This window comes from Pimephales promelas, chromosome 7 (genome assembly GCF_988280905.1).
Source record: "Pimephales promelas chromosome 7, fPimPro1.hap1.1, whole genome shotgun sequence".
Taxonomy (NCBI): Eukaryota; Metazoa; Chordata; class Actinopteri; order Cypriniformes; family Leuciscidae; genus Pimephales; species Pimephales promelas.
In genome coordinates this window covers 16,451,256-16,510,258 of record NC_142775.1, presented here as the reverse complement: position 1 = coordinate 16,510,258, position 59,003 = coordinate 16,451,256, and the positions used below count along the sequence as shown (strand labels likewise).

The 59,003-nt window shown below is 37.0% G+C and overlaps 5 protein-coding genes across 7 annotated transcripts; 4 read left to right on the top strand and 1 right to left on the bottom strand.

Annotated features, from left to right (window-relative positions):
• Positions 1 to 14,996: 14,996 nt before the first annotated feature.
• Positions 14,997 to 25,948, top strand: sona (SON DNA and RNA binding protein a). 2 transcript variants are annotated; one of them, XM_039687845.2, is made up of 8 exons: positions 14,997 to 15,235; positions 17,919 to 18,050; positions 18,329 to 18,521; positions 18,626 to 18,684; positions 18,831 to 21,290; positions 21,410 to 21,846; positions 23,891 to 23,971; positions 24,065 to 25,948. In XM_039687845.2, exons 2-8 carry the CDS (start codon positions 18,023 to 18,025, stop codon positions 24,065 to 24,067), a joined length of 3,261 nt encoding a protein of 1,086 aa, XP_039543779.2. In that variant the 5' UTR covers positions 14,997 to 15,235; positions 17,919 to 18,022; the 3' UTR covers positions 24,068 to 25,948. The 2 variants fall into 2 exon arrangements, with proteins under 2 accessions (XP_039543779.2, XP_088989266.1); XM_089133140.1 differs by lacking the exon at positions 24,065 to 25,948 and having other exon boundaries at positions 23,891 to 23,992.
• A 1,204-nt stretch (positions 25,949 to 27,152) lies between these two features.
• Positions 27,153 to 41,619, top strand: rcan1a (regulator of calcineurin 1a). Of its 2 annotated transcripts, none has more exons than XM_039687854.2 (4): positions 27,153 to 27,596; positions 39,452 to 39,625; positions 40,174 to 40,333; positions 40,476 to 41,619. In XM_039687854.2, exons 1-4 carry the CDS (start codon positions 27,474 to 27,476, stop codon positions 40,643 to 40,645), a joined length of 627 nt encoding a protein of 208 aa, XP_039543788.2. In that variant the 5' UTR covers positions 27,153 to 27,473; the 3' UTR covers positions 40,646 to 41,619. The 2 variants fall into 2 exon arrangements, with proteins under 2 accessions (XP_039543788.2, XP_039543790.2); XM_039687856.2 differs by lacking the exon at positions 27,153 to 27,596 and adding an exon at positions 37,840 to 38,538.
• Positions 41,620 to 41,763: 144 nt separating this feature from the next.
• Positions 41,764 to 43,333, top strand: LOC120490372 (potassium voltage-gated channel subfamily E member 1). The gene is made up of 2 exons (XM_039687857.2): positions 41,764 to 42,294; positions 42,740 to 43,333. Exon 2 carries the CDS (start codon positions 42,748 to 42,750, stop codon positions 43,123 to 43,125), a length of 378 nt encoding a protein of 125 aa, XP_039543791.2. The 5' UTR covers positions 41,764 to 42,294; positions 42,740 to 42,747; the 3' UTR covers positions 43,126 to 43,333.
• A 1,234-nt stretch (positions 43,334 to 44,567) lies between these two features.
• Positions 44,568 to 46,526, bottom strand: dnajc28 (DnaJ heat shock protein family (Hsp40) member C28). Its single transcript, XM_039687853.2, has 2 exons — positions 46,378 to 46,526; positions 44,568 to 45,827 (listed from the first exon to the last, which is right to left on the bottom strand). The coding sequence occupies exon 2, from the start codon at positions 45,796 to 45,798 to the stop codon at positions 44,683 to 44,685; it is 1,116 nt and encodes a 371-aa protein (XP_039543787.2). The 5' UTR covers positions 45,799 to 45,827; positions 46,378 to 46,526; the 3' UTR covers positions 44,568 to 44,682.
• An 86-nt stretch (positions 46,527 to 46,612) lies between these two features.
• Positions 46,613 to 54,777, top strand: mab21l3 (mab-21-like 3). Its single transcript, XM_039687852.2, has 7 exons — positions 46,613 to 47,984; positions 48,238 to 48,378; positions 48,483 to 48,554; positions 48,676 to 48,967; positions 50,583 to 50,764; positions 52,468 to 52,662; positions 52,800 to 54,777. The coding sequence occupies exons 1-7, from the start codon at positions 47,937 to 47,939 to the stop codon at positions 53,031 to 53,033; spliced, it is 1,164 nt and encodes a 387-aa protein (XP_039543786.2). The 5' UTR covers positions 46,613 to 47,936; the 3' UTR covers positions 53,034 to 54,777.
• The last annotated feature ends 4,226 nt before the right edge of the window (positions 54,778 to 59,003 follow it).

Here is a 59,003-nt window from a genome sequence, read left to right as displayed (position 1 = left end):
AGATCTATTACTACTCTAAAAGACAGCACACACATCTGCACACTTTTTTCCTTGCGTGTCAACACACACATCTGCACACTCCAATAACTTCTCTAATACCCTGTATTTTTCCGGTTTGCAAGAGAGAGATTGGATTCCAGCCTGAGCCTTTCTTATGAGTTTGTGCACAAATAAGATTGAAAATTGTATCCGCATAATTCCAGATTGCATTACAGCAAATACATTGTGTGCTCTCCTCAAGGGGCTATTTCGCAGAATATCAATGATCGTGTAAAGGACAGTGGAGAGGAGAGAACCTCGAAGGCGAGAAAAAGAAAAGGAAACGAGCGTGGAAACCAAGATGATTTTTATAAAGTTTCAGTGAAATCATAGAAGTGGCCAAATTGAGTTGAAATACAGTATAAAACAAAGACGTATACAACATTCACCTCCCACATGAATTTCTGAAATTATAAACTATTTGAACACTATGTTCAACAGACACATTACATTACAACGCTGCCTCATTTTGTCCGTTGCTAGGCAAACGATGTGAAACCAGCATATATAATCTCCAATATGTGTGGAAGAATGTGTTTAATTATCTCTGCAGGTCTGTCTTACTGTAGGGTCATAGAAATGCTGTGAAGTGCTCCCAGACCAGCTGTGAGAACGTGATTTGTCAGTGGATCACAGTGAAAGTTCATCAACTGAACCCACGATTCTTAGTTTTCCAATAAGATATTGGTCAAGAGCAGCCCTGAAGCAACGAGTGGGCTCAGAATCCAGCACTTCCACTGTTAATCTTATAAACAATTTATTCCCACCCACACCCTCACTCGCTTTTCTCCTCTGTATTGTGGGCTGGCTAAATTCATAGTAACCACATCTGTGAAACTGAACATGCACAGTATATATGGAGTTCAACATTTCTCTTTTAGATTTATGAACACCGATACTGTCATTACTTTGCATGATTCACTAACAAAAACGTATTAGAAGCACGAAGTTCTTTCAAATACCAGGTAAGTAAGAAAAATACCAATGTATGAATATGATAATCAGTTATTGCCATGGTTTTAAAGTATCATGGTATTTTTGTGAAGGAAAGAAAAAATATCCAGGGCAAGTTTACTAAATATGTGCAACTGTCGATTGCGTCATTTCCAGCCTGTCTTAATTATGTAACATTTCAACACTATCTCACGACCAATTTGTACGAATTCGACGCATGATTAAAAAGTGTCTGATTCGTACTAATTCGTACGACCTCACTCGTACTAATTCGCACGATTTGTCTAAACCCACGTGATGGTTAGGTTTAGGGGCGGGGTAAGGGATAGGTCATTCGTACGAATTTATACGAATTGGCCAATTCGTAAAATATGTACGATTTAGCAAATTCGTATTAATTCGTACGAGTAAGGTCGTATGAGTTGTTACGAATTAGCCACTTTTTAACCATTCGTCGAATTCATACGACGTGGTCGTGGTCGTGATCGGGTTGAACATTTACACATATTTTACACTGCAAGTATGATTACAGATGATTACAAATGGCCTTTTATTGCAAAAATTTGGGCCCATCCACAATCCAGTATAACCAGACAATGTCTGGACTGGTATTGTGTGCATATAAAACTATTCTTTAGTCTTTATTACAGCATAAACCATAACATTTTTGTCCCAGGTCTAAATTTAAGCAGCCATAAAAAAGTTCCATGAATAATTGTATTAGTTGGGGAATAATGATGTCATGAAATAGAACTTTTGCATGTATGTTTCATCAGAATATGGTTTTACCACAGTTTAAGGAAGGTCTTGATTCTGGAAGAACTCTAGGACATCCTCACAGTGTATCCCTAAACCAAAATACCTTTAGTAGCCGGAAGCTTTTTTTAGGAGCCAATGGGAGAAGAGAGATCGATATGAAGAGGGAAAAGAAAGTAAAAGGGAGAAAGAATAGCTTTGAGCCATTTGAGCACAAAATGGGGCCTCAGACTGAGTTATCTAAAGGATGCTCTTTGGCTATTCGAATAGAGGCAGAAAGACAGAACAATCTGTCCTCTGTTGTCATTCCCCATGATCTGATGGCTTTAATGGAAAAGGGAATACTTTTCTACAGCTTGTCCATGTAGAGGGACCCGGAGAGAACTACTGGGATGAGCTGCGGTAATGGGGAGCTGGATGTGATGAGATGTCAGGTCAGACTCTATCTCTAGAGATGTCACAAGACTTGTCCTGCTGGGATTGCCGCTGACAGAGCCAGTGGGCTGCACCCAAGCAAGAGGCAGGTAATGGGACTGGCTTAATGGGACTGTCCTCAGGCGAAGTCATCGCAAAGGTCTCACGGACACACAAACAAAAGAATAAATTCAGTGGCTTTCCCGTCCTTGGTGGAGGCAGGTGAGCACCGGCGATGGACACAGGAGGTTTGAAAATCGAATTCTGTTACATAAACCCTGAAACTATCAGTACTGATGCAAAGGCAACTAAATGTAGGACCCCGACTACAGCCTAAAGCTAAACCACATGTGATGACTTGTATTTATAAAATTGCTGGGGCTGCACAATCGATACTTGCTTATTGGGAGTGTAGGATCAAAGGAATGAACAGAGATAGGCCAGAGGGAAAGTAGCTACAGCCACAATTTCAATAGAAAGTTCAAGTTTGCAATCTGAGATGTGGGAGGAGTGCAAGATATAAAATGCATCTGGAAAAGCTTCAAATATGTTTGCAAAATACAAATGCTGAGGCGCCTGCCGATGCTAAGGTGGGTGGCCTTAAAGTGTTAGTTCACCCAAAAATGTAAAAAAAAAAAAAAAAAAGTAATTAATGACTGTCCTTGTCCAGAAAAGAAATAAAGACATCATAAAAGTAGTCCAGTAACACCAGTGGGTTAATTAGAATGTTTTGAAGCATCAAAAATACATTTTGGTCCAAAAATAACAAAAACAACGACTTTATTCAGCATTGTATTCTCTTCCAGTTCTGTGGTCAATCCGCATTCAGTGCGCCCGAGCTTCGTTTACAGACTGAGGGAGACTCCTTTAGGGGCAGCGGTCTGTGGAGGCTGTCCGAGCATGATCTAGGGCATAGATATGTATATAAAGGCTAGATGTGTTACGGCGGAGTTTCCATCGTCATCACCGGCGGCCATCTTGTCACAGACAAGCTGATGTAAGATGAGTGGTCAGCACGAACACAAGTACTCTTATCTCGTTGAAATCTTGACGGATTTACAAACGGTTTGGTTTCTTACAAACGTTATTATCGTGGCTATAATTATCTGGATGATTATTTATTTATACACTTTTTATTCATAAGTATGCAGGGTCATAACTACATCTCTGACGTTTATAACAAAACAAACCGTTTGAAAATCGGTAGAAAATTGAGCAAGTTATGGTCATTTAAATAGTACATGTACCATTAGCACAATGTTACGAGTGAGCAAGCTGCCTGTGACAAGATGGCCGCCAGGTGCAGACGTCGACCTCCATTGGCCAGCAGCGTGGACGACATATCTAGCCTTTATATAGATATCTACGATCTAGGGTGGCTGCCCTGTCGTGTCGCTGTGAAGACTGACTGGGATGAGCTGGGCGCTGTGAGGTGGCTTGTGCAGGAGGCTGGTCATGTTAGCGGCCTGCAGAGGAGCTATAGTGTGTCAATAGTAAATGGTCAATGGACTGCATTTATATAGCGCTTTCATAGACCTAATGGCCACCAAAGCGCTTTACATATTCCCTCACTTTCACCCATTCACACACCGACGGCGGTGTCAGCCATACAAGGCGCCATCCAGCTCGTCGGGAGCAGCTGGGGTTAGGTGTCTTGCTCATGGACACCTCGACACTTGGTCACAGTACTTAGTCACAGTAACTCTAATTGCATTGCCATTATATTTTTACATTTGCATCACACATTCAGCATCAGTCACATTAACTGTATTCCACGGTTTTTGTGTTTTGTTTTTTTTCTTTTGCAAGAAGATCAGCAAATTATCCTCTAACCTGGCCTTTTTAGGGGGCTTTCCTTTCAGGGTGAATGAGAGGATCCATTATTGCTTTTTACCTGACATCTTTCACAGATTCAATGATTAATGCATCCATGGCCAGGATATAATTATAAAATATGACATGATTTTACAAGTGACATAACATCGTCATCGGCTATGCAATACTCAATTAATTTACTTTAATTTAGTGCCAACACGAGAGAGATGTTTATAATGTGACAATACAGTATGTCAGTCATCGTGTGATAACGAAAATATGACTAGGCCTAGACTAGAGGTGTTGTCTTTGAACAGGCTGTAAAACTGTTCAAAGACAACTAAGTTACAGTCACTCAATGATGAAAAACTGATGCTAATTATCTGGGAAATATTCTCTGACAGCAGTCAAGTTGTCTTTCTTTGTGCCCAACAAGTTGTGAATTTGTTGTAACATTAAAACAGGAGATCATGACTTACTCTGGCTTCAAAGTGATGCTCTGAGCTCCAGTTGGCCACAAGACGGTCCATGCTTGTTGCTGCCTCCCATTTTTTTTTTCCACACTATTTCTCTGCACATTCCTTGTGTTTCTTCTCCATCGCTCTGACTATTCTGACAGATAGTCCACACACTGACACTGCTCGCTCACTCAAAGCTATTTAAAGATGTGATCATCATGCGCCGGTCTGTGAGAATAAAAAAAAAAAAACGACTGACTTTTTTGTCCAATGCATTACTGGCACACAAATCCCAGAGATGCCAATTAAACAAAACTAAACGCATTAGGCCGCCGATGTACAAGGTTTATGGGCCGTTCAGACAAAATAATAATAATAATAATAAGTAGGCCCTACGAGATGTATCGCCCACAAAGTACGTCGGCCCACTGTGCACAGTATGCCCGATGGCCAGTCCAGCCCTGCTAGGGTGGTGTGTGTGTTCATCTGAGCCTCATGGTCTATCACTGCTGTTAATGTCAGAATATTTGAGATGACCGATCAAATCAAAGTATGAGGGCTTTATGTTCACAGCACGAATTTTAGCAGAGCGACATGCTTCACGCTTTAATATCGGTCAAGTGCGAGATAAGATGCAAGTTGTTAAACTAAACATTTGCTATTTGACAGTTTATTTATAGGTCACAAATGTTTAACGAATCACAAAAATAATCAGGTAAACTAATCAATAAACTAATAAACTTGTGCCTATTATCCCCCTTTTAAACTGAAAATAGACCACTAACATTACGTGACTCATGTAATGTAGCTAATAATTAGTTTACTGTCATTTTTCTATTTTGTGACGAAATCTGTGGCTGAACGAATCGTGATTCAGTGAATGACTCGATGACTCACACATAAAGACAATGAGTTACTGTCACCTATTGGCAATTGTAATTAATATTAAATATATATATTTTTTAATTTTTTTAACATTGCCTATTATTGAGCATTGTTTTATTTAAGGTATTACAAAGCTAAAAAATATATTAAATGGGGAAATCAGTCTCTTAATGGAAAACCCATCATTTCATTCAGGCCATTTGCAATCATTGAATGAACAATTTATGGTCCTACGCCTTCCAAATATATTTTTATACAAATATATTTAGACCGCTTATCATAGTGATTGCTATCAGGATATGAGGAGACTTTCAATCAGTATAACAAAAATAGTTAGAGAATCAACTATTGCACCTTTAAATGCTGCCTGCTGTGGGCAGCTTGCTTGGTTTTGGAACATAACTTGTATCTGGTTGCACATAAGACAGAGACTCCATCATTAAAATACTTTAATCAATGTGGGAAAATAAATTAATCCGTTGAGTTATTAAACTTGTCATGAGAGCCTGACATATGCACACAAAACCATATTTTATCATCCAATGCATTCTTCTAATTAAATACTACAACAGTGAGCGATTAGCTTATTGTGCATTGTATCTACATTCCACATTCCAGTTTTATACAGTAAATGAGAGCTTAATTATTTATGATTACAGACTCACTTTGTCTCTCTTTGTGTGACCCCCCACATTTATAACAATCATTCAATCGTTATATAATTAACTAACAATTCTCTGCTCCAAATATGTAATTAAAATTCGCCTCATACCTCATGCGCTAAGCTTTCAATTTTTATTTTGCTAAACTGTATGAAGTGCACTTCAGTCTCTCAAAGTTCAGTTCCGTTCATAAAAGCAGGCTTTTGGAGACTGAAACCATGATACTTAGATCTCGTCGTTTGCTGCAGCCAAAACCGTCAATTAAAATGGCATAAATAAACAGGATCATTTTAAAATTTCAGTTGAATATTTTATCAGATTCAATTGATTCACTGCTAAATTACTTCTTCATTTTTAAATCTAATACTGAATGTTGAATGTATCAGTTGAAAAGACTTTCAGAATTTACTTTAACCAATAACAAACACTTGACACTTATAAAGGAAAATGACTAAGAAACATGCTTGAAAAGGCCAAGGTCTGCAAGCAACACAATACAAAAGAAATAACAGGCAAAAAAAGGCTTATTTTTCAAGCATCAGAATGAATGTATATTTAAGGTCACTTATTGACCAATGTTTTTTTTTTTTTTTAATGTATAACCTTGCCTCAGAAAAAAAAAAATAGAGCTTAGCATTTGTTAAGGTTATAAACTTCAGCAATTTTAGTGCTCTGGGCTTTTGAGTTAAAAGAGGATTAAGCTCTTTTAAAGGTGTAACTTACTAAAAATGTAACTTTTCTTAAAAAAAAAAAAAAATGAATCCTTTTTTATTGTTTGTGTGTGAAGGGGTTCTAATCACACATTACAATGATCCACTTGTCGGGATTTGCCATTACCTCTGAAGGCCAGTATTTCCTAGTCTCCGGGTCGGATTTTCCGAGAAATCCATCGGATGTGACGTGCATGCGCACTCCCGTCTACTCCTCCATCTGTCAGTGGACCATCAGCTTCCTGACAGGCCGGCAGCAGCTAGTGAGGCTGGGAAAACTCACATCTCGGACCCTTAAGCCTAGTTCACACTACGTGATTTTAAGCCCGATTTGCAAATCGTTGAGTCGCCGACAAGTCAGGGTGCTATGGCGTGCAAATCGCGGGCGATTAGCGGACGATTAACGCTCGCCAATCCATTAGTGTGAAAGAGCCAACAACGCATCAAAGACAGCTCGCAGACACCTCGCAGACAGGTCACCGAGCTCAGAAAAATATCTAGCATGCTAGATATCTCGAGCAGTCGCGCGACTCAATCTCAGTGATGTCATGAGTACAGCCAATCATAGCAACGCATGGGTTGAGGACACCAGGTAAATCTTACTTTTTCTTTTTTACTTTTTTTTTCTCAGAGCAGATCGTCGAGCAAACAGTGTGCAGCACTAGTTTCTGTCTGACGTCCATATTCGCGTGTTGTGTTCTTCTCTGCAGTTTCGCGTCATTTCTGGTTCGTTTTATTGCGTGGTTTTTCGTTACAAAACATGGTTTCTAGACCAGATAGAATCGTGTTGTTGTCAACTCGTTATTTGTTTGATTATTTTCAGGATTTAGACCGTACTATAGTACTGAAACAGCTCTCATTGAGTCACAAATGATATGCTCTTATCATCCGATCGTGGTTGTATCTCTATGTAGTGCGTTGTTAACTCGTGTAGCGAGTTACCTCCTGTTGTGGATCAATCACGTTGTGTTGTGTGGTGTGAACAGCTAAACAACTTGAACACTCATGATTTCACTGAGAGCAAGTCATGTAGTGTGAACTGCACAGTTCAGCCCGACATTTTAAAATCATGTAGTGTGAACAAGGCATTACCATCAGCACTGGTTTCCCCCAGGGGTACGTTCTCTCCCCACTGTTTTTCTCCCTCTACACAAATGACTGCACCTCCAAAGACCCCTCCGTCAAGCTCCTGAAGTTTGCAGACGACACCACAGTTATTGGCCTCATCCAAGACGGTTACAGACAGGAGGTTGAACAGTTGGCTGTCTGGTGCATAACAACCTGGAGATGAACACGCTCAAGACTGTGGAGATGATAGTGGACTTTAGGAGAAACCCCCCTGCACTCCCCCTCTAACCATCATGGACAGCACTGTGACAGCAGTGTCATTCAGGTTCCTGGGCACTACCATCACTCAGGACTGAAGTGGGACAATCACATTGACTCCATTGTCAAAAAGGCCCAACAGAGGTTGTACTTCCTTAGTCAACTGAAAAAGTTCAACCTACCACAAGCGCAGATGACTCAGTTTTACTCAGCTGTTATTGAGTCGGTTCTGTGCACTTTGGGTCAGCCAGCAAATCAGATATAAGAAGACTACAACGGACTGTTAGGACAGCTGAACTACAACTACAAATTGTAGTACAAACTAAACACATACTAGTAATAAACGGCCTGTTTAGACCAAGTAAATTTACTATCAACATCAGATATAGCCTGCAGCCTTATTTTGTGGTCTCTGAGGGTTATGTGGTGCACTGATAAACAAAATGAACTGCCCTCCTTGTCACTATGAGTTAATTGCCTATAGGTTCCAAAACTGGACCACAAATGTTTAACTGTATTATGTATTCATGTAGTTAGCTATCAGAGTTTAGAATTCTCATATTCCCAGTCCTGAAACAGATCATAATGTTCCATAAACCCTCGAGGGTCAGGGGTGAGATCGTTGCTATTTTCTTTCAGCATGAATAAATAATTGACCCATTTACATAACATTTAGCTGCACCAGAAACATCACTCGACAAATTGTTCTTAAAAAAAAAATGTTTGTGAGCATTTTTTTTCCCCCTCTGTTGTAGTTGAACTACATAAAATCATACATTTGCCTTGAAGGAGAGGAAGAGGGCAGCGCTGGACACAGCTGACCTGATTCATGTTACTCAAATGCCTTCATCTCATTTTCATTCTCTGCTTACTAAACATCAGCCGTACTATATGAGGGACATGAGCACATAAGGCACACCGTCTCTTCTGTGACAGCACCAGAAGAGATGGTGCTCGACACGGTTTTTATGAAGCCATAAACATCGGCCCATCTGTAGCTGCCAATGATCTCAGCAGCAAGAAAGTGCAGGTTTATGACTTCGTACAAAGCCTACAGCACTGAATATAAACGAGTGTGAGAGACACAACCTGCAGGTGCGGAGAAACTCATTTGGCAGGTGCTCATCACATAGGCCTCTTTTGAAAACCTGGTGTAACTTTCTGAGTTATAAAACACAGATGATATGCCTCATTTAGTTTTTGCGAGCACAGCTGCGATTGCAAATTTGCAACATTCTATGCACAATATACATGTTTATAACCATGTCTGTTTGTGGTACTAAGTATTAATGAACGCTGGGTTCTTTTTTGTTTTCATTTCATGGCTTTTTGTGCTTTGGGTGATGTAAAATGTGAGAAAAAATGCTTTATTGTCACACTACAAAATAGAAGAAAATTGTACTTGCACTTGCATTAGCCACTTCTGTTCCACACGAAAAGAAATTCATTATCTGTTCCACAAAAAGATTAAAAATCATTCGATTTTTGAATAAGATGTATGCCCTGGTATACCCAGAACCTGAGCGAAAACATGAGAGGAACTTTAGCCCTGAAACTTATACGAAACACTAACCGCTCTACATAAAAAAAAAAAAAAACAACGACAGTAATGGCTGATGTTATGATATAATGGTTGATTTGTCAGTTCTAATTGTAGCTACGATTGTCTCAAATGGTGTCACCATAGCAGTGATTAGAAATGATACACCACTCACCCCCTTGACCTTCCTCTACAGACCACACTTGCTCTCTCTTTTTACATAGCTTAATTGCATCTTGCCCACTGAGGATGTGGGTAATTCAATATAACGTCATGTTCTCACACTAGACTCGTCTGGATTAAATGTCCATCAAACTGCTGCAGTTTATCATAATATGTTTCGTTTCATGGCCACAGACTACTCTAGTATTACAGAAACAATCCGTTCTATTCCAGACACAGAGGTTTTAAAGATGAAATATAAATGTAGAGGTTCAAATGAATCCAAATGTGTCACAAAATAATAAAAAGACCACATATACAATTTAAAGGTCTGTCCGAACAAACGGGATATGAATTACTGCCTAGTCCTGTGTTAACCGGCTCTCGTATTGCAGTCTAATCAAATAATGCCGTCAATAAAACAAGAATTGCACAGAAAAAAAAAAACACATTAAATCAGGTGTCAAAATGATTTTAAATATTGTTGTCATCATTATTTACGTCCATTTGTGGATGCCAATGTCTCATAAAGGGTTATATAAACCACCATAGACAGCATTTTACAGTTTGCTTTTTAATCACCACAGCAGACGCAACACGCAACTATAACAGTCAAAACGTCTTCATCTGATCCTCGTAAACATTTAAACACTAACAGTCAAAAGTTTGAACACACTTCCCTGTTTGATTTGCAGGCATGCGTAAATGATTGAGATTATATTTGTAACCAAATATGAATTGTTCATATTTTAGTCATAAATAACATTAAAATTCTTAGATAAATTTAATAATTTTTAAAAAAATGTTATATATAACTAAAATTTTCAAAATAATTGATAAATATTCTAAATAATAATATTGTCATTATCACTATTTCTTTTGGGGTTTTTATATGACAGTACATGCAATAGGATCATGTTTGGTCCAATTCTACACATGACACTAACCTATCCTGCTATAGTTATCAAAGAACATAAGCCACAGCAACACACTAATGAATTGAGCTGCTCACTGAAAGTACTCAGTGAGCTTATAGCTCAATTAAATAATGTTTGTATCTTGCACTGGAAAAAGAACTGCAAAAAAGATGGCAATTACTTTCATTTAACTTTCCTTGAAATATGAAAAAACTTTCCCTTTTCCACAGTCCTGCTGAGAGGCATCTGAAAATAGAGGCAGGATGTTACCATTCAGTGATGACTGATCATGAAAGTGCGTATAACTATTTTAGCACAGACTCATGAGAAATGATGTGAGCATGTAATTCCAACTTTAATTGCCTACCGAGTGTATCTGTTGCCTCAGGCAACAAGGTGTTGTGTCTTGAGAACAGAGCACAGAGCCATTATTTATCCTCTCTCCTCTCCCACTGTACATTATTAATGGTGGCATGTTAATATGAGGTCGTTTAAAAGCGCCCTTTAACACGCCAATAAGTGGTACTACAAATATGAACGTTCTGCAAATTAATAGTGAAATTGCAGTGTCAGATATATCTATTTAAAGAGTCTAGCTGACATTAATTACTTCTCAGGTATGAAGGGATTTAGACCAACCATTGAAGTGTTACAGAACATTAAATGAAAGGAGAAGTAAACTAAATTGCCAATCGAAAGCCAAAATTGTCTTTAAATACAACTGCCATTATGATAATAGGCTGTATAGTCAAATGTCTGACAGTTTAATCATTCCAAAAGGTTACAGTTTGAAAATGACTGTCAAACTGGACAGACTGAAGTATACCCCAGCAGGATTAAACCTCTGTTTGGGGCATGTTTAACAAACAGTGTGTTAGTCAATGTCTAAATGATGTTGTGTTGAAGCCCTAAAAGCAAGTCATTAATGTGCTATTGAGCAGAAAAAAAACTACAGTCTAAATGGAATCTGATTTAGCTCTTGGGAGCTTTTCTAATGTGCATGTTGTAAAAGCAACTTAGTGAAATAAGATGACTTCTCCTGAAATTACATATGCTTTCAGGATATATTCAAAACTCATTCAGAGGCCTGATTTGTCAAATCTGATTGGAATGTTGTTCTGGGATCAACAAAATATGTTAACAGGAAAACACATCACCATTTTGAATATAGGATCCTATCCATCTTTAAAATGCTGAGCTGATGGATTACAAAGATCAAGAGTTTGTTATACACCAAATCTTAGTGACACTAAACATCTGTGATATATTGATTCTCACACTGACATGAAGTACTGGTCTCCTCTCAGCAAAATCTCTGTTGCATTTGAGAAACTTTTACTGTCCAGATATTTTCCCAAAGGTTTCATGGGGGTATTCCAATTTTTCACCTCTGAGACTTTTATAACACTTGCATGGGCTTATCGGAAAAACTCAAACTGTTACCTAGGCAACTGCTGCAATACTTTGAGATAAGTTAACCATGCACCTCATGCAGTGACCTTAGCCTTACAGTGAAACCCAGTACATCACAACCCATCTTGCACTTTAAATAATCTTCCTTGCTTCTCATTGCTAAAATAATTCAAATGAAATGCTTAATGCTATGTTTTAATTAGTTGTGTCAAGTGAGCTCATAATTGTTAGTGGTCTTTCTTGTTTTAATTCAGAAGAAGAACATATTGCATAACGATGCAAGTGCTCCCTCAATTGATTTCAGATAATACTGCATGTCCTTGGTCAACAAATTGTGCTTTGTTTTCTACAGTATTCATGCACATACATACATGGACATACATTACATCAGGAATACCCCAAAAGTTTATCCGTGATGCACCATTAAATTACATACTTTTTTTTTCCTCCTATATTTCCATTACATTTAATTGGTAGACAAATAATATTATCTATATTTATATTTTAAACTTGATAAATTCTGTAAATGAAACAATGCATAGCTTCAGTTTGAATGTAAGACAATATAATTAAAATGAAATGTCAATTTAACTGTTATTTTTACTTGGAAAGCCCTTTAGGTAAGATAAACTTGAAAGTTAGCTTCACAAAGCCTTATTTAAAGTTTTTGACGAAGTTTTAAACTTTGAAGTAGATAGATAGATAGATAGATAGATAGATAGATAGATAGATAGATAGATAGATAGATAGATAGATAGATAGATAGATAGATAGATACATAGATAGATAGATAGATAGATAGATAGATAGATAGATAGATAGATAGATAGATAGATAGATAGATAGATAGATAGACAGAAACAGTCCAATTCTTTTAAGAATTTGGTGATGATATGTGCATCAAATATCATATTATTTTAGTATCCAAGAGAAGAGCTTCCCCCACCATTATGGGGCCCTGGAGTCATGAAGGCGTCCTTATTCTGATATAATGAACTATAGTTATTCTCTCACTGTGGTCTTACACTGCCCTCTGCAGGAAACTGCACTGGACACAACAACCTTTGGCCATTTGAAACATTTTCATATTCAGACAGAAATATTATGAAATCTTTTATCAAAGAGCACTCAAGGGCAAAAACATCAAACACCCAGTACATGTTCATGTTCATCTATCTATCTATCTATCTATCTATCTATCTATCTATCTATCTATCTATCTATCTATCTATCTATCTATCTATCTATCTATCTATCTATCTATCTATCTATCTATCTATCTATCTATCATCCATCCATCCATCCATCCACATCCATCCATCCATCCATCCATCCATCAAGGTGCTTAGAACTTAGTAGGGACATGGATGTGTCTCTCCTTACCAATATCCACTGACACTGATATATCTCTAGCAATAATTTCGATCAAAACTTAAAATATATTTATATATTGAAGTCCCCGTCCCCACCAAATTCAAAATCAAACCTATGCCACTGAAACAAAGTATGCAATAATATCAATAAATCAATATATAACATAACAGAAACACAATTCCATACTCTAACTAAACAGATGCATACAATGATATGTAGCAGAAACACTTTCATGAACAAAAAACAACATCATTTGAATTATATTAACACAAATCAATCACTATTGTAAAGCTTCCTTAAACAAGGAATATCAACCAACATAATAAATTGACTTCATCAAACAGTTAAAGCTGCAGTCCGCAGTTTTCCCTCTTTGTCACCATCTCTGTTCGAAATCTGTAATTGCAGTTATTCACAGATTTATTAACTTTACGTCAGTTGCACATCGGCATGAAACAGCGCAGATGAACACGGAGACTGCACGTCTGTCAGTCACCACGCCAGTGTGATGACAGACAAGTTTGTTGCGTGTGCGTGAGAGCGTGAGATTGATGCTGAAAGTGTGCGTGTCACGCCAGATGTGTGAGAGTTGGCAACCCTGTTTAATGTCGGGATAGCCTTTTCTAGGTGGATAGAGCTAATGCAGGAGAAACAGCCCAAAAGAGATGCTGAAGTTATGCTTTCTTCTCAACAGGTAAGACAATGTTACAGTCTTAATTACAAGCTTTTTTTCGCTTGTTTGGTTGTGACCTTTATTATAAAGACAGATGTTGATGTTGACAGATAAGTTGATGATGATGCATGAAGGCTACTTCAGAAAATATAACAAATAAAGAAGGCTTGACTACTTATTACAATAGCTTATGTTTTTCACAGTCAGTAATTCATATTCATAGGCTACTGTAACATTCGTTCATTTGTTGTATCAAGTTGCTGAATTTGTTTTCAGATTTGTTGTTGTGTTTTCTGAATTGTTATTTTGTTTTCTGAATTGTCGTTGTGTTTTCTGACTTGTTTTTTTGTTTTCATAATTGTGATTTGTTTTGCACCTCTCGGCCACCGTACAACCCTGTTCACCCGAAGGAACACTCATCGAAGTGCTATCCATTCCTGTCATAGCTTATTGGTACATAATAGTTACCGTAGATGCAACACACATTTGTAAAAGCGAGTTGCTGGAGAGTATGATTCGTTTGAATGCAAAATACATTTTCAACGCAAGATGGCAGCAATTCATACACAATGTCCCTTTAATATTCAACAATCTGTCTGCATGACAACTGGACTGAGCTGGACGAAATCACAGATTTCTCCAGGGCGGCTGTGTGAACGAACTAAATTAGTAAATTAAAATAAATAAATAAATAAACATCACTGAACTTACCTAAGCTGGACTGTGAAGCTATTTTCTTCTGGAAACAAACTTTGTTGCATTATTTTCCTGTCATTTCTGTGTAAAGCTGCTTTGAAACAATCTGTATTGTAAAAAGCACTTTATAAATAAATAAATCTATCTGTAACAAACTTGTTTTCGCATTCTGTGTCTTTTTAACGCTACGGTAACGAACTGATCAAAATCTGTAGGAAAGCTCCTCGTGTGAATGTGAAGTCTAGTGTTGGATGACACTAGATGTCGCTCTGTGCTTGTCGATTAAGCAATAGACAAGCGAAGAAGTCTTGGGGGTCCTGTTGTTTCATGCGTTTCTGGGATACTGACGGACTGACTGTGCTGTAAATGTCATGGCGTCCAACAGCGAGCAAGTTTCTCGTGGGTTCGTAACTGAAACCTATCAAGAAGTCATCAACACAGGTGAGTATTAGCGGGTGGAATATTTCTAAAAAATGTTGTCTGCTTACTTTAAGAATATGACGGAAATTACTGGCGCGTGTGTTTTTTTTGTCGTAAAGCTTGTTGCGAGTGGGATGCTAAGCTAATAGCAAGCTAACGAGCCTTTGTCCGCGTGTTCCGCGAAACGCTCAACCAATAGCATTTTCGACGCGTAACTTCTTTCTGCCGACACGTAATGTAATAGTATCCAACCAAGCAGATTAATTATAAAGAACCTGTAAATGAGCAGCCTACGCAGTTTTCAGAACACGCATGTTGGGTTAGCCATTGTATGATGCGCGTGCCGAGTTAGCCGCGCTGGTGACCAGTCTCTATTCTGTCTTCTGAATGAAACGATGCGAACACAATCACGTAAGACTATAATAGCTGTATACATTTAACAATAAGCATGTTTATCTCGTGTCGATTTCGTTTCGATAGACGTAGTTAAAACTGTGTCTATAATCATGAGGTGAATAATACCAAAACAGCCAACCGTCATAATCGTGCACCGTCTGCTTATCTGCGTCTTTAACTATTATAATGTAACGTTAGTCATATTTACTACTGAATAATTACTGAGTAACTGTAAAAACACCACCGACTGGTTATCTAACTTCTATTATGGGAATACCACTATATTATACTAGGAATTCTCCATTCTAAATTGCTGCTGGTTACTAAGTGTCGGTTGAATGTTTACATTCCGTTAACAAACAAACTCACTCACTCATTTATATATTCATAGATAGGCCTATATGAATTTCTCATTGATTCAAAGATTGTTGTCTTAATTGGAATGTTTCACTATTGCAATGTCTTAAGATTCAGATCCAACATGTTCTTTCTGTCAAAGCTCTTTATCATTGGAGCATGTTTTATTAGGTTGTGCTGGTTTTAACCCTGTGAGAAACCTTTTTTTACTCCTAAGTCTTTTGAAGAAAACGAACAAGGTAAAACCAAATATAGTTCCTCCTGGTTTCACTGACAAGGCTTAAGTCTGGACCCAAACTAAAATGCATGTTTGAGCTGTTGTAAATGAAAGCAACTTAAAATGGCAGTGCCATTGTTTTGTCTCAAGATGCACAGCACACCAGTAATGTTTTGTTTTTGTTTATTGTCTTCTAAGGCATGATTATATAAATGCCCTAAATTGAACTAATGCTTTATCTAAGCCCTGTCTGTGAAACCAACTGGCCTTAACTTTTTAGTAAAAATAAATTGTATAAACCTGATAGTTTTACCATACATTTCTAACCATAAAAAATAGCCACAACACCTGGCATGGCGTTAAAACCAACCACTAAGCTATTCGGCCTGCTTAAATCTAGCACTCACTTTAATGTAGTAAAATGCAATATTTGTATTTGCAAATCTAAAATTAATTATAAGGCGCTTTACACATTTACATTAGATCAATTTCATTTATTGTGATTTTTACAGTAGTATATTGGGGCCAAACTATGGTTACAATGGTAAGATTTTGTAATGGGTCATAAGTCCACTTAAATTTGCCACAGAAGCCTTAGTTTGTAAAACATTTAAAATTGGATATTTTCATGGGGAATATACATCTAGCCACAAGACGAACAGATATATTGCAGATTAAAAACTTGTATTCCCCTTGTGATTTTACAGTAACATAACTATAGTTTTTGTTAGTTTGGGTGAAACTGTGATTAAATAAAATGGTGGTACTGTGGTAAATTTGTGCAGGCTAATGCATGAAGGTGATTTGTTTGAAAGACAATGCTAGTGATAAGTCGACCTTCAGTTAAGATGCATTTAATTCATTATTATCATTAGTTACTATCCTAGTCACATCCATTATGCTGTTTCAGTACCCTCCTGCAACATCTTAAATTATATAATAAATTAGCCCTGATTCACTGCATTGTTCAAAAGCCATCTTTTTAAGTTGTGATTCAAAAAGTGATTTGCCAGGCTGATGTTATTATGCAACAGCCCTGGTTGAGTGCAAAGAAGCTCTATGTATATTCTGCCTAGTGGGTCAGATATTATGTAAGAAGCTCAAAACAACATACTTTCAGTCTTTATATTTGTTGCATATGTTTTTTTAAAGGTCTTTGGCCCAGCCATTCAAATTTTTACTTGTACTTCCAATATTTTCTCTGGATGCAATTTAGAAAAAAAAAAATCTGTATATTTATGATGCTATAACTTTTTTTTAATGTTTGTAAGTGTTAACACTTATAAATAATGGCACATGGTGATTTGATTAATTTTTAGCCTTTTCAAACTGATTCCTCCCAAGACTATAAGAAATCATTTTTGCTGTGGTGACAATCTCATCTCACTTATTTGGTGATGTAAGCAAAATTCACATCAGTGTATCACAGAAAACAAATAATTTGCATAAAACATGTTTATGATCACTGTCATCTTTGTTTCTTCGTTTGATTTTTATGTGTTAAAGTGGTGCAGGCTTCTCAGCTGAATCAAAGCCTTGTTAGCTTAATAAAGCAATATTTAGTGACGGTGCATGAATATGGCTTAGGCTTAATGTAGACTGAACTGTAAGCTACGAGTAAGGTTAAAGAGAGGGTTCACCCAAAAATGAAAAAAAAAAAAAAAACTATTTGGAACAATTTAAGAATGAACTACCCCTTAAAGTTTGGCTATAAATGTGTTTTTTTCCTTTCAGATTGAAAACTGAGGGTCAACACATTTTGTCCTGATTTACAGAGAAAAGACAACAGAAATTGTTAGCAAAATTAAGATTGGGAATCAGTTAAACCAGTGTTTGAAATGGAGAATGCAGTGATCACTGGTCCTGGTAAGTTTCGTTTTAGCCCTTTATAGAGTCAAGGTGATAAACAAGAAAATCATGGTGAAATGATTGTTAGTAAAAGATTGTGAGAGCTTTCCATGTCTTCATATATTCAACGATTTTCAGTAGTTCAATATGTGATTTCTGATGAAGAGAGATGATAAAGACTGAATTGTCATATAACTTTTAAATATAACTTTCTTAAAACAGTTTGAATAAACTTATTTCATTCTGTAGTTATGTTCAAATAAATATGTTTGTAAACATTGTGTCTTACCTCACAGATGATAAGCCATCTGAGACTGCTGTTCCATATGAAGTCATTAATGTTAAGGATGGGAGTGAGACCCCCAAAAAGAAAAACAAGAAACATAAGAAACACAAAAGTAAGAAGAAACGTAAGAAGCGCAAGGGTGAAAAAGACAGTAGCTCTGAATCTGGAGTAGAGTCAGATGGTGATTCCCGAACAAGAACGAGGTGAGATTTTGTTTTGTTTCATGGCAACATTTTTTTTATATGTTTCTTTTATCATCATCATCATTTTTCTTTTATATTAAATTAAATATTTTCTTTTGTTACAGTGTTAAAAAGGATGGCTTATCTAACCCAGAGACTGATGCTACAAAAAACTGTACAGAAGGTATGCATATGTTCTCGTCAGCACAATGTGTAACAGACAATCTGGCAAATTATTACATAATGTAAGCTCAAATGTAAACTAATTTACTGTCAATTCAATGAGACTTTTATTCTGAAAAGTAAAATTACAAATATATGTCCTTTCAGACCTCAGTGATGTGGAAGCTGATGCCAAGGTTAAAAAGCAAAAACATCGTGTTGGGAAAAAGAAGAAAAAACGAAAGCGGAGAGAGGAGGAAAAGCAAGAGAAAAAGTCCTCCTCTCGCTCAAGATCGGGGAGTAGCTCGGCGTCGGGGTCAGAATCGGAATTGGACTCAAAACAATCACAAAAAATGCAGATGGAGTCTTTAAACTTGGACAAGAAGTCCCCTATTACTGCAGCTAAAGTTCCAAGTGACAAACTTAAAGATGGCCCACCCCAACTGGAAGATAAAAAGAGAGATATGACTTCTGATCACAGTGAAGAAGAAAGTTTCAAACTAGGAGGGAGAAAAAATGTGTCTCCTGAGCCTACAAATGCACTAATTCCAGAGAGGGACATAATAGTGGAAGCTGTTGGTGAACATGGAAGTTTTGGTAAAGCTCAAGAACTTCCTGATATCATACCTAAGCAAGAGAATGTGCACAAAGAGCAATCTCTGCAGAAGGACATCTTAAAGGAAGCAAATGTGAATCAGAAAGAAAAGAAAAAAAGGTCCCTCTCCAGGTCAAGGTCACGATCACTTTCAGACACTAAAGGGAAGAAATCCAAACATAGTCGCTCCAGAACCCCAAAGAAGTCAACTGGTAAATCAGGAAACCATAGTGACAGATCATCTTCAAGGGACAGGTCTGTGTCTGCCTCTGGTGGAAAGGGTCGAACAAAACGAAGAAGCTCAAGGTCTCCATCAGGACGGTCCCCATCTAAAGTGACAAAGAAAGCTGGACGCAGGTCAAGGTCACTCTCTGGAAGAAGAGGGTATCGCTCTAACTCAAGGACTCGCACAAAGACCAGAAGATCTAGGACCAGGTCCCCACGGCGGGGTCGTCGCTCAAGATCTAGATCGACTGGAAGAACAAGATATTCACGCTCAAGATCAAAACAATCTGTTTCTCGGCGGAAGAATCGGCGATCAAGATCACGGTCCAGATCTCTACGGAGAGGAAGACACTCAAGATCTCGCTCTCGAAAGAGGACACCTGTTTCTCGGAGGCGGTCCAGGTCTAGATCTGTCAGAAAAGCAAGGCGCGCACGCTCAAGATCCCTTGTGGTCCTTAAACGATCTAGATCCCAATTGAGAAGAAACAGAAGATCTAGATCAAGATCCATTCGTAAAAGATCAGGTTCAAGAAGCCCAAAACGTCGAACTAAGTCTCGGTCACCTCAACGCTCCAGGCCCTCTGTGTCACGTTCTCCTGCAGTCCCTCAAAGGAGGACAAAATCTAGGAGCCCTCATAGCACAAAGTCAGAATCAGTATCTCCTCTGCGACGTAAAAGATCAAAGTCACGCTCATCCTCACATAATTCAAAGTCTGAATCCCCAAAATTAACAATGGATAAAATGCAAAAAGGTAAACGGTCAAGGTCCGTTTCACAGCGAAACACATCAAGATCTAGATCCATTTCCAGGGAGCGACAAACATCACATAGAAGTATGTCCCCTACTGAGATTGCACACTCTAAATCTCCCATTAAAGGAGATGAGTCCTTAAAGGATCAAAGTTTAAAAGAAACCCCAGAGACTAGACTGCAAGTTTTGGATGCTGTGGAGGAAAATTTAGAAGTAAAAGGGACAGCAGGTGGATGGAAACCAGTGATAACTGAATGTACATCTGTGCAAAAGCCATCAAATGAAGACGTAACATCATCAGAATGTGACACACAAAATAAAATAATAGAGGAGCCCGAAAATCCCAAATGTGAAGAAAGACCAAACCGATCTCGATCATTGTCCTCCGAGCCGGTTCCTCAACATGACACTGCAGGATCAGATGAAGATGATCGATCAGAGAGCTCACGATCACCTTCACCAAATACACTGAAAGAATCTAAGTCCTCCAACAGAACGTCACCTGTTCAAAGAAGGCGTTCCAGATCAGATTCTTCCACCAAGAAGAGGCGGTCCAAGTCTAAATCTGTCAGCAGCAAGAGGAGGTCAAGGTCTCCTGCAAGAAAACACAAGTCCAAGTCTCCCTCACATAGTCGTAAAAAAAGGACAAAGTCTCGGTCACCTGTTCGGAAAAGGAGATCACGATCAAGATCAGCCAATCGAAGGGCAAGATCAAGGTCTAAATCCCATACAAGGACAAAGCGCTCAAAATCAAAATCCCCCAAGCGGAAACGGTCAAAATCTAGATCACCAGCTCGAAAAAGGAGGTCCAAGTCACGTTCCCCTGCTAGAAAGAGAAGATCTCGTTCACGGTCAAGGGCCCGTCAGTCACGATCCAGAAGGTCACGATCTGTGTCACGCCGGAGGAGACCAGCATTTAGAGGGCGATCTTTTGACAGACGAGATCGATGGAAACGTGAACCAAGCCATTCCCCAATTTTGATTCTCCGTAAGAGGAGGTCCAACTCAAGATCTCGACGCAGTTCTAGCAAGACGCCACCGCGTCTCACTGACCTAGGTAAATATGCTTTTTGCTTGGCTCCCCCTTCTTGTTAGCATGAATAAAATATATTAACTTCAAATTAATTGCAAGAAATGTCTGTCTACATCACAACAATCAATTACTTCTCACTTCAGATAAAGATCAACTGTTGGAGATTGCGAAGGCTAATGCCGCTGCAATGTGTGCAAAAGCTGGAATGCCCATACCTGAAAGTCTCAAGCCGAAAGCAATTCTACAGTTACCGCTGCCAACACCAGCTCCAACCCCCTTGTCTTTGCCTCTGCCACTGCCCATGCCCAATTTACCTATGAATCTGCCCATGGGTATACCAGGTATGCCTGCAATGCCAAACATGACGATGAACGCTGCCGTGGCAAGTATGACTGCTGCAACCATGACCGCTGCTCTGTCAAACATGGGTGCCCTGACCTCTATGCCCCCGATGCCTCCCCTTCCTACAATTACCAACAAACCCCCTCCAGCACCCACACCTAATCTGGCAAGTATTGAGGAGGTGAAGAGGAAAGTGGCTCAACAAGCAAACAGCATTAGCATCAAGGAGTTCACAGAGGTGAGATTTGTTTTTGTTGCTCAGTGAATCAGATTATATATGCATGTATATTGTGGTCAGTAAGATTTTAGTTGTTATTGTTTTAATTAAAGCTACACTGTGTAACTCTATGTTTATTCTTGGCTAAAAACACTTCGTTCTTTCAAAAATATGTGTGCTCATTAATGTATATTTACTTCGTTCTAGTAATAAAGTATTCTCGTGAGTGTATAATATGCCATTGAAAATACATGCGGGTAAGGGGTTCTAATGTCGGTCGCCATGTTGCCCCTCCATCTTGAAAGTACATTAGCCAAAGAGGGACATACCCGTTAATTAAAGCTTCGCCTTTCGCGTTTACGTTTGAGTTAACACTCATGGACGAGGTCGAACTGGAAGCCATGTTAATCTTGGACTACATTGGCCACCGTAGGAGTTAAAATGAAATCGGAGTTGAGAGGAACAGAAACTAATATTCACTGGATGGTCATATACCTTTACACCGCTAGATGGGGGTAAAAATCACACAGTGTAGCTTTAAATGAATACTTTTATTCAGCATGAGTCCATTTATCTTCTGTGACCGGGGGATGGAGTTCAGGGATGAGTTCATTTCACATAGTTTTGTCGTGGCCATGACATTTAATTATCGATTATTTTATCGATTCGTCGACTAATTGGACGACTAATATAAACTATTTTTTCTGCTGCTCGATTAATAAAAAAATGTGTATCAAATAAATATTAGCGTCCTGAATCATGATACTATAAGCTGGCTAACGTTAGTCTAATTTTATGTATTTGAACACCGTCATTTTAACTTTACAACCGCCAAAACTATGTTATTAAAATATTTTTTACAAACATTTATCATAGAGAATGTTTAAATACTATTATCAGCTGAAGAGGGAAACGGAGGGGGAGTTAGTGGTGCAATCAGAGGCTGCTACTGCTGTAGATGATTCGAGGTCTGTGCACCTTAACTGATCAGAGCGCGTGCTGACATGGAGTAAAGCCTGGTTTATACTCAACGCGTCTGCACTAGTGCGAAGTTGCACGCGGCAATGTTATGATGGGTCATTTAATTTAAATATCCCCAACTGAGCAAGCCAAATGCAACAGTGGCAAGGAACCGAAAAACTCCATCAAGTGACCCGATGGACAAAAAAAAAAACCTTGGGAGAACCCAGGCTCAGTCGGGGGCCAGTTCTCCTCTGGCGTTTATGAGCTAGAGGCCTATGCGATGGCACTGCAGCTAACGACATGAGTCTGATGCACCAAAACACTCCTTCGTCCAGCACAACACGCACTCCAACACAAACTCCACATAAATATAAAAAACAAAATAAATATGTATCTGCTGAAGCTCGTTTGGCCAAACGTGAATTGGATCGACTTGGGATGAAAACACAGATCAACATCGGCAGAGCGTTTTAATTGTGGAGAGACCTCCGCTATTTATATTGTGATAAATTTGAAGCTTTCAGATATGCTGAAATAATGGTATACTGTAATGAAATGGCAAGGTAAACTACAACACGAAACATGCAATATTATTTGAAGCCTAATGTTTAAAATTTTGGGGATTTCATTGAGACATCAGTAGCTATAATATTAGTGATACTGGCTTTCATTCATAAAGATGGCATTAAGATACAGCTGTAATACTTAAAAATAAATGGTGCCATTGAAGATAAATCCATCTAAAAATGAGTTTTAAAATCTGTGGGGTGGGATAGAAAATGTATTAGGGCTGTCAGTTAAACACGCAATGGGTTTCACGCAAACCCATTTTAACAGTGTCAATTTTTTTTTTTATCGCGCGATTAACGGTCTTTTTGGCCCAGCAAACTTTGTAGTTTCTTTATTCATATGCTTTTGCAACAGGACTCGGCATGCGTGGCGTTAATATTTTTTTAACTTTTATAACAATCTTCATTCGACTAAAAATGTCTCTAAATAAGCTGGCGATATGTGCGCACGATAATATATCTATATTCATCAATTTGACAGCACCATATTACATATAACCAAGTACTCATGTTTTGCAATTCATCTTTTTTAGAAATGTAAACAGATTGCAGAGAGCAAGGAGGAGATGCGTATCGCCCGACCACATGTTTCAGATGATGAAGATGAGACACGGGTAAATGTTCTGTCATTTTGAAGTGATTTAAACATTTTCTATCTTGGTTGCTTGTATTTACCTCTTGTTTGTTTTATTTGAATTATTTTGCAGTAACCTACTGTCCTTCTACTTCATCTTGTATACAATCCTGATGATGGAGACCTGTGGCCCATATTTGGGATGAAGGATGACCTCTGCCATAGGCTTATTTTTGTCGTGTAAATAAAACTTTTGTTTATTCGCAGAAGTTTGAGCATTTGGACACTGGAAGCTACATTCATTTCAGTAGTTTATTTCAACCGTTATCTTTAAAATGTCAGTTGTTAGAACAACTGCAAGCTACAGGAACCTTTTTTTTTTACCATAGACTACCAGATTTGGCCATTCAATGTCTACCTGCCCAGTGAAACATTTCGCTTTCAGACTTTTTACCTTCACTTCATATGGTGCCTCTTGATACCATTAAGAAGGACTTCTGGTAGATTAAACTCAGATTTATAGGTGTAACAGGGGGTGGGGGGGGGGGGTGTTTTGATCACAGGTCAGGTCTGTTCAGGCTCTGTTGGTCCACGCTTAACATGTTGAGACGTGATCATTTTATGTGTATTTTTTTCCCCTGTGTTTTAAAATTCATTGTGTTGATCACTTGATTAAATACATTAATGGTTAAGATCATTTGTTTTTGTTCCTTAACATTTCTGAACTTTTAAAGCAAATTAAATGTTGAGGTTCAGAGTTGTGGCTATACTTGAGTGCTATATTAATGGATGATATTTGCATTGTAAGGGATTTTGACCACAAACTTACTTTTAGTTGGATCGGTTAAACCTTGCTGTGCTTATTTCTTGTGACCTGATTGTGGTCTGGCTTTATATAAAAGAATTATCACAGAGAATGACACTCATTGATGAGATTGAGTATTTTTTTTTCTCTCGTTTTTATTCTATATCATACAGTGCATCCTTGTAAACAACAGTTCATGATGCAGTTGTGTGGTATACAATGCTGTTTTATCTTTGTGATTGAAATATTTGACCCAGCAGAGCTGCAGGGTGGGATGCTGAATTTTCAGTAGTGAGAACGTCACCCATCACCATTCTAGATGGGGGTGATGAAAATGCATATGATTAAAATAAGATTATTGTTTAGACACATGTACTTTAAGATGTACTGTATACTGTGTGTGTGTTGTCAGGTTTTTTTTTTTTTTTTTACACAATAGTGGAGATCACTTTCCCAGTTTACTTAAGAAGAAATATGATGATGGTATTGCTTTACTAATAGACACAGGATAAGTTTAACTATTAAGGTAGACTCATAAAGGTTAACATTGTTCAACATAAAGGGATGAGCCACACTGGTAGCTATAGATTTGACACTGTAAACACAATCTTCTATCCAGAGCTTCTTCCACCTTGGATAGATGATATATATAGTGATTATGAATTGTAGTTTAAAGTTTAAAATTAATTAATATTAGCTTACAGATTTCCAACTTTGAAATATGGGGGGGTGAAAAATTCATTTTGCCATTATTGTTTACTCAAAGGGATAATTAACCCTAGCCCCCTAAAAAAATAAGTCTGTCATTCACTCACCCTCATGTCTTTAAAAACATTTATGACTTCTGAGTATTTTGAAGATCTGGAATGACATGAGGGTGAGTAAATGAGCTCAGAATTTTTAACTATTTAATTTGAAAACTCTTACGAAATGAGTATGGCCATGTTGACGTTTCCTTGAGGTTAGTCTGGAAAAGTTCTGCATCCAAGGTACAAGCCCGCATTCCTTGCAACTTCCTCAGTTTTGACTTTTTTTTTTTTTTATAAATGTTTTTCATCGCATTGTGAAACATAATGGCACACTTTGTATATAATGCAACATCAAATATTAAAGGAAACAATCTAATTGACTTTGAAAATGTGTTAATTTTATTCTCATTTCATGTGACCCTTCATAATATTAATAAAGTAAGATTTGCTTTTATGACAAAAATTGTAAAAATAGTGTTACATTTTCTGTGTGTTTTTTTTTTTTTTTTTTTTTTTTTCAGTGACTTGGTGCATGATATTCTTTTTTACAGTGTAAAAAATATCATTACTAAATTAATCAGTATTAAAGTATTCATTTAGATTAGTAATGTTGAAGGTAAATTAAAGGCCTTTTAACCCCTCATTTTGAAAAAAGTCACTTATTAAATCTTAATAATTTGCATGGCTTTATATCTTGGCATTTGGTTTAATCTGGGTTTGTTTTGACCTCTGCAGTGTCAAAGGCCTGGTTTCACAGACATGGCTTAGATTAAGCCAGGATTAGTTCATTCAGGGCATTTAAGTAGTTATAAATGTGCCTTAAAAAAAAAAAAAAAACATTGGTTTGTCTTGAGACAAAACAAATGGCACTGATATTTAAAAAAAAAAAAAAAAAAATTGTGCAAGTTGCTTTCAGTTAAAACATCTCAAACATACATTTAGACTTGACTTAAGCCTGGTCTGTGAATCCATAGAGTATAATTTAAATACACATGCGTAAAGTTTACAAACAGTTTAAACATTTTGTGTCATTTTGTTGTGTAAGAACAAAATGACACAGAATGTTCAAATATTTATAAAAAGCATAATAAATCTCCAATGCTTTCATATATTGTGTATTTTGGCCAGAAAATGTCATTTGGATATCAGATCATGATATGAACTTGACGCATCATTTAACAGTTTGTTCTCTTTATTTATTTATTTATTTATAGAAATAGTGATAACGATTAGAATATTTATGAATTATTTTGAAATTTTTACTTATTATATATAAATGTAAAAAAATATTATTAGATTTATCTAAAAATGTGAATATTGTTTATGCCTAAAATAGGAACAAATTATATTTGGTTAAAAATATAATCTCAATCATTTAAGCATGCCTGTAAGTCAAGGAAGTGTGTTCAAACTTTTGTCTGTTTAATTTTTACGTGGATTAGATGAAGACGTGTTGACATAATTGCGTCTGCTGTGGTGATAAAAAGCAAACTGTAAAATATGGTCTATGGTGGTTTATATACCTATTACTATTTATTTATTTGGATTTAGGAAGTGGCATGTATCTATATGAATTGTCTCTGACCATATGCATGCAACATAAACTCTCATTTTCTTGAATGTCTTATACCGCCACCTGCTGGAATTATTGAATATGAAAAAGGAAACGGGAAGTTGTCGAGTAGTTAGGTATGTCGACGAAGCTGACTGTTTTCAGCAAATTATGGTTAAATCGCGGTTGCTTATAACTTCCAGCTCAAAAGACAAACACGTAGTTTATAGTTAATTAAAAAGATCAACTGAACACGTCAATGTCGATTAAAAAAAAACGGTTCCCAAAGCATGAGTCGTTTAATGGTGATGACATTGTCATACAGTAGACGGATAGCTTAGCTTGCCACGCAAGTCGCTTTAAACAAAAGTTCAGTAGGAATTAAAACTATTTAAGTACATAGACAGTAGTTTCCTATCAGTTTCATATTTACACAATGCAGCAGTCAAATAATGAGGACAGTGAAGCCACCGTGGACGTGCATTTTACCGAGCTGACTGATTCACTGGTGGCTTGGAAAGTTCCTGTGGATGTTTTTGCCATTGAAAACCCTTTAAGAGTGAGTAATAATGAATTCATACTCCTGTATCCCTCCCATGAACCATGTGCAGACCTGGCATTACAGAAATAAATAGACCAAAGATGCAATTATTGACTGGGTGTCAAATCAAAATATCAAACCAAGTGGCATTTTCAAGATAGATAGCACCAGCAACATTTTATATAAAAAATTATTATTATTTTTTTTTAGATTTGAGATTACATAGCAATTAGATAAACTATATTGGACACATAAACATATCAGACATTTATTGTGATATAAATAAAATAAAAACGAAATTTCTGTAGTTCAAGGCATCAGAATCTGATGTTTTCTTGGTTTGACATTTGTGTTATGCAATGCAAAAGTCAATACTCTATTGAATTGAGATCTGGTGAGCAGTGATTGTGAACTAATCTTCATCGTAATCTTATTTAATGAGCCATAAGCAGATATAATCTTTCACCTAATGATATGATGCAAGCGTCATTTGATAATTAAGGTGTCTAGTTTGTTGTATAAGTTGTTGTGCTACTGGTAATATTTTAATTTTCTGTTCAATGCCTGGCTTTTGTGATGTTATAAAGTAGTTAACCTTTTGACTATGGCGTTTTTGGGAATATTTATGGAGATTTGGACAGTGGTGTGACTTTAATTTCCCTGAGAGCTTCTTTGTTCCTCATTGTAAAAAGGGAAATAGCATTCATATTGTAAAAGTTTGAGTCAATCCATAAGTTTTGAGTGGTTTGGTTCCATATGGTTTATCAGAATGAAACATTTCAACCATTTATCTTTGTACACTCTGTGTTTTAAAATGTCTTATAAACATCCACTTCAATTTGTTTAATTAGAGTTTAAGATATTTTGAAGTAGTAGCCTGTGCTTTTAAGAAATAGAGGTTTATTATATTTCTCTGCGTCCCTTAAGTTTAGGTCTGAGATATTGGAGTAATTTACAAGTCTATTAGCTGAGTGAATAAAAAAAAAAAACAATAAATAACAACCCATAATGGACTCATGTGTTTGCTTATTTTCCTTACAAGATTATTAAGACATTGGAGTGGTGAATAGGTGTGTTTGTTATGGCTGAAGAAATTTTCCACTTGACGTCACTTTAGTTGAGCTGTTACACAAATCCTAGTCATCAGACAGCCTTAAGTCAAGTTGTAGACATTGTTATTATAATGTACTAGAAAAATTACCCTTTTTTATACAGTCCAGCTAAGAGATTGATTTACCAGTGACACACTACACAGGTTTTGTCAGTGTGTCATGTCTGTTGTTAAATGAGCATTTGTTAAGTGGACTTTGGAGTATGTACAATAATGCAAGCATTGATATCCAAAGACAAGAAGTTGTCACAAGTAGGTCATATCTGAGTCCAGGCAACAGGTTTCGTGTGTGAAATTTTCCAAATAGGGTGGAAACCTTGAGTTGAATGGAAATGGGATGAGAGCATAATAGAGATAGAAAATAGTCTGCTGTTGAGAATGGATGAAATGGAAAATCTGTACCATTGTGCTTTCCAATGTGGAAACAGGAAGCAAACATGTATTACAATGTGGAAACAGGAAGCAACATGCATTACAATGCTAATGGTTCTGGTTCTAAAATATGATTAAAGGACCAGGTCAAGTAACCACCATAGACATAGCTGTTTACATGGACATCTTTTGTTTCTTTTAGTCATAATGAAAAGTTATTTCACGTTTACATGAACGCTAAATAAAGTGATCGGTTTGATGTGTGCGTCTATGTCTGTCACAAGTTTCAAATCGAATTTGATCTTTTGACACACTGCAGGAATATAGCCTACTGAGTTTCCCGCTGTTGGCACAAACTAGCCATCCACCTTTTCTTTTTCTTTTTTTTTTTCTTTTTTTTTTAAAACCAGTTTTAATATTATCTATTTCAGGTCTTAATTAGGAGACAGCGAGCACATGAAGCTTTGCGCCACGCTGTTTATAAACACCCCTTCCCACGCCAAAGCTAGGCGTCTGCAGATGAGAGTCTGAAGGAAGGACTCCTGAACGGTTGACTTGGTACCAATGTGTTATTAGACCAAAGGTTCATTTTGCACCGGAGGTCTCCTTTAAGTAATTAAATTCACAGCTTCGTTATTGATCGATCGATAATTAGTTCAGATAAATGCTATAATTCATTTATTGAACAAATGTAATCTTACTCACTACTTTATTCCTGTTCAAATCGGGCAGAGTGCTAGATTACGGCTGAAAAGCCGTAACTGACGAGAATAACCATCAGTTTTACACTTCTGTCAAATATTGCGCTGCAAACATCAATAATAGCTTTGTTGTTTATGCTGGCTAATGACCATGGTATAAGAGGGATTATCCACTGCTAGTGGAGGCAACCACAACGAATTAGAAAAGGTTTTAAACCACCCCTTACCATCCGATTGAATTTGGCCAATTAATTACAGATGGATTTTTAGGGTCCATGTAAATGCAGTGATCAATCAGTATGAATTTTTGGTGGCAGAAACATTTTGGTCATCTTCAGTTTTTTTTTTTTTTTTTTTTTTTTTACATTTGTTTAGATTCTTGCAGAGGAGCCTTATATGAAACTTTTAAAATAGCTGATATATACATTTGTTAATGGATAATAAATTGAATTCTGCTTTGATGGGTAAAGTTACTGCAGTTTGCCTAAAATCATCATTTAGGTCGGAAACATTCTATATTATTATGCTATTATTATGCAGTGTGGTCCTATACACACTTAATGGTCGGAAGTGATGCACCACAATTTTGCCAAACAAAAATCTTGTGATTAAACAAAATTCTGTTTTGCCTAACATAGTTTTGGAGGGCTGAAATCATTGAACTGACATTTTCCAATGACATGTGTTGTCTGTTTAAGCACAATGTGAATAAGGTACAGGTAAACAATGATGTCAGCAGCAGTGTGGATGCAATTTCCCATGACTAAAAGTGATGCATGCATGGGTAGCGGCACGCTGAACAGTATACTGAGTTTAGATACCCAATTACCTCAGTAAAAAACTAAAACATAAAAGATATTTCAAAAAATGTCTAGGTTTTGTCCATACAGTGGAAGTTAAGGCTCACCAAAACTGTTTGGTTATGAAGAATCTTCAAAATATCTGTTTTTGTGTTCCGCAGAAAAAGTCATACAGGTTGTAACGGCATTAAAGATCCAATGAAGTTCATTGAAATGCGCAACATTATTCATTATTTAATGTGTTGACGCAATTTCCACTGAAACAGAAAGACTAGGCTGGACATATTGGGACATTGAACAGCTCCTCCCCTTTTTTAAAATAGTCTCGGACAGAACCGTTGAGCTCAGTAAAGCTGCAGTTCGATCCTATAGTGTTTCTCCTCCTAATCTCTTTCATATCGCTTTAAAATATAGCATTCTGTGTAGAATTCAAATGGGTCCGATACGTTTTCTGTATGCCGTAACTTGCGCATATGATCCACTCGCGTTCAGTTACACCGCTGTAAACAAAACAATCTTCGCAATCAAGTCTAAGGATTTCGACACAGAGGAAGACTTGCTTTTTTGCCCAGCCATATTTATTTGAACCCGAATACATGGACGTACCAGATAACACGTCAGCAGCGTTATGTCATCAGCGTCACTGAACGCAGATTGACAACAAAACCGGAAGAGGATACAATGCTGAGTAAAGTCATAGTTTTTGTTATTTTTGGACCAAAATGTATTTCCGATGCTTCATTCTAACTAAACCACTGGTGTTACTGTCATGGACTACTTGATATAATGATATATGATATAATATATATAATATATAATGATATAATTTTTGGATGAACTAACCCTTAAAAACTCCCAAAAACTTCAATTTTGATTTCATGGGGAATTTAATAGAAGTACATACTGACAGAATTTATTTTTTATTTTTTTGTAGAATTTAAAAGTGGTAAGCCTATAAAGCCACACAAACTTTAACTGGCTGCATATGTTAATGCACAAGTGTCACTGGACTACACAGTTTCTTTTAGCCTTGTCAGCAGTTCTTAGCTTGTATTTTGACTTGGTTTCTTTCTGTTTTTTATCTCCATAATGCAGATGATCATCATCTGCGCCTCAGCAAACAAACCTAATTTCAGAACCTATCATTGTAGTATCATCTTCCACCCTGAGTTCTTTGAACTTGCCTGTTTACAGTGAAGCAGTTGTAAACAAACTTGTGCAATACTTGCAGTTTTGTGATCCACCTGTAGTATGCTATTTTCCATCTGCTTTTAACTCAAGCTAATGACCATTACAGCATGGGAGGTCTAAAGTCTTAAAGGGATAGTTCACCCTAAAATGAAAATTAAGTCATAAATTACCCACCCTGGTGTTGTTCTAATGGTGTGTGCCCTTCTTTCTTTTATGGCCAAGAAAAGGAGATTTAAAAAAAAAAATGTCCCACTCGCGGCTTCACGCTTGTGAGTGAATAGCGACCAGCATCAAGCTTTTTAAAAAAGTCTGCGACACACATGCTAACCCGACACATGCTAATACGTGCTAACTCTGGTAAATAATATTCAATTGAATGTATTATTTAAATTCTGACCTTAGCCTTTGGTCTGTGCATGGCTATGTGATGTACACATTCGTGAGACTCTAATGCTGCGTTTCACCCAGAAAAAGCACACTTTGTGAAAAATCGTATTTACAAAAACTCAACAAGAAATATAACGGCAAAAAAATCCAGCAAAAAAAACATCTACTTTCTTCACTGAGTTAAATATCTCTGGACCAGAACTCTAACATTAAGAATGACAGCTGACAGATGTGAACACGTTAACTTCGTTATGGCGAACACAGCGGATATATTTTCCTCACTGAAGAATGGGAAGGTACATGGATGGTATTTCATGTCGCGGTTTTGTTGGGATACTTCACCTCAAGGAAGATGAATGTGTATTTAATATTGGTCATTTATATTGTAGAAATGTTAAATTATTTTTGAAATTGAAGCATTCTATACTGAGAAAAGGCAGAAAATGTATTTTTTTTACTCAAAGACAACAACTCCCAGAATGCACTTCCTTTGCTGCCTTTAAGAGGCCACTCCCAAAACACACCTACCATTTAGGATGGCAGAATCCGAAAAATGGATACAACTAGATTTGTTTTGATATATCGTAAGTTATTTGATAAATTTCCATCAAATAACTTATCACACCATCAAATAACTTATAACACACCATCGAAATGGTGCTAAATTGCATTTTACCGGGATGTACAAGCCTAATGTATATAACACAACTTAGACTTTCACATTAAAAATATAATGCAAGGCAGGACCATGTCAACAGAGTAGTTTAAGCTCTGCATATGAACTGTTTTCCTCCAATTGAAATCACTATTTCTCTAAGCTAATACATTATCGAGGCAAATCCATTCTCTAGTAACACTAAAGGTTTATAAAAAGAACCACAACCAATGTGAGTTATGACTTTTAATTAAAATATAATTAATATTAACACTTTTACACTCAAAGCTCTGTGTATTCAGCGATCTCGTCCAGAAGAAAATGGCATCACTGAGATTTGCGACAGCAATAGGACTCTGTATCTGTTTCCATAGGCCGGGCTTAGGTGTCACTCCGGCCGCCTCTTGTTCCTCCATCTCTCGCAACTGTTTATCGCTGTATTGCGGCTCGTACATCATATTCTCGCAACAGATCTTCGAAACCATTTCAACTTCAAAACTACCTTCCATCATCGTGATAGCCTACTATACAAACTTTCTACACAGACCAAGAGGCAAAAGCCTGTTAGCTTAGCTTCTACAGAAAGATGGCTGACACTAGGGCTGTCGCGGTTATGGAATTTCCCTTGCGGTAATGTTGAGTGGCTCAATAGCGCGATATGCGGTATTACCGCCATTTATTTATTTATTTATTTAATTCATTTATATGTTTTTGTTGCTATATAAATAATGTTTACGATGTGGACAAAAACGAGGACATTTTCAGTAACCAATGTAACCGAAACTAAACAGCGTCTACAGTATATGAGCATTGAAAGACTTCACTCAGCGCGCATATTGTTATGACAACGGACTTTGAGCGAGTCATTGAACCGTTCATTCAACGAACACGTTTAAAAAAGCTGATTCAACAAGATGTTATTTATTTTTAACTTTGAGATTCAACTTTTCAAGGCTTTGAGATTCAACGTCGCATAGGCAATGCTGAAGCTGATGCTTCACTTATTAGAGACCCATTGATTCAATGCGTGACTCACTGATTTTATTTCGGCTTCCTTGTGTTGTGGGATGCTGACCAGAGCTGCTGCTGACGCGCATTTATGGGAAAATACCCGTGAAGAGAACGTTAAAATGATGATGCGACAAATTTTTCGCTTCCCTTTGACACGACAAGCTTTTCACGACTTTAAAGACAGACGCAGGTAATTGCACGCGCAGCGCGTGACGCGCTCTGCCGATCTCTCTCATTCACTGTCTGTGTGAAGCCTGTAGGCTACACATCACCATGATAAACAGTCTTGTTATCGTTATGAACTTGTTTAACATTCAATACACATGCATTAAGTTCAAAACAAGAAGGGTATAGCCTTATAAAAAAAAAACGTGAATATCGCGGTTGCTGCGGTTACGTGCTATCCTCTGCGGTTGACTTGTCAGAAGCGCGGTACCACAATATTGCGGTTACCGCGACAGCCCTAGCTGACACTATCTTTACATTCTATGAATGAGATCCCGCCCCGTATGGGCGTGGTGAAAAAATGCGGAACTCTGGCTGTAGTCTTTAGCACAAAAATCCTCCGATGACGCAAAATGACGATTTCCAGACTAAAAATGTATTTTTCTCTCATATCAGGGGGATATGAGGGGGGAGAGCATGGTAATTCGGAAATACTAGTATACAAAGCTTAATGCTAAACCTGAAGTATCCCTTTAAATGCTCTCAACAGCCCAAACTCTTTCTCCTGCCAAATTCACCATTCGCTTATAATAAAAATTTTGTTCAAGTTTCCATGTGTACAAACCTAGTATATTCACAATATACATGAGGAAGGATCTAGGACATTATGTGTCCTCATCTTCTGTTTTTATGACTATGTGTTGCAAACAAAGAAATTCTTGTCTAGTGTTAACGTGAGAAAGGGTTGTAGTTTGGGCCATTGTAAATTGAAACAAATCAAAAGCCTAATTTCCATGGGATATGTTACACTGTCTAGTTTCACTGTATATTTTCTCTGCAGGCAATACATGTGTCAAAATATGTGGCTTTTTTGGTGTGGTTATTCACACAGTCAGCTGAGTTTCTCATGATGAAAAATCCACTTTGGTTGCTGCTTTCTGTGGAAAGTCTGGAAGGAGTTTTGACACTTGCTCTGTGCGACATGGGTCCTCGAGCTGTCATAAACTCAGCTGTTTCAGTGGAAAATATAAGCTGTTCTTTTTAAATTCACATTCCCTGAGCAAACCTATTCTGATATCAAAACCACAGCTAGGGTCTTAAAAACAAAACACTGACTCATTTAGAAACGTTCTTGAAAGTTGGAGCCCACTTCCTAACATAATATCTGCCATTTAAGTGGACAAATAAGTGACATCGGCCTATGAGTCATGCTCAGTTTCTGAAAGCTTGAAATGCAGCCAAGTCCTGGACTTACCCTCTGGTCAGTTTTGACTATTATTATTAGGTAGACTATGTGCTCTCCACACCTTGTGTCATGGCCCATTTTCCACCTTTACACACATTTCTATATGATCATTTGCCAAGAAATAGATTGCAGATCATTTTATTTTCCATTATTAATTGCAGATTATAAATCCATTACAATGACGGAAAATAATACTTCATTTGCTTTGGGGTTAGATACAAATCTAGTTTGCCATTCGACTAAATAATGACCTGTACATAATGTGTAATAATTTTATCCACAAAGTTATTTTTAAGTTCTTAATTTACCAGTACATAAATGGTAAATACAAGAATTGGATTTTCTTTACATTGACGGTAACACTTTACAATAAGGTTCATTAGTTAACTACATTAGTTAACATTAACTAATAATGAATAATACTTCTTCAGCATTTGTTAATTTTGTTAATGTTAATTTCAACATTTACTAATACTTCATTAAAATCTTGTTAACATTAGTTAATGCGAACTAACATGAACAAACAATGAACAGCTGGATTTGTATTAACTAATGTTAATAAAGATTAACAAGTACATTAACAAATGTATTGCTCATGGTTAGTTCATGTTAGTTAAACATTAACTAATGTTTAATAAATGAACCTTATTGTAAAGTGTTACCCATCAAATTAAGGCAAATTCAGTTGTAAACTGAACTATAAAAACTTTATTTGCAGTAGATGATATTTTTCTAGCTGTAACTTTTACGTTTGATTATTTGCTGATCTTAAACAGTAAATAACAACCTAAATGTGTCATTACAGTAACGGTAGATAATTTGTCATAACTTTGATGGACTTAGCTAATATTTAGGATATTTAGCCATTTGATAATGAGGAATTCAACTTGTTGTACGCTTCTGACTGGAAAGAAATATTTCGAAACATGTAACTAGCTATAATGTTTATAATAATAACACCTGCCAGGTGCTTTCCACCCATATGCATATACACAAAATACAGAAACACAATGCTGCTCAGTTCACTATTTTCCATTTACCATGTTTCTTCCTCTTTGTTATTTGGTTTCATGTTTTGTTTTATTTTTTCCATTCTCTAATAAAAGGCTTTGTTCCTCTGGAATCACAGCTTTTGACTAAAACGTCTGCACACATGACTGACAGATGCCTATAGCGTAGATCTCTCTTATCTCTTTACCAGATTGAGAGGTGGAAAGTTTGTGTGGAAAGTATGGGAAGAATGTTCACTTCAAGGTTTTACATAATTTGTCAGTTAATAGAGATAAAAGAAATGTGCTTGTGATTATGTGCATGGACTGAAGAATAGTCAGAGTTAGTTCTGTTCTGTACAGTTTTGAATGTTAAAAACCATCGAAATCCGTCTCCAGCATCCCACAACGTTTACCAGTGCAGTTTTTCCATCTTCTGTATAGGCTACTCTCTATTCTCCTCTGTAATAAAATGCCAATAATGATAAATATAAAAAATATTTTAGAAAGAAGTCTCATACTCGTATAGAAGGCTGTTATAATTTATTTTTTTAAGTAAAATGGCAATATTGTTACAATTTAAATTAACTGTTTTCTGTTTAATATATTTTAAAATGTAATAATGGCAAAGCTGTCGGATGATATTACAGAAACCATTTTAATATAGCCTACTGATTTGGTGTGCAAGAAACATTGTTTAATGATATACTATCATATAAAAATTGTAGTGCTTAATATTTTTGTGGAAACCTTGACCACTTTTTTTTCAGTATTCTTTGATGAATTGAAAGTTCAAAAGAACAACATTTATTTGAATTAGAAATCTTTTTTAAGATTATATTGTGGTATTTGTATTTTGTATTATTTTCTGTCAATGCTGTCCACAGACCAGTTTTTTTTTTTTTTTTTTTGAGAATTGCATTTTTAAGTGTTATTCTAAAAGATTACTCTGTGCATCAGCTTCATTGTCGTCACTTTCAGTATAGACCATTTCAAAAGATGTAAACAACACTGGTCCAGAAACACTTCCTGTTTCAGTTTGTAACTGTTTTCTTTATTTCACATGTAAAGAAAACATCTTAAAGATGTTTGTTTAACTTTTTGATTCAGTTTTAAATGTTCTGTTGGTTGTATTTTATCCCAGCTTTTATGTAGTGTTAAAAAACTGAAACAGGAAGTGCTTCTGGACCAGTGTTGTTTACATCTTTTGAAATGGTCTATAGTAGTCTCGATACACAATCGAGAGGGAGGTTAGTGTTTCTATACTAGTATTAGAACAATTTTCCAATACAGTAATGCTAATACTCGCAATACTCGGAGAGAATAACGTCATGCAGATCAGTGTTAAAAATAACCCTGACGATGTGACCGCTGAATGCCACTTTAACAGAGATAGCGAGAGAAAAGCTGCTCTTCAATAATAACAGGACAAATCCACTGCCCCTGGAGTCAGACAGGAGAAAACGAGAGGAATTAACACCCATGGAAAATATGCTGCGGGCAGCGCTTGATAACACAGCTGCCCTTCTGCCCAGCTCAGCTGATTTAGATTTTCCATCAAGATGGGAGGGGAAGCGTAAAAGAGATAGCCTATGCTACAGTGAGATGAGCGATACAGAACATTGTTTTAACACACCGTGTGTCCTGAAATAGTGTGACTGGCCGAACTGAATCTGAGCTCGCTGCATGGAAAGCCGTGTCTCATAGTTTCCAGGACTTGCACTCTCGGGGTGTGTGTCTATGATTAGTCAGCAGAGCCATTCGTTTCTGTACAGAATGGAAAAGTGAGGCGGAGTCTGCGGTGGGCGGAGCATGTTGTTGTGCGGTTGAGGGACTTTTATATAAAACGAGACGGATGAGTGACCTGCAGTCTTACGAAGCATTCCCGACGTTATATCGGTGGTGCGGGAGCACGGACTATTCCAGAAGATTCTCTCTCAACAAAACAGCGTCACGTGACCACAGTAGCCTACAAAGACGCTGGGCTTATAGCTATTTCCTTTACTCAGTTTGACCCATTTCCTTTCTGCAAATGCTCAAGGCTCTCTGCGGAACTGAGACCACCAGAGAAGGACAGGGAAAGCAGGAGCGAAGAGGTTGATTTCGAAAGCATTTGTTTCCTAAAGCAGGCGTCATTCGTGTCCTCACGCTGGGGAAGTCAAAACGGACACGTCTCAACCCCTCCTGCCCTTTACGTTCTCTAACCTCTCAAGTCCTCCGGAGGATCCGTCAACGGGCTTCAATCATGCACCTGAAAACCATGAAGTGCAACCCTTTCTGCCTTATCGCCTCCTTAGAGGACCTGGATATGTTTAACAGACCCGAAGAGAGGGTAAGGCTTCATTGACATGGTGCCTTACAGTATTTAAATAGCTTGAGTACGTTAAATACTAAACATACATTAAACTGCTGGAATAGGCTAGGGTAGTTTCAGCCATTAATTAGAATGAATGACAATCATAAAAATAGATCCGAAAGCTGTTTGAATACGCTTATATAACCTTTTGTCTTTATTGATGATGGTTAATTTATTTGATTTGTGCTTTATGTGTGGTTTGGGGTTGACCAAATGACCTACTTGTGTATCATTTAGCTAAATTGGTCTGTGGTTGGGGTGGTTAGATCATGGAATAAGATGCTGTTGGAACATTTAATGAGCGTATGGACAGTTTGGGCACGTAAGCTCTTACGCACACACACTACTACACCCAATAGGAATAACCCAGGATTTGTGGATCATACTCTACTAAATCTGTGCATTGCTTGAAATGGTCCATCATGATAGTCCATCTGCATGTGCAGTAAGTCTCTGTTACCTTGGAAACCAATATCTAGTCGAGCACCACTGACAGATGTGGTCATTTTTAGGATGTGTATTAGATTAGTACTATGTGCGTCAGTAAGGTTTAATTTAGAAGCAATCTGGCAGTATCCCCGAAAACAAGATAAATGGATTCAGAGCCATAAAGTCTTATAAGAGCGGAGTCTCGCCACAGGGTGGTTGATAATCTAGTGGTTTAGGAAGGATTAAGGTTTATATATATATATATATATATATATATATAAGGTTGCCAGTTTGAGCCTAAATGAAGGTACACTTTCAAAACACTTGACATCATTGCTCAACAGGGAATCTATGTTTATGTACTCTTCTTGCTTCAACAGCAAAATGTTCATTTCTTACTGCTGTTTCCATGAAGATGCATCAAATGTATTCATTTGAGGTGTTTTCCTCTCATCCACAGGCTAGTTTTGAGGATCTGTTCCGTGCCTTTGACCGAAACGTCACCTTCCAGTTCTTCAGGAGTTTCCGTCGGGTGAGGATAAACTTTACCAATGCTCTGGCCGCTGCGGAGGCAAGAGCAAAACTCCACAAAACTGACTTCAACGGCAGGGAGGTGCGACTCTATTTTGCCCAGGTATGTCACCTAAAAGTAGCCTATAAAAATGTGTTTTGTGTGTAAAATAGTATTATTTGTATATATTAATATAATACAATGATTATATAATTGTATTATTTAGTTACAAAAAATATCTTTATTTAAAAAAAAAAAAACTTGATTCTGAATTGTTGGATTCATTCTGCAGTCAGATGTTTGTATAAATGACTTTTCACTTTGCGTCTTGGTTTATTTGACAATTTAACTGACTGTATAAACAAAACAACTAAATAATAACATTGTTATTATATAGTATACAATTTAATGCATATTTGTATTATTATTTTGTTTTATTTTTCTATTATATATATTTTTTATTATTTATTTGTTTACAGTGATGACTGCTAAACTCTAATGCCTTTCTACCTTTGTCAGGATTTTTTTTTTTTTTTTTGCAATAAGGACCAACTGACTGTACATTATTCCTTAAATAATACTGTGTATTGCATCACACCCTTTTTGCCTGCTTTTTGTGTACTTATTATCACACAAAAAAAAACAACAAAAAAAACTTTTCTTTTTCCTAGTCTGTGCACATTGGCAGTCCACACCTGGAGCCTCCTAAACCAGATAAGCAGTTCCTCTTGTCCCCTCCTCCATCACCTCCTGTGGGTTGGGAGCAGGCAAAGGACGCCACACCTGTCATTAACTATGACCTTCTATGTGCCATCTCCAGACTAGGGCCAGGTACAACACACGTAACATCTCACATTCTCAATCTTTTTTTCTGAATGGTCCATACTTCTGAAATAGGTCAGCGAGCGATTAAATTATTAATTTCATTTGGCCTGATTTGAACTTTAAAGAATAAATTCTCTCTGTACGGCAGGTGAAAAGTATGAGCTCCAGCCAGGAACTCCCACCACTCCCAGCGTGGTTGTTCATGTTTGCGAAAACGATCAAGAAAGCTCAGGAAATGAGGAGGATATGGATGGTGGCAGACGTCCACGTCCAAAAATCATCCAGACCCGTCGTCCAGAATATACGGTCATGCAGTGATCCTAGGGAACCTCATTGTGCCATAATTTTTGCTTTACTATCACAAGACCCTTTGGGGGATATACAGAGGCACGCAGTTGGTTCTCCAGACCACTAGAGGACACCTTAAGACAGAACCTCAGCCCTGTGGAGAGAGACATAGTGTATATGTCCACTGTCTCATAGGACAATGGGGTTCACTGCATGCGTTCGTTCGGTGGTAGAGTGACTCATTTTTCCGGAGGCTGGGGGTTTTCAAGGGTGCTTTCATCGGTAACTGTGGCCATGGAGAACATCAGTCTCATATTGTGTAGTGTTTTTTTGTATCATGGGAAGCATGTTGAATCCCAGTCATTGGGTTTGTTGATATGATTACTTTGTATTTCCTTTTAGTTTAGCTTGATATTTGCAAGCTCTTATTTAATTAACACTCAAGTGAAAGATTATTGGAACTTGAACTAGAGTAAATGCTGACTATGAAGTAAATATTTTGTCATAAAATGTGGGTGGGGGTATTTTTTCCATTCATATGGCAATTGTAAGTCTCATTCCACCTTGTGCCTCAACATGTTCCTAAATTACAGAATCATGGTTAGGGTATATGAGAGTCCATTGTTTTAACGCACAAAACTGACTTTTTAAAATAATCCCAAAGTAGTCTTTAAGATGCGTTTTTAGGATGTACTGGAAGGAATGGTCCTCAATGTCATGCACTTAAATAATTTGTTGGACCATAACACTGTAATCAGTTTTGATCGAGGACTATTAACACTTTACCAAAAAGAACATCAATTGGTTTTATTACATGGAGCTTAATAATATATTTCTGATGCCTTTTACTGTTTGTAATGTCTGTATATAATGGTATATGTTTTGTTTTTTTGTATTTTACTTGATTTTAAAAATGTCACTGACTTAGAAATGGCTTGGGTGTTTGTCCTGTCATAAATAACAGCCATAACATGTCATTAAAATAAGTTGTTTTTCTTCACAAAGTTGTTCTGCCCTTTTATTTTCCCTTTTTTTTAAGCAAAACTGTATTTTAGTCTGCAATATTGTGAGTGTTGTGTTGTCTTTCAGCCCACATGCCTCTTCGTTTTATGCATTTAGTTATTTTCAAAAGATGACTCAGCGTACATCCAGTATGCTGGTATCGCAATCATGACGCAAGTCGAGGACTTTTCAAGGATATGTCTCTCTCTTTTTTTTTTTTCTTGAAATAGAATCTGTAAAAGTCTCGAATGCCTGCCTCAATGTATGCCATTGTTCAACTTGTGTGTGGAGTTATTTAGCATCAAGGTCAAGCTGGCAGAGGTGAGAGAAATATCTACAGTCTCCATGTGACTCATGCCCATTTTTACCAACATAACTGTTAATGAGGCTGATCTTTGTGGAATTTTGTTGGTCAGCAGACTCTGACTTCTCTCCCTGAAAAAAGCTGATGACCTTGGCTTGTTAGATTCATTAAAGCTGTTGACATCTTAAGAGGGTTGGATCATTGAGTAAGTCTCTCCATGTTCATAATGGGGTGGAACCATGATCTCAGATACTATCCTGTCTCCCTTAGTCTATTTTTTAAAGTACGACACAAGGACTTGCAGGATTGATTCACAATTTTTGGCTTCTCTTCCAGTAAACCAAAAGTTCATATTTCCACTAAAGACTATAAGGTATGTTTGTTATAATTATTTTTATATTATAGCGTTCAATGCTGATTTGATGCTCAACTTTTTATCAATATTGAACCATTATGCTGCTTAACACTACTGTGGAAACGGTAACTTTTTTTCCACATCTTTTCCAAATATACATCTTTTGTTACATTATACATGTCTTTAATGTCACTTTTAGTCACTTTAATGCATCATTGCTGAATAAAAGTATTGTTTTTTTTTTCTTACTCTTACAGAGTGTGTATACATAAGTAAAATTATTTTTAAACATTTAGGCTTTAGCATTTAGATCAAAATAGTAAGATGATGAGAAATAAATTCAGTCAAGTGTGTTCAAACTTTTGACTGCTTTAATATATTTGGCTATAAGTATTCTAACAGATAAATAAGTTGTGAAAAATACTAATGATGGATCCTATCTTTTTGCTGTCTGTATCAACAGTGGGAATAATGCTAGAGCAGAACTACACCGTTGTGCATTCTCTGCTGGTATCCTGGTTGCAGCAATACTTTAATGAGACATGGGCGATGGGAGCAGCTCCATACGTGCCTCCACATCATCCACCTTTGCATCTGAGTGGAACTCCGATAAATGATCAAGGTCATGGCATGATCTACATCTGTCTGATGGTGGGACTCTTCAGTTTCTTTACCTTTGGCATCATGTTCAGCTATATCCGCTCAAAGAAGGTGGAGAACTCACAGGATCCGTATCATCAGTATATAGCTAAAGACTGGGATAGTATAGCATCTCCTGTGGTCATCAGCAACCCGTCTGCTCTGGGACACCTTCCAGGGTACAGTGGACGACATCAGGAGTGGGCATAGATTGCTGTTGTTGACTTCTTTAATCTCTACATAATATAAATCTGATTTTCTGTTTCATTAAATGAATATATATATATATATATATATATATATATATTTGTCTCTGTTGTTCATTTAATTGAATTCAACATTGAGTTTTGTTTTATAAATGGCAAAGGTTCATCTCAACTGCAGTCTTAAAAGAGTAGTTCACTTTTCAAAAAAAAAAAAAAAAGTTGGCTGATAATTTACTCACCCCCATGTCATCCAAGATATCCATGTCATTCTTTCTTCAGTCGAAAATAAATTAAGGTTTTTGATGAAAACATTTCAGGATTTTGTCCATATTTTTGACTTTACTGGGAACCAAACGGTTCAAGGTCCAAAAGACAGTTTCAGTACAAACTGCAAACTGTTCAAAGGCCTTTAAACGATTTCAGACGATGAATAAGGGTCCTATCAAGCGAGACGATCGTTCATTTAAAAAAAAAAAAAAAAGAATCTTTTTTCGTGTCATTTGGTTCATTCAACGAACAAAATGAACGAATTGACTCGAGAAAAGGTTCGTTCATTTTGATCGAGTTCAAACAGGAGAGTCACGAACGTGCATCACAGAACAGAGCAAGGCAACCATTTGAGCTTATAAAACTTAAACTTCGTCTAAATGAGTGATCGTTTCGCTTGATAAGACGCTTTTTCATCGTCTGGAATCGTTTAAAGCCCTTTGAACAGTTTGCACTGAAACTGTCTTTTGGACCTTGAACTGTTTGGTAACCAGTAAAGTGCATTATATGGAGAAAAATCCTGGAATGTTTTCATCAAAAACCTTTCTTTTCTTTCAAAAGCATTTCTTATCAAAAATATTTATTTTCGACTGAAGAAAGAAAAAAATACACGAATATCTTGGATGACATGGGGGTGAGTAAATTAACAGCAAAAGTTTGTTTTTTAAAAAAAAAAAGTGAACTACTCCTTTAAGACTACAAACACAAAAACCAGCCTCCAACAGTTGATTTTGTTGGATCAGTGTGTTATTCCTGTAGGCATTTGTTGTCACAAAATGAACATGTGCAATTGGCTTCTGTAGGTCATTGAATGTTTGAGATGTCAGGTAGGATTTTCCAACAATGTGTTACATAATCTGACTCGATCATGAATGATTAGCATGGCAATGAGATAATCTACTTCAAATAAATGTCATTCTATTTGTTGGCTATTTATCAAAAAATCTTGATTTTTTTTTTTTTTTTTATTAAGCAGCAAAACCATTTTTAAAATTGATAATAATAAGAAATGTCAACATATTAGAATGATTTCTGAAGGATCATTTGATTTGAGTAATCATAATTCAGCTTTGCCATTACAATAAATTACATTTAAAGTATATTCAATTAGAAATCCATTATTTTAAATTGTAATATTTTACAATATTACTGTTTATAATTATAAATTAAATAATAATAATTGTTTAAGATTTTATTACGGTTATAATAAGAACAGGGAATGGGAAAATACATTTGAATCACACTAATAGTAGGCCAATAGGTGAATTACAACTCTGCATTTTTTAAAGCAGTCTCATTTAAGTAGATTCTGCATCCAGGTGATGAGTCTTTGTCTGGTGTGCTGAGATTCTCTTGCTATCTCTTTCTGCGCATCTCGCTTCATTTCTTTTTCTTTTTCCTTCTCTTGCCTGAGAAGCTGATCAGTTTTCAGTATTTTCTCCAGCTCTCTCTTTAGACTGTAATGCACCATCTGCCTGCTCATGAGAGGGACAATCAGGTTGAAATTGTCCACTTTCTTGTTGAGTTTCCCCAGTTCATCTGCAAACACAGCACAGTGCTCCTTCCACTGAAGGGTTTCAGAGTGTGTCATGGGTTCCCCCAGCCTGGCCCTGACCTTCTGCAACTTTCCCCTAATTTTAGCGATGGTTTCCCTGATCTCCTTCTGTACCACAATCCATTCAGGCTGGTAACCGTTGTCGATGAGGATTCTGTTGAGGTTGTGCGTCATGGGGTCCATATAGGGGTTATGATCAAACTTGTTGAGTGGTTTGCCGGTGCCACTGAGGTTCTGGAAGTCTCCACGGGCCATAGACTCCTGAATGAGGTCTTCAACCAGCCTCTCTACCGCCTGAGTGATTTTGATCTTCTTGCTGCGCAAGCGTGCATCCCTAGTCACCATGGCTCCTTCATCCGCTGCCGCCTTCTCCATCTCCTTGCGTCTGTACTCCAGAACCTGGTCGGTGGCACGGTCAACGCGAATCTGCCGGTACTGTCGTTCTCTTTGACTGGGAGTGCCAGAACCCACTCCTTCAAAACTGAGGTAACGTCTATGTTGAGGGGCATTACCTTTAACTTTATCTTCCTCTTCTTCCTCCAGCGATTGGTCGAACTGTGAGACAGACTTCTGCCAGCCGAGATGAGTGAGCACAGCCCGATAGGCCTCCTCTATCTGGGAAAAAAGAGCTGCATCTGCCGTGGGAGCACCGGAATCTGGATGGTATAATTTGGCCATGCGTAGGTAAGCCTCCTTGACCTCGGCAGGGCCGCTGGCTCCATCGTCAGGCAGCTGCAGCAGTCGGTAGCTCTCTCTCAAACTAGCTCTAGAGCTGAGGGCTCGCAGGCTGAGGGAACAGTACAGAGGCATGCGAAGGTCCGCGCTGTGTAACCGTAACAATACCCAGCAGTTCATTGTGCCAATATGCAAGCAGCACCGGAATACTGTAATTACAAGATAAAGCTAAAAATAATTAACACTTGAGTTACATTTATGTATTCACACATTGCTTTACAATGAAACTATCAAACTAAACACTAAAAGTTGTACAAGATATATTAATATCGCAATATTTCACTGGAAAAAAAATCTAAGATTTAAGACAAATATAATAATATTAGTCTAAAAAAGTTAATAATAAATCGACAGCACTATTATTTATGATATGTCTCCTGATATCTTCAAAAGTTAAACCATCGAGCTTTTATTTTGGCGGAAAACGTCAATGAAAATTAGGGGGGCCCATTATTTACATTTCATGTAGGCTACTTGTTAGCATAATAGCTTATTGCTATACGCCAGATTTGATAGTGTTGTCAATAACCCGTGCGCTAGTGTTTCTAGATGATTACGATAAACATATTTGATTATTAGTCGACAAAATACTCCAGTGTTATTGGACAGGCTTGTAGCATGAGAGCTAATGCTCAAAACTACATATCAAACATGAACATCGGATCATTCAGCCTAAAAACAGTAACAACAAGGACATACCTTGCTCGTATTTCTCCACTGCAGCGTGAGTTAGGTCACCATGTATTTAGGTTATATGAATGACACCGTTTTGAAAAAAGCAAATGCACTGGAGTTTGTTGTTATATATTAATGGCGAATAGTTTGCTGGGAAATGTAGTCTGTCAGGGTAAAACGCGTTATCTATTTTTTCCCTTTAGATGGCGACAAAAATCAACACTACTCAGTAGGCGAATTTTAGAGACATTCATAACAGGCTTCATTCTTTCTCGTTTAAAAAAAATATTTATTAAAAATATATCTAGCTCTGTCCTCTTTGCACGGTGATTTAGTATGGAGAAAATGTGACCATTCTGTAAACAATCCAGGGCCAGGGTGTGTTTCCCAAAAGAATTGTGAGCTAACTTGATCATAGAGACAGGTATTTGGTGCAGTTCTGTGATCTAGGCTTACAATGCTTTTGAGAGATGCCGCCCAGGCTGGTTTGAGGTGTGTTTATTCCAGCAGGGTTCATTATTTGCTCCATCTAATTGCATAAATAAGTGTTAGGCCTATTTATGATGTTAATGAATTGGTATAACATGGCTATAATAAGACCCAGATGACATTAGTTCACTTTCTCTCCACCACTGACAGCAGACAGTTAATGTGTGTTAATGGGTGGAGTGCAAGTGATGGAACAATGTATTTTTTTTTCTATATTGCAATCACATGACCTCTACTAAATTGGACCATGTAAGCAGTCAGCCAATTCATGCACATGTAGTGCATTGTGGTGAATGAGAATGACATACTGAGGGGTCCAGAAGTCAATTTCATTAAAAATGATCACCATTGTATCATTGTACTGTCCCTCTTACTGCAATGACCGTGCTCAAGCTACATGAACTCATTAATTTTTCTAATTCATTTTATGCCAGAGCACCTTTTTGTTTTTATTTTATTCATTTCCAGGCTTAAAAAAAATCCTAGGTTTAAAAGTGGCCTCAGATTTTTGGACCCCAATGTGTATTGGTTTTATTTTTTATTTTTTCAAAATATTAAAAATAATTTTCAGGCTTAAAAAAACAAAACTAAAAAATAAATAAATAAAGGATTCAAGTGGTCTTAGATGTTTAATTTTTGTTAAATTATATTTATATAACATTTATTTGATGATATTTCTGAAAAGTTCTGATCAGTCTGATATATTCAGACTGACGTAAACCCACAATTTTTAGAAATCGTCTAGTTGCGTGTTTGTTTATACATCTACGTCTTATTAAGGCTAGATTAAAACGAAACAATTGTTTTCATTCACATTTCTCTATGTGTGTGATCTGCCATGTGAGTAAGCAATTGGTGAACTCATTTGCCCAGAGGAACATGGGAGCTTTTTAGCATCTCATAAATCAATATTGTGAGATCAATGGGTCTCTGCTGAAGTGCTTTTCCCTTGTGCAATCTGTGTCACACATGCACTGGGACACAAAAGAACTGCAAAAAAGAACCACAAAGACCTTATTTCAAGCTCTGCTGCTGGAAAGAAGTCCTAAAAATAGTATTCGAAGAGAACACCGATTCTAAGGATAAACTACAAAATGACCAACTTTACAGATGAAGATCTGGACAACTATTTGCAAAATCAGGTGACCTATTTATGCTGTCATGGGTTATATTAAGCACTGAGATCTAAAACGGAATACTTAACTGTTGTTGATTGATAATATGTGTTTTATTTTAATTTTATTTGCAGTTAGATAGCTTAAAAAATAACTCTGGGTATAGCTTAAAGAATTTTCCATTTTATTTTAATTATTCAGCTAGCTTTAAGGACACTGTTTTGGCTTGTTTACAAGATACTTGTTCTGTATTAATGGTGGTCGAATATGTTATTGTCAGGTGGATCTCAGACATCGGCAGGTTTCAAAGTCTGTAGAAAATGTGCAGAAAATCATAAAAGATCTTACGGCTGCGGTCAGCTCAAAGGATGCTCGTTTCCAGTCCATTGCAAACTCTGGAGTTCATAATGCCAGTCTCAAAGTAATACTTCACATAGGCCTATTGTCTATTATGCAAATAGTAACATTAATTATGGATGGTTTTTGTAACATCATTATTCCTCTGGTGTCCACAATCCGATTTAGGACCAGACAGTTTTAGTTTCAAAATGGTCTGCATTACTCCGGGGAAGATGTGCATACAACCCCGCCATCCAAGTAAGAGACAAAACTATCCGCTGTAGTTTAACTTTAACATGAATGTACAAGTAAAACATTGTGCATCTGCTTTTTCATTGCTTTACGGATATACTGATAGATTTATGGCTCATTTTGGCAGGTGCTCACTCCAACTCTGTACCTGATCTCAGTGCCTCTACAGGGCCTGATGGGTTATAAGGTGAGGCGAACACGTCAGTGGCGTTACTACTCGCTCAGCGGGTCTCATCTCCTCTCACCGGTCCGTGAGCCAGAGAAGCTCTACCAGTGGCTGGAGCTGGAGAGTTTCGTCAACCCGAGTCAGGAGTGGCAGGATGGTTGCATGACCATTGAGGGTGATATTGTGCCAGCCAAGGTGGTGAACATCTTCAAAGAGCATCTGGAGACATCGATAAAGACCTGTGGACTAACAAGTTAGTGTTTTTATAGTGTCCCCTTTGTTTACTCACACAGCACGAGAGAGAAGAGATTTCTAAATTAGATTTCTGTCTGTTTTTCGAGGCTACTTTGAATTTTTCACACATTGTCTAGTGAATGATAATAATATTTTATATTATTAAAATATACTAATAATACTTTATTGATATGCAACTGTTTTGGGATTACACATCCAGCCAAAACAATCACCCACCCATCCATCCCTTCATCCATCCAGCCGCCAATCCATACATCCATCCATCCACCTACTCATCCATGTATTCACTCACCCGTTCTATCCATCCATCCACCTACTCACCCATTCATTCATCCATCATCCTATTCACCCATCCATCCACTCACCTGTTCTATCCATCCATCCACCTACTCAACTCACCCATTCATTCATCCATCCACCTACTCACCCATTCATTCATCCATCCACCTACTCATCCATCCATCCACTCGTACTCACCCGTTCCATACATCCATCCATCCACCAACTCACCAATCCATCTCCTACTCACCCACCCATCCATCCATCCATCCATCCACTTACTCACCCATCCATTCATCATCCATCCATCCATTCATCCATCCATCCACTCATCCATCCATCCTTCCACCTACTCACCCACCCACCCATCCATCCATCCATCCCCTCACCCTTCCATCCATTCAGTACTACTCGCCCACTTCCAACTACTCGCCCACTTCCAACTCGTCCAGCCATCCATCCACTTACCCGTTCCATCCATCCATCCATCCACCTACTCACCCACCCATCTATCCATCCATCCATCCATCCACTCACCCATCCATCCATCCATCCATCCATCCACTCACCCATCCACCTACTCACCCAACCACCCATCCACCCATCCATCCATCCATCCACTCACCCACCTACTCATCCACCCATTCATCCATCCATCCACCACCCACCTACTCATCCACCCATTCACCCATCCATCCATCGTTTTATTGTTTTGATTGTTTTGATTGTTTGTTACACTATATTCAATCTTGGTACGTGTTACAATACTTGCTAGTGAAAAATCTTTATGATTTTTAGAATATAATTTGTAATGAAAACCATTGTATTAAATTAGAAAAATGTAAGTGTTTTATTTTGGATCCCACTGTAAGCATTTGGGTTACAATCGATAAAAGCTTGTATGCAGCTATGATAACAAATCAGTTGTAGCAATGGAAATCTTTAGAATGAAACAGTGTGAAGTTTAAAAAGCTCCGGATGTGACAAGCAGGGCTTTTAAAGTCACTGTTTTCTCATTGACCCCACAGGTTCAATGTGTTGATGGTAAACACTTTTCTGCAAACACATAGACACCATATAGCACAAGGTCAATATTCCTATATAAAAAAAAAAGAAGATCAGAGATAAATGATAGGTTAATCAGATTGTTGTTCAAGGCCTTAACCCAAGTTCTGTCCTTAAAATGAATCCTAAAATGGTCAATAAGTATGTGGATCCAAGAATAAATCCCACCTGAGTAAATAATTGTTAAGCTTAATGGATGAGCATGAATGTGCACTAAAGTGTAACAGAAATGAAATGAAATAACTTTCTTTTTTGCCTTTCTTTCATAGGTAAGGTGAGTATGCTGGAATCAGTTGGATCAGTGGTACGTGTTGCTGTGGAAACATCAGATGCACAAATTGAGGTGGAACTGGTTCCTTCCGTGGAGCTGATGAACTACTGGCCAAAGAGGGCTCGGTGGCCCCGGTTCTTTCAGAGATGGCCCTCCACGGAGCGTGCACGATGTATTAAGGTCAGTGGATGTATATGTGAATTTACATAAATATATATACACACACACACACACACACACACACACACACACACACATATAATTATATAAAACTTAAACATAAAATGAAAATATATAAACAATATATACATTATATACACTTGGGCTATTGTTGTTATATATATACAGTATATACTGAGTATATTGTATATATTGTATATTTTAAAGTCCCCGTGAAATCAAAATTGAACCTATTTACTTTGTTAGCGCATATTACTAGTCTTGTGGTGAACAATTAATCCGTGCAAGTAAAAATATATTAAAAAAATGTTTTACCTAGGTAATCTTTAATCAAAATCTGAAAAGTTACTTCCGGTCTGGAACGGTTTCTTTTTCTGATGACGTAGGCTTCACAGTTTGGGTGGGGAAACGCTTAACCACTCCCCTCAAACCGTTAGTTTACTATGAGCGAGAGATGGAGAGGAGGAGCGCTAGAGTAAAACCCTGCCCTCTGTTCAATATTCCGTTTCACTTGGAAATACGTCACAGCACTGGAGAAAAATCGTTTGCAACTTCCGGTTCACGGGGACTTTAATATTATTTTACAGTTGTTTTTATTTTCTTTGGTTCTATTTTCACAAGTAAGGTGTACATTTTCAAAACTCTTAGTGCACAAATCCAAACTGATCACACATGTAATACAGTCTTTCTTTCAAAACCTGAACTCTTGCATTCATTACAGTTATACACATTTCAGTCCACATAACCATTGTTTCAAACACAAGATTATTGTAATATGTAATGAGAACATTTGGTTTAATTGCAGAAACACTTTCAATTTAGTACTTTTAACAACCAGTTCATTCAACAGCAAACAATCACTCGTGTTGCTGAAATAATTACAGTAATGCAGGCTACAGTTGCCACATTAGAAAATACACTTGCATTATCTAATCTATACTATAGTTGACCTTTTCATAGATGAAGGTTGAGTGACAGTAATGTGACAGTCTCTATGGTAAACTGCTTACAGTATCACACGGCATACATACTGTAATGTAAAATGCTGTTTGATGCCATCTGTCACTGACAGATCTGCATATCTGATCAATCTGATGTTTTACAGTCATTGACTGTTTCCTCTCACTAATATACTCTATTCTTTCTTTTTTTTCTACTTTGAACATATTGGTGGTTATTATCTAGAAATCACTTGTGTAAAAATAACTCATTACATTTGGTTATCCATATTGGAAATTGCAAACAAGTTCTATAGGAACTGTAAATAGAATCAATATAGAAATCTATAGGTGAACAGAATGATACATTGATCAACCATTAAGATCAGTTCCATTAAATAATAGACCATTGTATTAAACTGAAGAAGAAGGCACTGAAAGGCAGTGTGATTACTGTAAATGACACATTTATATAAATGAAATACTTATTTTGTGTTGTGAAAAGGATCCCTTGTGATTTTGTGTATTGTACTGACACAATAGAAAACATGATGAAATGTTTGAAAAAAAAAAACATGATTGTGATATCAGCGCTAAAAGTTTTAAAAATGTACATCTTACTTGTGAAAATAGTACCAAAGCGAATAAAAAAAAAACTGTATTATTATTATATCATATATCAGTTATTAACTGACTAATAAAATTGTCTTGGTACTGTTTGCATATATTATACATTGTTGATTAATCTTAATAAATTCCCTGCAGTCGTTTGGCTTCAATCTAATGGCCACGTCAAACTACCACTGGCTGCTGTCATTCTCGCGGGCAGAGCAGGTGATGTTGAGTAACATAGATGAAGACGGCGGTTGCCGCAGGAAGTGTTATCGGGTGGTCAGACAGCTCAAGGAGGACGTCTGGTGCCCTGGAAGCAAACCCGTCATCACTGCCTACCATCTACAGGTACCAGCCAAAACAGCCTCTTTACATTTCTCCTATAATGTTTCCTGTGATTTAAGTTCATTTGGCTGTTGAAATACCATACTGCTTGTACACAAAAGTAAGTTCTCACACTTTCCCAATGTCCTTACATCATCTAGACTCTGCTTTTCTGGACATGTGAGAAGTACCCCTGTACCAGGGACTGGAGAGACTTCATGGGATGTGTATTACGGCTGGTGCAGAAGCTACATAAGTGTGTAAGCCAGCATTATCTCCGGCATTACTTTGTACGATCCCACAACCTTCTGAAATATAGCAATACTAATGAGCTCGATGAGGTGGCAAAGAAAATCAATAATTTCCTGGACAGCCCAGGAACATACGTTCATTAGAAACTTCCTCTGAGGGTTAGATGGCATAGATATATGTTAGCCTTGCTCGGTTTTGACTGCATCATATTGATGAGATAATCATGGTAATAGGCTGTGATTATTGTAAGTATGTATGTATTTCTTCCTTTTGTCTGTATCATCCTGAAATTTTCACCAGAATTATGATGTCAGCTTTTTTTTACAGTAGGCCAACATTGTGAATGAACGAGAGACTCTGAATTAAATAATTAAATTAATACAGTTTCTCATCAGCAATTCACACTTGGTTTACTATTTTTTTATTATTATTACTTTATTGTTAAAGGGATAGTTCACCCAAAAATAAAAATTAGCCCATTTACTCACCTCAAGTCATCCTAGGTGTATATGACATTCTTCTTTCAGACGAATACAATTAAAAAGTTATATTAAAAAAATATCCTCACTCTTCCAAGCTTTATAACAGCAGTGAATGGCTATTTCTGTTTTGAAGTCCATAAAAGTGCATATGTCCATCATAAAAGTGCATATGTCCATCATAAAATCCATCATAAAAGTGCGTCTATTCATCATAACAGTGCATGATCCATCCATCATAAAAGTGCATCTATTCATCATAAAAGTGCATCCATCCATCATAAAAGTGCATCTATTCATCATAAAAGGGCATCCATCCATCATAAAAGTGCATCTATCCATCATAAAAGTGCATCTATCCATCATAAATGTGCATCTATTCATCACAAAAGTGCATCCATCCATCATAAAAGTGCACCTTATTAATATAACTAGCAATTTATATAACTCTAGCAATTTATATAACTCTATAGCTCAGTTTATATAACTAACTGTTTCTGAAAGAAGAATATCCTGCACATCTAGGATGGCTTGAGGGTGAGTAAATCATAGGGTAATTTTAATTGTTGGATGAACTATCCCTTTAACACGTTACAGTCTAATTTGTTAACATTTATTCATGTATCAACTAACTTGTACTAACAGTGAGCAATACATTTGTTACAATATTTATTAATCTCGTTAATTTTATTTAATAAATAGTATATATAAATAGTAAATAGTTCATGTTAGTTCACAGTGCATTAATTAATACTAAAAATACAACTTTTTATGGTAATAATATTAGTAAATTTTGCAATTTGCATTAACTAAGATTAAATAATTCTGTAAAAGTTTGATTCATTATTAGTTTATGTTAACTAATGCTGTTAACTAATGTTAACAAATGAGACCTTATTGTAAAGTGTTCTTACAACATGAATTAATCTATGTAAAAATACTGTTGTTAATTGTTTGGTCATGTTAGTTGACATGTAGTTCACAGTGCATTCACTGATTTTAACCAATACAGATTTTGATTTTTAAAATGTATTAATGAATGTTGAAACATTACCACTAACATTAACAATGATACGATTATTTAATTCTTTAAGTCTTGTTCATTGTTAGTTCAAGTTAACTAATGCTAAGAAATTAAACATTATTGTAAAGTGTTACCATTTTGTTATTTAACATAATTTTTGTTTCCCCCTATTATTTCCAAATCACCTATCATGTCCCCTTTCAAAAGGATCTGCTCAAATAAGATATTTGATTATTTTACATGCTGATCTTTCATAACATCTGACATGAACCCTTAGTTCTGCTCTCCAGCAGAGGGCACTGTGATTACAGCAACATTTGTTAGATTGTAAACATTGTGAAACAAGTTATTGCAAAAGTCAGTAATAAACAACTATTACTTTAATTTTTGTTTTGACAAAAATGTAACAAACCAGATTAACTGAGACACAGTGATTTGACATGCAAGGATTAGTTCACCAAAAGAAGATTTTTGTCATTATTTACTGACCCCTATGTCATTTCAAACCCATTTGACTTTCTTTCTTCCATTTAACATAACAAGCGTTATATGTTCAATCTATACAAAAAATTGCATTTAGTCACCAGACAAACTCCAAAACAGACACAAAACACTTCTTCTTCACAATCTTCCAAATCTCAATCAACAAATTAAGTGGGCTTCATAATCGTGAGACTGCAAATTTGAATATGCAGAAGTGCGAACAAGACAAAATTTAGAGGTGCTTGTGAGGCCAGATGGGGTGCTCACCTTGTGTCTGTATAAGGTCGGTGGACAATGCGCAGGCTACTGAAATGGGTTTTCATAGCAATTCCATAAAATAAGCATTGTTGGTTCGAACCTTTCTACTGAAAGTTAGTTCTTACTTTTTTTCTTAGTGTGAAACCTTTAGAAACCGAAAGTAACATTTCCAACAATAATACAAAAAAAAAAAAAAACTTTTTATGGAGGTTCTTAATGGGGTTGTGGATGTTAACGGTTCTTCGTGGAACCATTGTTGCCAATAAAGAAACCTGTCACAAGGGGTCTGAAAAAGATGGACGGACGACAGGATTATAAAATATCAACAAGATTTATAGAAGGCAGCAGGCATAACAGCGTGCACCAACAAAAATAATAACTGAAGAGTTCACAAGGAAGAACTTAAAAACACAGTGATGACGAAATGATGCTGAGAGGAATGGTCGGTGTCCATGGAAACAGAAGAGTGGCGGGAAACAAAGACAAAGAACACACGTGACTGATGAATATACAAACATCCATGAATACAAACAACATGAGAATACGAAGTCCATGAAAAACTAAACTAAGAGCTAACACAACTGAATAAGTGTGCCAAAACCTTTGTTTTTAATGTATAATTAATCAACAAAATAGTCAGGGAAGACAGTATGATTGGTTTTTCATCAAACATAAATGTGTCAGTATTTACAATTACCAGACATTGCTGCATTTTCATGAAACAGGCCTTCTTGAGTTTGTTTATCTGTCATGATGATTGTAAATTTTTGAGATTCTAACCTTCATTTGGGAGCTACTGTAACCTCACAATGACAGTCCAACATATCTGTCAATATACAACAGCAACAGCCACATTTTATGAAGTGTTGAGTGATATCCATCACTCTGCTTTCTCTGTAGCTCTTCATTGCAGAAGTTGATATGTATGCGGAAAACTGAGGCTGGGAGCCATAAACTTTCTTAAAGTGAAATACTGTCTGTAATCTAGCTTTTCTCAGCATAAATTGAATGTTTTTTCTCCCTGAGGCGACAGGATTGTATGGTGCCAGAATTGTGAGTTTGTGAAAAAACATCAGACAAGTTTTCTATAATATTCCTTCACCCGATCTCACGGGAATTCGTACGAATTTTACGGGGTGGCTAATTCGTAACAATTCATACGACCTCACTCGTACAAATTAGTACGATTTTGCTAAATCCTACATATTTTACGAATTGGCCAATTCGTATGAATTCGTACGAATGACCTACCCCTGACCCCGCCCCTAAACATAACCGTCACGTGGGTTTAGACAAATCGTATGAATTCGTACGAGTGAGGTCGTAGGAATTAGTACGAATAAGACACTTTTTAATCACTCGTACGAATTCGTACGAATTGGTCGTGAGATAGGGTAGGTCTGTGTTACCTATTTGTATCTCTTTCATTTTTAGCTTCGCTGTAATCTTTCATTCATAAGGACTTTTCTGTGATTAAGATGTTTAACTGTGTCACGTGATAATCAGGAAACGAGGACTCAATTGCAGGAAAACAAAGGTAAGATTTTAATTAACCAACAAAAAAACTAAATGCAAAGTACAAACAAAACTATGCGTGGGGGAAAAACCAGAACGGATACTATAAGGGCAAAAACACTGGGAACAAGAACTTAAACGAACCAGCACCGGACTGAAACCACAAAGGAGGCTATAAAGGAAACACAGACAGGACGGCACGAGACAACAGGTGAGGAATGTTAAATACTAAACAGACAACGAGAAGGGAGGAGCTAACAATTAGACAAAGCACATGAATAATCAGGAGCAATGTGCTTACATGAAACTAAACTAATATAAACATGAGTCAAACAGGAAATGGCACCATAGTAACAAAAGCAGAAATGACAGAACCATGACAGAGAGAGACTGAGTCGCAAATTGGTGCCATCTTGACTAAAAACAAAATAGCTATAGCAGCAGGGGCTTACTTCTCATGCTAACCAGCTAAGCTAAAATAATCAGACAAAATGTCCTTCCTTCATCATACAGCTGTCTTTTACAGCATATTTTTCATATTTCGCTTTTCTCTTTAGTTTTGCTCTTATCTTTCATTCTGTGATTAAGATGTTTAAACTGAGAGAGACTGGGTGGAAAATTGATGCATCTTGACTAAAAACAAAATAGCTAGCAGCAGGGGCTTACTTCTTAAGCTAACCAGCTAAGCTAACATAATAAGACAAAATGGCCTTTTCATCACAGCCCCATCATGTCTGTTACATCATATTTTTCATATTTCTCTTTAGTTTTGCTGTAATCTTTCATTCAGAAGGACATTTCTGTGATTAAGATGTTTAACTGAGACAGACTGAGTAGAAATTGATGCATCTTGACTAAAAACAAAATAGCTAGCAGCAGAGCTAGCTTCTCATGCTAATCAGCTAAACTAACAATAATACAACAACAACAAAAACAAATACATGGTAAAATACGTGATATTACTGTGTGTTTTACTCAGGTAGTCAGTTTTAGCTTGTTAGCTTAGTTAGCTCCTGCTGCTACAGTACATGCTAATTCTGCCTGCTAAAAGCATGTCTCTTCATTAGTCTTCATCAGCAGAACTGAGCACCAATAAGCAAGATTAAATCATCCGCAGAGTGCCTCACCAACTAAGCAACAACTACAATAGATGCTCTTTCCAGAGTTTAGTAGTTAACATTATTTAATGCATAAAGTAACATGAATATTAACCTTTGTTAATTATAGTTTCAACATTCGTCTCCACTCTTCTCTTTTTATCACATTGGAAAGTTCTGCCCTTTGAGCTTGTTTTGTGCTTTTATTTCCTCTGGTTGTGTTTATATGTGCCATGTGTTTTAATGTAGTTTTTTTTTCTACGCTCAGTGCATTTCAAGAAACAACCGGCTCTTTGTTTAGGGTGCCAGGCGCACGCTCATGCATCACAATTGACTGGGAGTCCCTCATCCTCCCGCTATCTCTCTTTCACCCTTTCTATCATATCTCTTTCAATATGTCTATGTTCTACTAGATTGGTTACGACTAGTATCCAATAAAAATCGTGCACGACTCCTGTTTTGCATCATGCAAGTATGAGTCCAGAGATAAATTACCCTTGGCCTTGAGGAAGATTGAGTTCAGTGAGTGCACACAAAAAGAGGAGAACCCTGCAACTGCCTCAGTGAATGGTTGAGGGAACATTCCCTTGGATGGTGGTAAACATAGTGACCCTCTCTTTCACTCTCTGTTACACGCTTTCTTTCTCTCGCTGGCTTTGAAAAGGGACAATTGTGCGTAACATCCTGCTGGTACGATGGCATAATGGTTTCAGTGTGAGCTTTCCCTGGACATTATGTCATCTGGGTGGCATGAGCTATTATGTGGAGCTTGAGGAATGGACCTGTTTCCCATAAACATGTCAAATGCAAACATACTTTCTACTATCAACCAGATGTTGTATGAAATATTACCATTGAGTGCAAGATATAGCGATCACACTAAGGAATATTGCCCAGAAATGATCATTTTGTCATTATTTAATCATCCGCATGCCATTTTAAACCTTTATGCTGTAAATTCTATATAAAATTACCTTTTCTAATAACTGCTGGCTGCCAAGCTCCAAAAAGCACAAACAAGGACCACAGATATATCATAAAATTAGTCTTGTACAACTTCTATGCTATATTCCATAGCTCTTGAAGCTTGATGTAGGCTACTTGTGATGAAAAGACCAAAATTTAAGTCATTATTCACTGACATAAATAAATATATTCAAAAGGCCTATGCTTTAAACAGCATGGCTTAAATAATATATAGACTATTTCAAATATATTTCCAAAATATATTACAAAATGTACAACATGTTTATACTG

Bases quoted from the DNA above. Each gene is read 5' to 3' on its own strand.
- sona (XM_089133140.1), top strand. From the start codon at position 18,023: ATGGAGAATGCAGTGATCACTGGTCCTG. The intron at 18,685-18,830 runs GTATGCATATGT...ATGTCCTTTCAG, and splicing joins TACAAAAAACTGTACAGAAG to ACCTCAGTGATGTGGAAGCT. The intron at 21,291-21,409 runs GTAAATATGCTT...TTCTCACTTCAG, and splicing joins ACCGCGTCTCACTGACCTAG to ATAAAGATCAACTGTTGGAG.
- rcan1a (XM_039687854.2), top strand. From the start codon at position 27,474: ATGCAGCAGTCAAATAATGAGGACAGTGAAGCCACCGTGGACGTGCAT. The intron at 39,626-40,173 runs GTATGTCACCTA...TCTTTTTCCTAG, and splicing joins TGCGACTCTATTTTGCCCAG to TCTGTGCACATTGGCAGTCC. The intron at 40,334-40,475 runs GTACAACACACG...TCTGTACGGCAG, and splicing joins CATCTCCAGACTAGGGCCAG to GTGAAAAGTATGAGCTCCAG.
- LOC120490372 (XM_039687857.2), top strand. From the start codon at position 42,748: ATGCTAGAGCAGAACTACACCGTTGTGCATTCTCTGCTGGTATCCTGG.
- dnajc28 (XM_039687853.2), bottom strand. From the start codon at position 45,798: ATGAACTGCTGGGTATTGTTACGGTTACACAGCGCGGACCTTCGCATG.
- mab21l3 (XM_039687852.2), top strand. From the start codon at position 47,937: ATGACCAACTTTACAGATGAAGATCTGGACAACTATTTGCAAAATCAG. The intron at 47,985-48,237 runs GTGACCTATTTA...TGTTATTGTCAG, and splicing joins ACAACTATTTGCAAAATCAG to GTGGATCTCAGACATCGGCA. The intron at 52,663-52,799 runs GTACCAGCCAAA...TACATCATCTAG, and splicing joins TCACTGCCTACCATCTACAG to ACTCTGCTTTTCTGGACATG.